Here is a 69978-nt window from a genome sequence, read left to right as displayed (position 1 = left end):
CCACTCGTTCTTCTATTGGCGCCTACTGATATACACCTGAACATCAGCAGGAGAGGACTCTTTAAAGTAGAGACACTACATACTGATATACACCTGAACATCAGCAGGAGAGGACTCTTTAAAGTAGAGACACTACATACTGATATACACCTGAACATCAGCAGGAGAGGACTCTTTAAAGTAGAGACACTACATACTGATATACACCTGAACATCATCAGGAGAGGACTCTTTAAAGTAGAGACACTACATACTGATATACACCTGAACATCAGCAGGAGAGGACTCTTTAAAGTAGAGACACTACATACTGATATACACCTGAACATCAGCAGGAGAGGACTCTTTAAAGTAGAGACACTACATACTGATATACACCTGAACATCAGCAGGAGAGGACTCTTTAAAGTAGAGACACTACATACTGATATACACCTGAACATCAGCAGGAGAGGACTCTTTAAAGTAGAGACACTACATACTGATATACACCTGAACATCAGCAGGAGAGGACTCTTTAAAGTAGAGATGCTACATACTGATATACACCTGAACATCAGCAGGAGAGGACTCTTTAAAGTAGAGACACTACATACTGATATACACCTGAACACCAGCAGGAGAGGACTCTTTAAAGTAGAGACACTACATACTGATATACACCTGAACATCAGCAGGAGAGGACTCTTTAAAGTAGAGACACTACATACTGATATACACCTGAACATCAGCAGGAGAGGACTCTTTAAAGTAGAGATGCTACATACTGATATACACCTGAACATCAGCAGGAGAGGACTCTTTAAAGTAGAGACACTACATACTGATATACACCTGAACATCAGCAGGAGAGGACTCTTTAAAGTAGAGATGCTACATACTGATATACACCTGAACATCAGCAGGAGAGGACTCTTTAAAGTAGAGACACTACATACTGATATACACCTGAACACCAGCAGGAGAGGACTCTTTAAAGTAGAGACACTACATACTGATATACACCTGAACATCAGCAGGAGAGGACTCTTTAAAGTAGAGACACTACATACTGATATACACCTGAACATCAGCAGGAGAGGACTCTTTAAAGTAGAGATGCTACATACTGATATACACCTGAACAGTTTAGTGGTAACTGTGAATCTGCACTATCAACACTATTCGTCTCTAAGTTGCAGTAGGAACACTCATGCGCTCTGAGTGAGTGACGCATAAACTCAATGTGAAAGTCTGCTTTCAATGGAAAAACCATCTGTCTTCCTTTCTGTTCCCTTCCATCAGCAAACACAGCAGTTTGAGAGTAGTGGGGCCTTGACATCACACACACACACACACACACACACACACACACACACACACACACACACACACACACACACACACACACACACACCACACACACACACACACACACACACACACACACACACACACACACACACACACACACACACACACACACACACACACACACACACACACACACACACACACACACACACACACACACACACACACAGATGATGATTCAATGTGTGTGTATTTAAGATAAACTTGCCAAAAGAGCTCTGTAAGTAGAACAGCAAGCAGGGCTTATCTGACATTTATTAACTACACGATACCAGGCAGTGTGGGAGTGTGTCAATCCAGGTGAAAGTGTGTGTGTGTGTGTGTGTGTGTGTGTGTGTGTGTGTGTGTGTGTGTGTGTGTGTGTGTGTGTGTGTGTGTGTGTGTGTGTGTGTGTGTGTGTGTGTGTGTGTGTGTGTGTGTGTGTGTGCTTCGTACACCCAGCTGCAGCGTGAAACTACTCGCTCTGACCTCCGATCCACAACCATACAGCAGACTGCTGGCACGCACAGTGCCTTGTCAACACTCTGTACAATAACAGTATGTTTGCAAAGTGATGGCTATTTTTTAAGCAAAGCACACTTCTTAGTTTGTTGTTTTCTTTCAATCAAGTGTGCAGAACAGCACATCCAGGCACCAGCACACAGAGACAAAAGCAGGGAGGTGGCACTTTCTGAGCCCACATCACCACGGGGGAGGCACGTGGTGTCGGTGGCTGAGTCACGGAGCAGAGCCAGAAATCATCAAGTCATGAATCCATCTGTGCTTGGGCGTACAGAAGCACAGATGAGTCATGACTGAGAGAGAGAGGAGGTGCAGAGACAAAGACAGAGGACGTGAGTCTCCGGTCAGCGGGGCATTAGTTCCACATTCAGTCATGGTGACAGTCGGACTGATCTGGAGTCAGCCTGAACTAAAGATAAACCCTGAGGAGTGTTTGAAGTAAAGCACACAGATCCCTATCTCCCTATACATCTCCAGGGTTAGGAGTAACCACATCTAAGTATGACAAGCTAAGTATAATGTATCCTGATTACTTTACGCTACGTCAATATCAAAATGCAAAAAATACAAAAGAATATCAATAAGATGTTATTTACTTAAGTGTATAATGTAAAACACAACAATTGAACCGTAACGCAGCGTCCACACGGCGGCGTGCGTTGAAGCTTGCCGGTGGGCGTGTCCGAAACTCGACCAACAACCAATCACATGAATCTCCCGCCCCGGACACACAAGCACGCGCTTTGATTGGCTAGAGCTTGCACTGGCTTATGATTCTATTGGCTGACGCTTCCGTCGAAGCTTCAAAAGTTGCACATTGCTCAACTTTTGAAGCGAGCCACGCGAAGCGACGGAACCACAATGCAGTTCGGCAAAGCGTGACGTCACCCCATTCAAAGCGAACGGGCAGAAGCTTCAGCGCACGCCGCCGTGTGGACGGGCCGTAAGAAGACACCAAGATATTTAGAAAAGTGTTTCTTCTTAAATGACATGCTAGACATAAGAGAAGTATAGTTTTCAAAGGCTGTTTTAATTTATGGATTAAAAGACAACAGTATTTATTTTTAATTAATTGGGAGACCTCCTACACCATTCAAGAAAACATATATTTAAGAAAAAGAAATGTATGAAAGTAGCCAAAATAAAATCCAGGCAGTACTCTACCTATCATATATCTTTAATTTAAAATGCATTACAAGTAATCCCCTTTTTATAAAATGGTTCCATTCATCTTTACATATTGTGTATGTAACTAGAAGGGAATCCAGGTGCCTTATTTGGTATCCTGATTATCCCGTCACATGTTACTCCCAAAGCCTGTTCCTTTCACATCTACAATAACTTTTAGTCAGAAACACTTTTTCCTTTTGACTTTTGATCTTTAAAAAAAATACCCTTCTTGATCTTTGTTCTATATATCTGGCATCCCTTCCTGGTCAATCTGAGCCAAGTCTTTTCCCCAGACAAACGCACTATAGTGTGCACAACCACCCCCACCAACAATATTTGTCAGCGTCTATTCCATCACCATGGAGACGGACAGTCTAGCCAGGTGTTGTGCAACTCTGCACAGATAGGGTGAGGGGGGGGGGGGGGGGGGGGGGGGCTACAGTCGGGGAGGATTCAACAAAAATCGGGAGCAGCTGAGCCTTTTGTGTAATTACCGGTTAGAGCCCTCCACCTTATGCTCCACCTGGTGTGTGTGTGTGTGTGTGTGTGTGTGTGTGTGTGTGTGTGTGTGTGTGTGTGTGTGTGTGTGTGTGTGTGTGTGTGTGTGTGTGGTCTAACATTACTATACTTGTGGGGACCTACATATGTGTGTGTGTGTGTGTCTGTGTGTGTGGTCTAGCATTACTATACTCGTGGGGACCTACATCCATCTGTGTGTGTGTGTGTGTGTGTGTGTGTGTGTGTGTGTGTGTGTGTGTGTGTGTGTGTGTGTGTGTGTGTGTGGTCTAACATTACTATACTTGTGGGGACCTACATATGTGTGTGTGTGTGTGTGTGTGTGTGTGTGTGTGTGTGTGTGTGTGGTCTAGCATTACTATACTCGTGGGGACCTACATCCATCTGTGTGTGTGTGTGTGTGTGTGTGTGTGTGTGTGTGTGTGGTCTAGCATTACTATACTTGTGGGGACCTACATCTGTGTGTGTGTGTGTGTGTGTGTGTGTGTGTGTGTGTGTGTGTGTGTGTGTGTGTGTGTGTGTGTGTGTGTGTGTGTGTGTGTGTGTGTGTGTGTGTGTGTGTGTGTGTGTGTGTGTGTGTGTGTGTGTGTGTGTGTGCTGCTGGGGGGTTTTCTTACAGGAAGCTGCAACATGTGTGTTTGGATTGATATTTTATGTTTTGTTGTGTTGCTTTCCGTTAACTGTCAAGTGGGAACTTTTGTAAGTATTTGTGTTTCTCTTATTTTCCTACAATACTGTTATGATGAACGGAGCAAATAAAACTATTTAAAAAAAGAAATATTTTCACTAAAATAACTCAACACGCTGCTTCAGGTTCACCCTTTCTGTAATCATGAGCAATCCGCACACATTGCAGCCCACTTACTGCGACAACCTCCCGAGGACTCGTCTTTGAGTTGGAGATGTATTTAATGTTTTTGGATACTGTCATGGTAACCAGCAGGGAGGGCAGTTGGCAGTCAGACAGCGAGGGCAATGTTTGTTCTGCAGACGCAGCCCTCTGTTCCCTCGTGGACGGACTGAACACTGAGTGCTGTGTCCCGGGGGGGCGATCGTGTTTCAGAGCAAAAACAAGCAGACCGAAGTGCAGAACCTTTCATTCACGCAAAGAAGCTGGAGGCCTGTTTCTCTCTCTGAGAACACTTGAGACAAGTCATGTAAAGGTAAACTTAAAGGGGACATGTTCTGCTCATACAGGTTCATATGGAGTGTCTCTACTTTAAAGAGTCCTCTCCTGCTGATGTTCAAGTGTATATCAGTATGTAGTGTCTCTACTTTAAAGAGTCCTCTCCTGCTGATGTTCAGGTGTATATCAGTATGTAGTGTCTCTACTTTAAAGAGTCCTCTCCTGCTGATGTTCAGGTGTATATCAGTATGTAGTGTCTCTACTTTAAAGAGTCCTCTCCTGCTGATGTTCAGGTGTATATCAGTACGTAGTGTCTCTACTTTAAAGAGTCCTCTCCTGCTGATGTTCAGGTGTATATCAGTACGTAGTGTCTCTACTTTAAAGAGTCCTCTCCTGCTGATGTTCAGGTGTATATCAGTATGTAGTGTCTCTACTTTAAAGAGTCCTCTCCTGCTGATGTTCAGGTGTATATCAGTATGTAGTGTCTCTACTTTAAAGAGTCCTCTCCTGCTGATGTTCAGGTGTATATCAGTACGTAGTGTCTCTACTTTAAAGAGTCCTCTCCTGCTGATGTTCAGGTGTATATCAGTATGTAGTGTCTCTACTTTAAAGAGTCCTCTCCTGCTGATGTTCAGGTGTATATCAGTATGTAGTGTCTCTACTTTAAAGAGTCCTCTCCTGCTGATGTTCAGGTGTATATCAGTACGTAGTGTCTCTACTTTAAAGAGTCCTCTCCTGCTGATGTTCAGGTGTATATCAGTATGTAGTGTCTCTACTTTAAAGAGTCCTCTCCTGCTGATGTTCAGGTGTATATCAGTATGTAGTGTCTCTACTTTAAAGAGTCCTCTCCTGCTGATGTTCAGGTGTATATCAGTATGTAGTGTCTCTACTTTAAAGAGTCCTCTCCTGCTGATGTTCAGGTGTATATCAGTACGTAGTGTCTCTACTTTAAAGAGTCCTCTCCTGCTGATGTTCAGGTGTTTATCAGTATGTAGTGTCTCTACTTTAAAGAGTCCTCTCCTGCTGATGTTCAGGTGTATATCAGTACGTAGTGTCTCTACTTTAAAGAGTCCTCTCCTGCTGATGTTCAGGTGTATATCAGTCTCCATGCTTTAATGTTCAAAAAGCTCTTTATTTTTCTCATACTGCCTGTGCTGCAGCACCCCTTTTCACCCTCTGTCTGAAACCAGAGCCCAGTCTGCTCTAATTGGTTAGCTGGCCGGCTCTGTTGTGATTGGTCAACCGCTTAGAGATGTCCCTCCCCTTAGCCTCTCACGTACCATGTGTTGCAGCGCTAACCAAAAGAAGCACGAGTGTTAAGTAGTGATGTGACTATGTTCTGGAAGTAATGGACGCCAATGGAGGCGTTTCAGGTGGGGTGTGTGTGTGTGTGTGTGTGTGTGTGTGTGTGTGTGTGTGTGTGTGTGTGTGTGTGTGTGTCGGAGAGAAACCTTTGCAGACCATTTACATGCACAAAAACCAATATAACACACTACAGGAAAGGCAACATGGGGACTCTTTATACTCAGATTCGGGTCATCTGGTCCCTGTCTGTAGCTTCTGTTATGTTGGGGTTAAAGACTTAAAGACTGTCTGTTTTTACACGCTCAAAAACATACAAAACAAAACACAAATTGAATTAAGGAGTCTTTACAACAATCACAGTGACTATCCAGTGGTTGCAAATCTATATTCGTGTCGAGTCATTAAGTCCCCGGCACATCAACACGGACTAACTGATGGCTCGCTGCCTGCGGGGGGAAAAGGCCAGGTCCAACAGAGACCATAGGGATGACATACGTACCTCAATCTGCGACAGCTTGTTGCCTTTTTTAACTTCTCTCTATTTACCCATGACCACATATGGGGACGGCGCATGCTGTCATGTGCCGTTTCCATCCCACACACATAGCATGCTGCACCAAAATAGCCAGGATGATGAGTAAAGTGTGTGAGGGGTCGTGTTGGAAAGCTGGCATCAGGGTCGATTGCTTTAACATCGCCACCCTCTGAATGTGTGCACGATTCCCTTTTCTAATCGTGCCGATAATAGCGAGGGTTTCTCGTCATTCGTGTACATTTACTGAGGAGTGTGACTCATTCATGTGAGGGAGCGGGAGAGAGAGCCGCCATCCATCACCCATCGTGAGTCATAATATTACTGCCTCGACACGTGAAAGCTCACCCACAGCTCGTAAATCCTCCACGCTCCGGGTGTGAGGGAGTCACAGGTGTTCGTAAAGGAAGTCAAAGCAAGCCTCAAGTAGTGGAGTCAAGACTATCAAGTCACCTGTCAAGTACTGAGTTAAGGAGTCAGGAATGAAGTGGGTGAGTGACTTTGGGTGCCAGAAACGTGATGCCAGTCATTAAGAAGCAATGCTAACAAACCACTACAACCCTCAGCTTGAAAGGGTTGGTGTCAAACTCAAGGCCCGGGGGCCAAATCCGGCCCGCGACTTCATTTTATGCGGCCCCACAAGAGCTCTGAAAGAATATAATACGTTTATTATATGGTTACATGCCGATGTACACGTTGCCCATAAACTACATGTCCCACAATGCATCTCAAATATGAATTTTGTTCAGAATTATTTTACATACAAAAAAAATCATTTTATGACATTCTCACTGAAGAGACTTCCAATTATTTGCCCTAGACTTCTGCTTTCAGATGTAGTTAATTATGAAGTTATTACCCTATCCCATAATAATCCAATGCAGAGGCAATAATGTCATATAATACATACGTTTATATATATTCAATATTTATATATGTATTTTTATATAGTCTTAAAGTTATAACCGGCCCTTTGAGTGCAACCATGTGGCCCGCGATGAAATTTAGTTTGACACCCCTGGGTTAAGGGATTTAATGATAAGTACTTTTTATAGAATAAATGTTAATGCATATCAACATTAAAGATGCCCTATTAAGCTTCTTAAGGTCCCTACACACCAATCGATAGATGTCGGGCCGTCGATGAGCATCGTGTCGCCCTACTCAGATTGGTGTGCCGACACCTTCCGCCGCCAACATGTTGAATCGGGAGGCTGTCGGCCAAAGAAATCACTCTGATTGGCTGTTCAGCTTAGCGAATCAGTGCATAAGAAGCGAAACGGAAGTGAGGGACCCAAACAAACTATTAAGAAGGCAAATCTGAGATTTCATTTAGCTCCAGCTCTCGACTCAGACTCGGGAAAGCCCCGTGAGCTTCTCGCTGTAGAGGGAAAATGGAACACGCTATCACGCAGTCTGTTCTTCTTCTCTCGGTTATCACGCAGTCGGTCTTCCGGCTGTTGCCTCTTTTGAATGACGAATACACACTACCGCCGCCTGCTGGTAAGGAGAGTTATTGCCACTCACGCATGCGCAGTTCGTACGTGCAACTTGGCCGTCGGCTGAAGTCTTTGCGGTGTGTTCCAGTGCGACTGTTGGCCAAGACGCGCAGGGGACGCGCAGGGGACGCGCAGGGGACGTGAGGCGACATTCCGTCGGGACGTTTGGTGTCAGTTTGGTGTGTAAGGACCTTTCGAGTTCTCCATTTCCTCTAGTGTTTTTGTGCAGGAAAATGGTCTGCAAAGTCTACAATCCCTTAGTTTAGAGGGGGTTTCAGAGCAGACGGGACTCTGGTTTCAGACAGAGGGTGAAATCAGGCACTTAAGTGTGGGCGTTGGAAGAAAGGGGCAAATAATAGTGAGGTCAAAAGGGCAGCTGTGAATCATTTGAGACCCACTGGATACGTCTAATAACTGGAAGTACATCACAGGTCATATAACAGTCAAAGTTGAACCGGCGGCCATGTTAGTCTGTCATTTCTCAATACTTAAACGAGGTGGATGTGAGGCTCAGATTATAGATAGTGTTTTACTCAGAGATTAAACAGGAGAGCGCCACATTAAACAGATCTGAGTTCAGTTTGAGAGCCATGTGACTTCCTGAGTTCGGGTCGCCAAGCAACCGATCCCCTGCTATTAGGTTGTTCATGCATCACTAGGTCTGCATTGGTTCCCAGGGCAACCGTATGACTGAGACACCATGACAATTTTTCAGCATGTTTTACGGCTTTTTCATTGGTTCAGAACATCCTCTCGATTCTGAGGAAAAAACTTTAGAATTTTAAGTTGATAAAAAAGTGATCAAATATAATAATTTATAATAGATTATTATTAATAATTTAAATATTAAAGTTGATTGTGATTAATAAGAATATTAAATAAATAAATATAAATAATAATAATGAAGCCGTTTAAAATCTAAAAGAGTAAAAAATAAATAATAATAAAGTAACCCACTCAGTAAATGTACGTTTAAATGAATAAATACAATAAAACAATACAAATAATAAAGGAATAACACAATTAAAAAGAATAAATACCAATGGTGGCGCTAAAAAAGGCTAATCAAATAAATTAAAATGTACAATTGGTAGTGATATTAAGGATGCATGCCTCTTTAAAACTAAGATTACTATTAAGCATCTTCGACAGTAGCTCTCAGTGGCAACAGTCTAAAAATAATCCAGATGAGTAATACTGGTGACATAAATCTACTGTAGATTACAGCTGTCAAAACACAGGAATGCTGTTAATCCCCACGGTCAGTGAATCAGCCAGCGGGGTGGTGCTTCTGAAGATGAGATCAGAGTTACTAAAGCAGGATTCAGAGGACATTTAAAGTAAACAGCATCCCACTGTCGTCACATGTTGTCTTCCTTTTATCATACAACCCTTCAGAATCACCCTGACCTGTCATATTAACAACAGAGAGGACGGACGGTCACGAGATGAGCGACCCTCACACGTCCCGTCACCACTCTCCCCTCAGGGGTTGTGACCTCTCCACTTGAAAGCTTCTTCTGAAGCGCAAACACATTCCCATTATCACAGGCACAAAGGAAGTGTGTTGTGGGCTAGGAGATTACATGTAACGGGATATTGTAATCAGGATACAAAAAGAAAGGTATTCCCTTACAGTTACCCAAAGAAATCTGATTACATCTCTAAACATTGCGGATCACGAGCAGGATCACAATGTAAACTTAAAAAGAGAAAGAAAGGACAGATTCTAACCTTTGCAGACTATGTACATGCACAAAAACCTTGCCCTGTTTCAGCAACTCCAAATCAGATTATCAGCATGATCTGTTTCGAATATCAGCGGCTGACCTTTGTCGTACAGCAGCTAAATGGATGCTGGGATAAACCCTTTTGTTGCAGCTCTTCCCTGAGAGCATCTCTGCGGATAATAATCTGTGTAAGTCAGAGTTTTCTCTTCCCTGGAGGCAGTGAAATACTGATGGTGAGCTCTGTTATGCAAGAGCTGTCTCGATCTGTTGCCTCGACAAAGATAATCTGTCTGGTTTCTGTTTGCCGGGGGCCTCAGTCTGCAGGGCCACGCTGGAGCCGAGCGGCAGCAGGAAGTAGGTGAAGGACGGGAGAAAAACGTCCGGCGCTGCCAAGGGCGACTGGGACGCACGCCCAGAAATGTGTACAAATAGAAACACAATCCGAGGGATGTTTTCCACGCGCAGGAAGCGAGGGTGTGGAGTGTCTGCAGAGGAGAGGAAGCAATGCAACTGTTTATTAGTCAGAGAGAGGGTTTCATTCAGTCGGTGATGCTGTAAAGTCAATATGTGCTTTGCGTCTGTGTCTCGAGAAACATGCATGTTCTTTCTTTACATTTGAGCTTGAAGGATGCTGCTCGCTTCCCCAATGCTATAGAATAAAAGGTCCAGTCGTTGTCGCTTCCTTTTGCTGCGAAATATGCACTTAAAGGGCGTCATCCTGGACTCTAGATACATGTATTTATGGCTGTATATTGACACCCCTAATGGCTTTTAAGCAACGTCCTATTTGCATTAAATATTGAACACTTTAAAGCATCGAAAGCTGGGATTCTGGCTTAAATATTTCATGCCGTATCAATAACATTTCACTGAGCCATTCTCTCTTTGAGTGGGGCTTTACTTCAAAGTCAATTCATTAATGGCTTCATTGTTTTAATGTGAAGGGGGTTTGCATAACATGTGTATCTTCTTTGTAGAAAAAGTATTGTAACAGGAAAGCAGGTTTTCTCCTACGAATGTTGGAAGAGTCTCCTTCCAACACAACTGGGATGTTCTACTATTGCATCCTTCAAAATCCCCTTTTACGCTATGATGAGTTCTACGCAGCTTTGTGTTAGAAGTATGTTGTGAGTGTGTGTCAGCTCACACCACAGCAGTCTGGCTGTGAGCTGAAACTGACGTCACGCGGGTGGCCTTTCGTATGGAGTCAGCACTTCCTCCTCCTCCAGCTGCACATCACACACTGACCTCTGGCAATCCTCCGTGGCCCAAGGGAGGGGGAGCCCGGCACAAGAGCTTAAAAAAAGGGGGAATCGGAGGTAATGTTTGAGGGGGAAGGGTCTTCATTCCTCTGCAGACTGACGCATGAAGTGCACTTACTCAAGTACTGTGTTTAAGTAGATTCTACACCACGACAGCTCAGAGTCCCACCTCTGCTGATCAGAGCGCGGCACGAGGAGAGAGAGAGACAACGAGGGATGGCAGCAGCAGGGTCTGTCTCACATGAGGGGGAGGGAGCGTGCGTGTGTGTGTGTGTGTGTGTGTGTGTGTGTGAGTGTGTGAACGGGAGCTGCTTTATGCGAGTGTCCCCAGCAGCCCGAGGGAGTCTCACATGCTTGTGGGCATCCCAAATACAGAGTTCCCCGTCTTGCAATCATCCGTCTCCGTCGGAGCATGTGTCTTCCAGAACCATCTCTCCAGGATGTGCAGGAGCCAGAGCGAGGGAGGGTGAGGACAGATTAGAAGAGCCAATTCAGTTTCTCTGATTAGTACTCAAGTATATTTTGCATGTTGAAGGCTCAAGGCTTTTATTGTCATTCGCACATACAGTAGCTACAGTGAGGTTATGACAATTAAGTCATTAGGTCACAGGCTCCTCCAACAGTGCAACACAATACAACAGATAACAGACACCGTGCAGAATAGAAACAGTAATTGGAATATTGATATAAGTCTTATGGCCTGTGGGATGAAACTGTCCCTTTTATATTTTATTTTAATATTTAAAACGGCTTCTGCTACAACTCCCACTATTAATATACTTAATTAATACATGTCCCTGCAGACAGCAAACAGTCACCCTTTCAGATCTGCCCCACACCAGACACCACTGGCAGTACTCCACCAAGAATATCTCCACATACCATCAATAACATTTAGTGCAGCCGCCACCACCTTCTCTCAGGGCAGCTGGCGAAACACAAAGGAGAGAAGTGTGCAACTGGTGCGATAAAGCCGGGAACATCTTGCTATTCAAGCGTCAGCATAATAAACTGGAGGCACAATTAGGGGGGGGGGGGGGGGTATAAAATCCCCTGAACCACAGGAACAAGTCTTCAGTCTGCAGCCTCAGTCCAGCTGCAAGAGAAAAAGAAACTGCACAACAAAGCGTTCCTGTTTCCAGTCTTTAGGGAATGCAAATGATCGGATAGTGTCGGTCTACAAAGTGCGTGTGTTTCAACCTGTGCTGCTAGCAGGGTTACTTTAATAATGTAATCGGTTTTAATTACCTGCAAGAAAATGTAATCTAAACTGAGTATCACGATATGAAAGTAACCCGATTGCATCCCATTGCTCAATATCAAATGCAATGCAGATACATAAGATGTTTTTAACTTAACAGGAGATCAAAGTGACCGAAGTAAAGAAGAAAGCAAGGTATTAAGGATTGATATGTGTCCTCTAAAATTAAAGAACAGTGTAGTAAATAAAAGCAAACAGTCATTTAGTTATTAAACCAGGTGTCCACCAACTGCATTAAAACAATATATATTTAAAATCAAAGAAAGAAAATGCAGGCCGCACGTATAATATATTAATTATTATATTTTAACACTGTCATCTTGCTAATAATCCCCAGTAATCTGATTACATGTAACTGTAAGGGAATAAAGGTACACTTTGTTTTGGATCCTACTACCCGTTACATGCCATGGGCTTTATCGCCGGCTGCTATGATGCTATTAGGGAGGTCTGATATATCTGTGTGTGCAAACATTAGCCCCTTTGTCTGAAACACCCCTAAAGCACACAGTGGGATATTCATTAAAAAAACTTTACGGCTCAACGAAACCCAACAAAGAGTCCTTATTGAAACCTCACATGAAGAAAAAAAGTTGCTGAAGAGCCAACAGAGCATAAAAAAGCAGGTTTGGAGGTTTTTCCCCTAAAAGCTCGCCCTTAAAAAGCCTCGTCTCGGCTCTCACCATTTCCCACGACGAGGAGGAGGAGGAGGAGGAGGAGGCTGGTGCAAAGTCTGCCGCTGTCTGGCTGTTACCATGGCAACCACCAGGTGAGCAGACGGGCTTTGGGAAGCACGACGGAGAACATGTGACTCACTCACACACACACACTCTGAGATAACAGGACTCCACTCCTTTATTCAGAACTTGCAGGAACACAGTGTAGTCATGTCTGCCAGGCCGTCTGTTTACCTCTGTCTGACACACACACACACACACACACACACACACACACACACACACACACACACACACACACACACACACACACACACACACACACACACACACACACACACACACACACACACACACACACACACACACACACACACACACACACACACACACACACACACACACACAGATAACAGGACTCCACTCCTTTATTCAGAACTTGCAGGAACACAGTGTAGTCACATGAAGGCAGACGAGCAGATGACCATGTCTGCCAGGCCGTCTGTTTACCTCTGTCTGTGGGGGGGGGGTGCGACTGAAAAGTGTCATAAGCATAGAACGTCAAGCTGAGTTCTGCCACAGCAGCAGAAACAGAAGGACGAGGTGGAGCTTGATGTGAAACGGTCACATGAAAATATGTTAAGATATAATGAAGCCACTACCTGAGAAGAGCACAGGGAATCCACTCCTTAGAAATTAGAAACTATTAAACAAAGAAGCAGAAAATTATCGTAATTTGAGGTCATAAAGATGTCATCACTGCTGGTGCCGTAGACACTGAAGTACACACTCTGGAGTACACACTGTGGTGTACACACTGTGGAGTACACACTGTAGTGTACACACTGTGGAGTACACACTGTAGTGTACACACTGTAGAGTACACACTGTGGAGTACACACTGTGGAGTACACACTGTGGAGTACACACTGTGGTGCACACACTGTGGTGCACACACTGTGCAGTACACACTGTGCAGTACACACTGTGCAGTACACACTGTGGAGTACACACTGTGGAGTAAGTAAGTAAGTAAGTAAAACTTTATTTATGTAGCACCCTTCTCAACACGGATGTACAAAGTGCTTTACAGTACAGCACACAGGACACAATTCACAGTACAACTTTAACATGTAGAATAAAAGGCATAAAACGGCAGCAGGTAACACGTAGGATAAAACATACGACAAAACACCAATAATAAAAAATAAATAAAAAAGAAGACAGCCACTAACTCACCTCCTCCGACGACCCAAAGGCCTGTCGGAAGAGGTGGGTCTTTAACCGCCCCCTAAACATCTCTATTGAGGCCGAGGTTTTTATTATCTGGGGGAGTTCGTTCCAAAGCCTTGGGGCCGCCGCCTCAAAGGCACGGGCACCCTTAGTCTTTAGCCTGGTTCGGGGCACCCTTAGGAGGCCTTGCTCAGAGGACCTCAGGGCCCGGGTTGTGATGTGCGGGTGGATCAGGTCATTGATGTACACACTGTGGAGTACACACTGTGGAGTACACACTGTGGAGTACACACTGTCCCTCAGCTGGTGTGTGAGCTGTGTGTGATCATCCGGCAGGTGACAGGTCAACATGTGGCCACCCTGCTTTTCATTTCTGACTGATCCAGACTCTCAGCCAGCTGACCTGTGTGTGTGTGTGTGTGTGTGTGTGTGTGTGTGTGTGTGTGTGTGTGTGTGTGTTTCATCTTTAATTCATGTTGTGTACTTAATTTGAAGCGTATGTAATAATAACACATTCCTCAGAGATTGCATCACTGCTCTAACATCTAAAGAGTGTGTGTGTGTGTGTGTGTGTGTGTGTGTGTGTGTGTGTGTGTGTGTGTGTGTGTGTGTGTGTGTGTGTGTGTGTGTGTGTGTGTGTGTGTGTGTGTGTGTGTGTGTGTGTGTGTGTGTGTGTGTGTGTGTGTGAGAAGGTGACACAGAGCACACCTGCAGGAATATCACATTACATATGTTTCCACTTTAACAACCACATGTATCTCTTTCATCCGTGCACTGCAGGTTTGCCACCGGCGCCCTATAAAAACCTCTTTCCCCGCCGTGTGCCGCAGCGCCTCAACATCGACTCAACATTCAAAGGCTTCATCGTCACACAGGAGCTGCTGCAGCGTACTCATGACAATGAAGATCTGAAGTCCCAGGCTCCTGCAACATAAACATAAAGTCTGTTTGCCAGCTCCGGAAATGTTGATTTGAAGTGTTATGTTAGAAATGTATATTACGGGTCCCGCACATACAAACTGCCGGATGCTAAAAATAGCTTGTCCGATGTTGGAGTGGTTTTGGTGGTTATTCAGGAGGCTTAATCTATTTCTGATTGTAACCAGAAAGAAGCCATATTTGTAGTCCCTACGGGCGGATTTTGTAGTTTTGGGGGCGTCTGGAAAATTTGCATTGATGGACAGATTGCTTATTTATTTGTTTAAGTTCAAGTACAAGTTCTTTATCCGACGGTCGCACCACTACTCATTTGTCAAAATCAGCGTACAGATAACACAGATATGGCCACTATCTGGTTAAAACTTTTATCCTTACAGAAATGTACCTATTGTTGATGTTGCCATATCAACGTGAAGTAATGCACAAGAAGTGAAATATGCACAATTAAAATGGACTGAGATGAGCTAAAAATAGACGATTAAATAGTTGTGTGCAGAACCGGCTGCATCGTGTTGCCGTGGATCCGCCTGTCCGCCTGCAGCCTCTATAAATAGTGCCTGTAAGATATTTTCACTCCTGTGCCGAGCGCACTCTGTGGCAGAGCGGTGTATTAATATCCACAGAGTCGTGCCTCAGGAGGGAGTTTACTGTGGGTGGGTGTGTGCGTGCGTGCGTGCGTGCGTGCGTGCGTGCGTGTGTGGTCTAGCATTACTATACTTGTGGGGACCTACATCCGTTTACATAGTCACGTGTGGGGACTGGCTTCCCTTATGGGGACAAATTGGAGGTGGAATCATTAATTTTAGGGTGAAGACTTGGTTAGGTTTAGGATTAGGGTAAGGATAAGGGTAAGGGATAAGGTTAAGGGTTAGGGTTAGGCATGTGTTGGTTAAGGTTAGGATAAGTCTCCAGGAAATGCATGTAAGTCAATGTAATGTCCCCTGAAGTGATATATACATGGTATGTGTGTGTGTGTGTGTGTGTGTGTGTGTGTGTGTGTGTGTGTGTGTGTGTTCCTGCTGAGCTCATGTCACACACACACACACCCACACCCAACAGGCTGTCATCTTCCAACCTCCCCCTGCAGACTCCAAGGAAACACCTCCTCATGTCTCTCCACTTAAAGATGGAGTCACTTCACCTTTTCACCCGCATGCTATGCCCACATTCTGCACGCTGTGGTCTTGTTTGTGTTTACTTCATGTAAGAGCCGTCAGTCCTGCACATATTATTACAAAGTGTTTTCATATCTGCACTAAATCCACCGTTACTTAATTCTCCAGAGTATTTAGTCGTACTGTACTTTTTGTTAGTTTTCTTACAATGCATCTTCATTAGCTGTGTTCATGCGCGTCGAGGCATAACAGCAGGTCCTACACCGTGGCTCCATTCTGCACACACGCACCAGAAGGCTGATCTGCACCTCGCTAAGGCCGAAGCAGCGGAGCCGGAGACACATCGAGTGTAAACGCAGTCATCTGACATCAAATGGGCTGATTAATATATAATTCTACCCAGTCCACACACACACACACACACACACACACACACACACACACACACACACACACACACACACACACACACACACACACACACACACACACACACACACACACACACACACACACACACACACACACACACACACACACACACACACACACACACACACACACACACACACACACACACACACACACACACGTGTAACAGGGGAGGAACAGCATGTACAGAGCATCACATGTGTGCCTGAGGTCCAACACAACATGTATCTTAGTTTCTAAACCCTCCACTCAGAAATGATGGTAATTTAATCCACTCATTTAAAAACGCACAACACATGCTGCAATAGTGTGGTGATATTGAACATGGTTGCATCATGTGTAGCTTCCTGCCCTTCATGTGTGCTGACAGTCTGCAGAACACTGCCCCCAGTGGACAGGGTCGGTATAACCAAAACCACACACACACACACACACACACACACACACACACACACACACACACACACACACACACACACACACACACACACACACACACACACACACACACACACACACACACACACACACACACACACACACACACACACACACACACACACACACACACACACACACACACACACACACACACACACACACACACACACACACACACACACACACACACACACACACACACACACACACACACACACACACACACACACACACACACACACACACACACACACACACACACACACACACACACCTTAAGTAAAAGTTAATATATTATGACATAAAATACTAGCATCAAAACTTAGTGTGACTGTTAGATAAATGTATGGAGTAAAAAGTACAATATCTGTAGTGGAGTAGTCGTATAAAATGAAAGTACTCAAGTACAAATATGTCAGAAAAAGTACAGTACTTGAGTAAATGTACCTATAGTTACTTTCCACCACTGTTTGGTATAAGCAAATATAATACTCATGTTATTTTATCCACTCCACAAACTGCTTAGAATATTACAACACGTTTAAAGAGGTCCTTTTAAGGTTTCGGGGTTTTTCCCTAACCTGCAGTGGCACAAACACACATATGAGCATGACAGGGCCCCTTTAAGGTACTTCACAAAACTCCTAACAACCTTCCTGTCTGGCCTTTCTAACTCCACCCTCTCGGGAGTGAAGGTTCCTGCGAAGCATGTGTCTCCAAAGCACAGACCAAGATAAACCCGATGATATCAGTATTCAGACTTTAGAACGCTCCCATCAGAGCCCGCTTCCACGAGCCCCTATCAGCACACTGATCTTGATTACCAACACAAATAACTCTTTTAATTTAACTCTAAATTCCATAAAGGCATGTAAGACTCATCGGTAAAAATATAGGGCAGCGTTTTATGTTCAAATGTTAAAAGTTATCTCCGGCTTTGAAATGTCAATATTGTGTCTCCTCTCAGATACCGGCTGCTGATGTGAGGCTGCGTGACGGTGTAGCGGCACACAGTGTGCAGCCGCAGATAACAGATTACGGTCCGTCTCGAGCGGGACATTCCAGGAGCCGTGTGACGTCTCCGGATCGCATTTCAACAAGACGGCGTCCCAGTCAGCCCGCTGCAGCTGATCGCTCGCATGCATGACAGAAAGTCTCACACACCATTTGAGTGTTTCCAGTTGTGTTGCACTGTTGGAGGAGCCTGGAACCGAAGCCTTTCATTGTCATAAGGCCTTGAGTCCTAAGCACTACTTTACTCCACTACATTTCAGAGGCACATATAGTATGTTTTACTCCATCTATTAACACTTATAAACCTGTGATACGCAGTACTGTACTACTATCTACACAGTATTTCAAGTGTTCGAACTACAACAATAAAACTCTTATTTAATAACGATAATAATATAATATGTGTAAATATCCTTTTTGCATTTAGGGTACACTATTCTGAAATGGGTCGTTGCGCAGAATTAGTACTTTCAGTATATTTTTATGGTACGACTTTTATACTTAAGTCAGACTTTTACTTGTAGTGGAGTATTTTAAGATGATAGGATTTGTACTTTTACTTCGAGTACTTCTTCCAACTCTGCTCACTCCTCAGATACACCCTCTTTTTCCTTTCTGGTGCATGTTCAATATTCTTGTTTTGTTCTTTCTCCAGCTTCATACATTGACTCTAATATCCTCATAAACTTTTGCTCTCTCTGTGCTGCCTCCTCCTCTTCCTCTTCCTCCTCTTCCTCCTCCTCGGTGCCCAGCCTCTGCTGGCGCCACAGCAGGGTCATCTGGGGTTCCAGGGCAGAAGGGGAATGCGTAGAAACAACAATTCTCGCAGAAAGAAACCATGAATGGACCATGCACAAAGCACAAACCCCCCCTAGAAGATATAATTAAAGACTTTTGGGATTAATTGTTGCAGCTGATTATCGAGATGCCGACAGAAGGCTGCGAGGAGCAGAGCGCAGACCCACTGGTGACCGGGTTCCTCTGCGCCGTCCTCAGAACGCAGAGCTGCTGTGCTGACAGAGGAGGGACAAAGGTGAAGCTGTGAGTACTAACTCTGCACAAAGACAGGAAACCTGATATTCCAGCTCTCGCCATGCACTGAGGGAGGGAGGGAGGGTGTGTGTGTGTGTGTGTGTGTGTGTGTGTGTGTGTGTGTGTGTGTGTGTGTGTGTGTGTGTGTGTCATCAACAGCAGCGAACATTAAGTCCTACAGGACACATTCTCCACTCTGACTGCTCCCTCTCCTGCGGTGAATCTGCACCACAATTAATCGTCCTCGACTAAAGTGTGTCAGCTTTCCCCTTTATCAGATCTGAGCAGAGAGCGATATTTAAATATATGTAATTCACTACAAGAAAGAAAAAGTAGAAGTACTCAGGTCTTGTTCTTGAGTAAAGTAGAAGTACTCAGATCTTGTACTTGAGTAAAAGTAGAAGTACTCAGATCTTGTACTTGAGTAAAAGTAGAAGTACTCAGATCTTGTATTTGAGTAAAAGTAGAAGTACCCAGATCTTGTATTTGAGTAAAAGTAGAAGTACCCAGATCTTGTACTTGAGTAAAAGTAGAAGTACCCAGATCTTGTACTTGAGTAAAAGTAGAAGTACTCAGATCTGTTACTTGAGTAAAAGTAGGAGTACCAGAGTGTAGGAATACTCCGTTGCAAGTAAAAGTCCTGCATTCAATTGAAATACAAGTATCTCAAAAATGTACTCAGTTACTTCCCACCTCTGGAAATTGTAAATACTTTTGCCAGTGACAGATTAATGCTGTCACTTCCATGAAGCGGAGCTGTGTGTGTGCTGCACCCCCTGACCCAGCATTGAGATGTGAGACCCCCCCTCCCCACCATGCCCCAGTGCTCAGCCTCACACCCCCCCCCCCTCCCTCCCTCCCTCCCTCCAGGCATGCAGCACAACACGGCCTCCTGAAGCTCAGCAAAGTCCGGCCGCCTCCACGTGATCACATGTGTGAAACGTGCACTCTCACAGAAACACTGCATGGTCACAGTGTGGGGGGGGGGGGGGTGTGCAGCTTCATAGTCACACACACACACACACACACACACACACACACACACACACACACACACACACACACACACACACACACACACACACACACACACACACACACACACACACACACACACACACACACACACACACACACACACACACACACACACACACACACACACACACACACACACACACACACACACACACACACACACACACACACACACACACACACACAGTATGTTGTGTAGTGTACTGTACATACAGCAGATGCACCACGGGAAATTCCTGGTAAGCGTAAAAGTACTTGGATGAACCGGTTTGTGGTTCCTGATTGTTGACATCCACCTGGATCCTTCTTCTCATAGACATACCTGTATTATCTTTTTAATTTGCACACCACACCTACAGTACTGCCCGTCCTCTGTTTCTCTCCCAGACGTTTCTTCCATGTCTCCCCATTACATGTGGCGTTTCTTTTCCCTCGTCCGAGGTGAGGGTCTAAGGACAGAGGGTGTCGTATTCAATTCTGCGTACGCTACAAAAGCCCCCCCGAGACAAATGTACAACCTGTGATAGTGGGCTGTATAAATAAACCCCGATTGATTGAAAGGGACAGCCTGCTGCACAACACAACTCATGTTCTCCCTCAAATGAGAACCATGTGTCTGGAGACGGTTCGCTTCTCTTTTCCGACGCTGGAAAGAATAGCGAATGGTTCCAACTTGGAGCCGAGGACCAGGCCCTGGGAACAAATGAGCTGAGAAATTCTTCAGTGAAACTCAGCCCTGGGTTTTCTTCTGTTTTTGCTCCACTGTTCTCCAAAACACGCGCAGCCGGGGTGGACTGCTACTCCTAATTAGAATCAATTATGGAGCGCAAAAGCACCCAAACAAACGAGTGTCTCTGACAACAGAACAAAAGCGTGTTTATCTTGTTCCGTCTCAGCGGACATTGTGTCGACTCCCAGCTTTCAGTGATCTGAGGAAATATATCCGTCATAAAAGTGCCTTCAATGACTCGTATCTTAATGCAATGCTGCGGTTTGCTGCTAAGCAACCTCAGATCTGTATTGGGGCTTCTTCTTGAGAAAAGTAAGCTTTGGCTTTTCTTCGATTTGTGACGAAGCGAAAGGATGAATATATACACCTTCATGTTGCTCCTTTCATTCCTCATCGTCTTATTTCTCTCCCTCCTCCTACTCACTTTTCTTGCAAAGAAAACTGGCCAGCAACATGAGGGATTCACAAATATAAGAGGCTCTGAACTCTATCCATGGTTTCTCCACTGACGCAAAGTATTGAGGATTTAAAAGTAAAAAAACAAGAATCTCGTTGCTTTGCCAACAAAATAGAAACAAGTCATTTTCATTCAGATCATCATCCAATGCATCCTCCATATTTCCATCTGGCAGCACACACAGGGAGCCTTCTGTTCTCCGCGGATCACACACTGAACAGTTGCTCTCACGTCAAACATGTCTGAGGAACAGATGATTGCGTACGAGTTGGAGCCGATGTGGTCAAAAATAACAACAACGTGTTGTTTCTGACGTCAAGGGTGCTGCCGAGTCATCTGATGAACAACAGCAGCCATGAGGCTATTTCTGTTACAAACATAAACACGCTGATGTATGGTTTCAGACAGAGGGTGGAAAGAGGTGCTGCAGCACAGGCATACAGAATGGAGAGAGACACTACATACACATATTAACCTGAACAATGTGCAGAATATGGGTCCTTCAAAGTGTGTGTCCTCAATTGCTAGCTATGCTTTCTCCTCGTTTAGAGTGTTGGGACACTTCCAACTAATTGGGCTTCGTCTTGGCATCAAATCTGGCCAAGATATGACTGATGAACAAATTAGATATGAGAGAAAATGCCAACAAGTATTTGAATCACTACTTTAAAGTGTGATTAGACTACACACCGCTATCAGCAGCATGATGACACACACACTTCTGAGTCACACACACTGTGCCGTACACTCTGTGTCATGATGCATGCATGACACACTCATGACTGCTGGCTGTGTGTGTCCCACGCCCCTCAAACGCACCTCAGACTCCAGACTGGTGTTCTGCAGACAGAGAGGAGACTGCAGGGTGAAGTGAGGTAGCACCGGCGTACGCTCACAGAATATTTCTCTGATGCTCGATGAGACGGACACCCCTGAATATAGATCGATTTCACCGTCTGGGATAAAAAGTGCGTGGGTATGCATCGCTGGGCGGACGTTATTCTGACCTTATCTCCCTCAGCTCTCTGTCCTCATGTTGGTGCACTGAAATAACCTGCTTTGGCCTTGAATAGCCCCACTGTAATGTTCCCACATAACCCCCAATGGTGGGTAAGACAATACAGGTAGCTGGCTCTCAGTGGTCTCTACCGCCCCCTGCTGGAGGACATCATAACTCATGAGAAAGATCCAAATGCAAGAAGACAGGGAAATGGGTCAATTTGCGGGAGGGTTGCAACTGTTAGGGAATAGTTGCTCGTTTTGTATCCTGATTACATGTAATGCATTACTCTCTAAGCCTGTATATGAGTGTATTCCTTTTTTCCAAGCAGCCGCAGCTTCTCAAACAGCCGTCTGCTGCTGGGTTTAAAACGCAGACAAGGCCAGGAAACTTCCCCTAATCACACCGCACAGTCAAAGGCGACGCATTGCATATTCCCTTTCATCTCTGCCTTTGAGACGGGAGAGGGAGGCATGGGGGAGGAGGGGGGAGTCTCTCCTTTTTGCCCCAGGGGTGAGTGCTGCTCTCTCTTTGTCTGAGGACTGATTAACAGAAAGCAAGACTAAAGACGGGGAATATGAATTGTGCGAGCTGACAAAAGCTTCCTTTGTTTCAAACCTCCTACACGTGGGACCTAACGGGGAAACCAGATGAAATGGGAACGGATATAAAACAATGCAAACATACTCTAAGTTAAAAGGAATATCCCTGCATTCAAGTAGCTAAGAAAATGTATATTAAATACGTCATGATGCACAAATGAGATGTTAGTGTTGTAGCTTGACGCAACATCTTTGGGGGGGTATTTTTTATTATTCAGTGTTTTGCTCTGTACACAAAGAATGCAGTCTTCAATTCAATTAGATATTTAAGTTTGAGAGCCCTGAATCAAAGTCAAAACCTCAATGTCGTAAACTTTAGCGATCATGTGGTTGAGAAATGTGGGAATATAATATCATGCGTAGTTGAAGCATCGGGTTACACACAAATACTGAGAAGAGGGATACCTCAACAACAGTGTTGGGTGATGACGTGTTTGCAGGTTTAACTACTACGGCTTCTTAACAGCCAAAATCGAGGGCTTGAACATGTTTTAAAAGTCAACACCGCAGCACCTCCACTACTCTGGTCTGAGAAGAAGGAGTGAAACAGGGCGAGTGATGAGAGGCTGATTGGGGAATGAGGAACAGGTGAGCAGGTGGGCGGGGCCAGAGTGATGAGGGAAGTGGGAACAGGTGAGCAGGTGGGCGGGGCCAGAGTGATGAGGGAAGTGGGAACAGGTGTATGGGTTTTTTGGGGGGGGAGAGGGGAAGTGTGAGGGCATCTGGTGGATGAATGGAGAATTGCAGTAGGGACCGCCGAGGGAATGTGGAATTAGGATCAGTGTTTGAGTACCATGCTGTTGGGAAAGTACTGAATGTTCTCTTCCAGCATGAGAGTAACATGATAACAGAGGTATCAACTGTAGCTGTGAACATGACAGGATGTGTGATGACCTGGAAGAGCATCAGGACTGCTTGAGGCAGATGATAGCTATGTGATTAACATGATGACTCAGCCTCTATGGAGAGAGACATCAAGCATGCTCATTTCTGACGTGGAGCTAATCTGAAGTAAACATTGAACACTGCTTTCTATTCCTCCATCTTGTGACTGTGTGACTCCCTCTCTTGATATCAGCATGTGAAGGACACTGCTCAGGAACTAGCTGATGCTCTGTATCAAATAGAGAAACTGAGATAATTGTTTTTGGAGCAAAGAAGGACCGATTAAAAGTAACGGCAGAGCTTCAGCCGGCAGACTACAAAGTAACTCACAAAGCAAGACATCTGGGTGTAGTGAAGGACTCAGACCTGGATGTTAACAGTTACATTATAACAGTCATTAGGTCTGCTTATTACCACCTGAAGAATATATCAAGGATTCAAAAACTAATGTTGCAACAGGATTTAAAAAACTTGTCCATGCTTTTATTTTCAGTAGACTCGACGACTGCAATAGTGTCTTCACAGGACTCACTAAAACATCTCTCAGAACGCTGCTGCTCGAGTCCTCACTGACACCAGAGTCAGTCCGGTTCATTACACTGGCTTCCAGTCGGCCAAAGAACTGGTTTTAAAATACTACTGCTAGTTTTTACTTAATGGCTTAGGACCGAGGTGTATAGACGACCTCCTCCATCACTATGAAGCATCCAGGAGTCTCAGGTCTGCTCTCTGTTCCGAGAGTAACCACTAAACCTGGAAAAGCAGCTTTTAGTTATTATGCCCCAACAATCTGGAACAATCTGCCCACATCGTGCACGAAACACTTCCTATTTTTAAATCCCGACTAAAAACGCACCTACCTCACACGACAGTACGCCTTTCAGTCATGTATTCTGTACCTGCTGTGTTTATTATTTAATTTATTACCTTTGCTTATTATGCCTGTTTTTAAATGCCTTTTTAATAATGTATGTATTCTGTATTTGTTCTTAAATGTCTTTTGATTTTAATCTGTAAAGCACTTTGAATCGCCACGTGCTGAAAAGTGCTATATAAATTGCCTTGCCTTGCCTACAGTATGTGATGACTACTTCCATTCTGGAGAGGATCACAAATACATGGATCCTGAGATTGAAGCTCAAGCCGGGGACGAGTGAGATTCTTCTAACAATACTTTACAGAACAGATCAAACAGGTGTCAGTGATACATTTATTTAATGCCAATATTGTTTAAACTCTTTAATAAAATGTGTGTTTTTAGTCACTGCAATGAATCCTATAGTCCTCTAAGGTGTACTGTAGTACGTACATGTCACCACAAGATGGCACTGTTTTCTAAATCCCCTATATCACACACACATATTTATTTATGATCTGTGATTTTACTACATGTATGCAGTACAAACCAGTGGTGGAAAGTACATTTACTGTACTGTACATGTTGAGGTACATTACCTTTACTTGAGTATTTCCACGCTACTTTATACATTGACTCTAGTAAATCTTGGCTGCAAATAATGTACTTTTTTTTACATACATTTGACAACATTAGTTCCTTTTTCAGGTTTATATTATTAATACAAATTCAATTAACTATGATGTGCTATTTTGGATGAAGATAACTGGCAGTTTTAATGTTTTCTTATCCTTTAAAGGTCCCATGTCATGCTTTTCTGGTTGTTACACACAAACTCTCAGCCAGGCTGCCGCGGGTGTGTGTGTGTTTCGGGCTGGGTTCCGCGGTGTCTCGTGACCTTTAACAGCTGCAAAATTAAGATGATAGACACATTATAGCAGCACTTATTTTAAACCAGGTATATAATATAAGTTATTCCGAAAATGGACACCTTGGATAATAAGTACAGAAGTATATTTTGTTGCTAATGCTTGCAGGACTTTTAGAGTATTTCTACACTGCGGTATTATTACTTTTACTTACATATAACATCTGAGCACTTGTACAACCCTCCAACTGTAATTAAAGCCTCATAAAGCGACATGCCATGATGAGTAATGTGTAATTATATGCACTTTATATGTTGCCCTGCAAAGGAGCTGCAGCAGCGAACACATTTCTGAGGTGATGCACGAGGGGAACACTCACTTCCTCCCGATGTCACCTGATCCCTGAGGGTCAGCAGCTCTTCCTGGGTGGAGACGGACTTCCTCCCCTCCGCGACTACCAGACAGATGAATCTAATTTAAGGCCTTTTAAAGAAGCAGTAAAAAATAATGGTGGCATTTCACTGGTGTTTCCCGGCTGTTCTTAATGAAGCGCGCGCTCACTTGAAAGAGGGTCGCGCTAACCATGACATTACACATCTTCTCTTTCTTGTGGTGCTTCTAATAAAGCCGGCCAGATTTACTCGTTATTTCTGGTAGCTGTGTTTTATTAGTGAAGTGCTATACTTCACAAATACACGTTATTCATCAAAAGCACACAGATGAAATGTTGAATCCACTCTGGAGTGTCCTTGAACTCTCGTGCTATCATGAATACGGCTGCAAGAGTGAGCAACTTGTATCACGTAAATCTAGTCTAGTGTTCCTTTGAATTAATTAAACAATCCATTTGAACACATTGCTCTGTCCTGAACAAGCTTCTTTTATTAATTGTTTCTTGTTTATTTAGCTTATACAACCGTAACTCTCTCTCTCTCTCTCTCTCTCTCTCTCTCTCTCTCTCTAGCAGAAATATCATATAAACCATACGTCACATGTTGTCTCTTTTTTCAGTTCTTGGAACTTATTCTATACAGTTACGAAATAAACACCATTATTTAATTTACACACACACATCAACATTAACAATATATGCACTTATATACCATACTCTGTAAACTGTATCTTGAACGTAAACTGGTCACGTGCCGCTCCGTGCCTGCCACTGAGGAAACGGAGTTTAGCTAGCTGCTTAACAATGTCGAGCCATTCATAATCATAAAAGCTAAAAACACAACACTTGACATTCAGTCAGCATGTTAATACAAATACAAACAATCGTTTTTGCACACTTATTTCAAAGTTCGCGAACATTAATACTACGTTTCCTTTCCTACCTGAAAGGGGAGATATCAATGAAGACGCTCGGACATGATGCTTTCTCTCCGTCAGCTTCAATGAGGCATCGTGGCCTCGGCAGGCATGACTAATCAATCACCAGTGTCTCCAAAAAACAGATGTAACAGATAATGGATGAACAATTTTGAACGAGTTTCACCTCTTTGACACGACTGTTTTTAACCCTTTTAAAGAACATACACATTGTAATCTTTTTTACAAGACTTTGTTTTATAGTACGTATTACATTCATAATTATAAATTATTTGTAAATGAATTCCCTTTTGTGACTGCTTTTATTGCCTATTGTATTTATATCAATGACTAGTTTCCAAAATAATTAACATTGACAACCTGCACAGTTTTAACAAAACTGTCACGTCCGAGCTTTCCTCTGCCCTTAACAAGCTTGACAGTTATTTAGGGTTGCTTTCTAAAGAGGTGGAAGCAGTACTAAAACACTAAAATCCTCCAGTTTCCTCCAGAGGGTGTTTCTCTCCCACTCGTCTTTTGTGGATTGCTCGACTTGTACATTTAAAATGCTGACATGCCACTGTATTGCACTGTAAATCTGTAACCTGAGGGTCTGTGTTAATCAGTGACCGTCAAAACCCAGCCCACACAAAATGCTGACAAAGCAAAAACAGCTGCATATTATCATATTTGTTGTTTTATTGTCTCTGTCCTGCTCTTTGCTGCTGTAATGCACCCCTCAAAATGAAGTTCATTTTATTTCAATATAATGGGTGATGTCATGCTTGAAGATCACATTATTGCATCTGAGCTTTGGGGGTCGGACCTGATATCAAACATCGAGGAATCTCCTAAAGACTCAGGACAAAATGTGCTAAATACAAATTAAAATGTTGAATACAACTATTTTGAGTTGTGCAGCTTCTGTAACCCCAGATGAAAGCAGCAGATGCACAGTGGGTCGATTGCTTTGAGGGTGTGTATCCTTCTCATAGATCATTTTACACCGCCTGTGGTAATGAGGAAGAAAAAGGACTTTGCTCTGAAATGCTTCGCAGGTCTTGTGATGATCGCGGAAGAGTTTCTAATCTTCGCAGAGAGCAGACACCGACTGACGGCTGCAAGGTAACAAACCGACTCTAAATCTTCTTTATAGCTCAAAACATACGTATTTTATCTTAAGATTTAGTTCACTCGTTTGCAAGGCTGTTTTGATTGAATGACATCTTTAAAATCTTTGTACAGTGCAATAAACTTATTAATTGCTGTCTGCATTATTGGCGTTCAAAGGTGTCAAAACAGATCTATTGCCGGGCTTTAAGTCGTATTACGTCAAACATCTTATTGACCTTTATTTAATCCTGCATTTATTTGCATTGCATTTGATGAGGACAGTAGCCAAAGTAATACTTGCATGTTTTGATACTCAGATGTACAGGTCGTTGTAATGGAGTAGTTTGAATACAATCTGTCTCTCGTAGTAGGCGATGAAGCTGTGAGTGCTGCGCTGACGTGATTTGTCATGGACTGGAAGAGCAACCTGCGGCGCACCCAATCACTGAGGAGCGTCTCCTCGTCATGTGACAAGCCCACCCGGACAGAGGGGAGGCTGAGGGAGAGGATAGCATCTGTGTCCCAGCTAGTGTCCAGGTGAAGAAACATCACTCTACATCTGTGCCCAAGAAACACCCCCTCTACTTCCTGTATCTTAAAGGGGCCCTGTCATGTTTGTGTGCATGTAAATGGTCTACAAAGGTTAAAATCCCTGATGGATTAATGTCTTTTAAATATAGATATCAAACTACCGTGGAAGTAAGTGCATCCAATCCAGAAACTCCAGTGAATAATGATGACGCAAAGACGGGGCTCAAAGAGGTAACTCCAACACAATGCAACATCACATTTGAAGGTCACCTATTATGCAAGATCCTCTTCTTCATGTCTCTTCTACATCAACATGTGTCCCCTCTTCTCCATGTCTCTTCTACATCAACATGTGTCCCCTCTTCTTCATGTCTCTTCTACATCAACATGTGTCCCCTCTTCTTCATGTCTCTTCTACATCAACATGTGTCCCCTCTTCTCCATGTCTCTTCTACATCAACATGTGTACCCTCTTCTTCATGTCTCTTCTACATCAACACGTGTCCCCTCTTCTTCATGTCTCTTCTACATCAACATGTGTCCCCTCTTCCTCATGTCTCTTCTACATCAACATGTGTCCCCTCTTCTTCATGTCTCTTCTACATCAACATGTGTCCCCTCTTCTTCATGTCTCTTCTACATCACCATGTGTCCCCTCTTCTTCACGTCTCTTCTACATCAACATGTGTCCCATCTTCTTCATGTCTCTTCTACATCAACATGTGTCCCCTCTTCTCCATGTCTCTTCTACATCAACACGTGTCCCCTCTTCTCCATGTCTCTTCTACATCAACATGTGTCCCCTCTTCTTCATGTCTCTTCTACATCAACATGTGTCCCCTCTTCTTCACGTCTCTTCTACATCACCATGTGTCCCCTCTTCTTCATGTCTCTTCTACATCAACATGTGTCCCCTCTTCTTCATGTCTCTTCTACATCAACACGTGTCCCCTCTTCTCCATGTCTCTTCTACATCAACACGTGTCCCCTCTTCTTCATGTCTCTTCTACATCAACACTGTGTCCCCTCTTCTCCATGTCTCTTCTACATCAACACGTGTCCCCTCTTCTCCATGTCTCTTCTACATCAACACGTGTCCCCTCTTCTTCATGTCTCTTCTACATCAACATGTGTCCCCTCTTCTCCATGTCTCTTCTACATCAACATGTGTCCCCTCTTCTTCATGTCTCTTCTACATCAACATGTGTCCCATCTTCTTCATGTCTCTTCTACATCAACACGTGTCCCCTCTTCTCCATGTCTCTTCTACATCAACACGTGTCCCCTCTTCTTCACGTCTCTTCTACATCAACATGTGTCCCCTCTTCTCCATGTCTCTTCTACATCAACATGTGTCCCCTCTTCTCCATGTTTCTTCTACATCAACATGTGTCCCCTCTTCTCCATGTCTCTTCTACATCAACATGTGTCCCCTCTTCTTCATGTCTCTTCTACATCAACATGTGTCCCCTCTTCTTCATGTCTCTTCTCAACATGTGTCCCCTCTGTGGAAAGAGACTCTGAAAGTTTCAGGAACAAAGATTCTCTCTCTCTTTGATCCATTTCTATAAAAACCTGTCTGAAAATGAGCTGATCAGATTTTGGTCACTTGATGATGTCATAACGATGTGTTGGCTTGGTAACCATTAGCCAATCAGCAACCAAGGTAACCCCCCCCCCCCCCCCCTTATCACCTGAATCTCCTCCTAGAGCACCATTGAGTTATTTGTAACCAAATGTCTCTCAGAGGGGCGTGGGGGGAGGGGCTCCTTGTTTTCATCTAAAGTAACAGACAGAGAATCAGCACTTTGGAAACAGGGCTGAAACAGAGGGGATTCTGGGTAATGCTGCAATCATCTGTTTGGTGTTTCAGCCAATCAGAGACAGGTTCTGTATGTATCTGAGACCTGTGATATATTGAAAAACAGTATAATAGGGGACCTTTAAAAAATAATAAACACAGCTGCATGAAAGCATGTTTTTTTGTATCCGCGCCAGATCAAACCCTCTATTCTGAAGAGCAACGAGACTCACCTGGAGTCTCCGATGAAGAGGAATGACGCGAGGGGGCTGCCTCGAGGAGACAAATCCAATTTGACCCGCAGTAAGTCAGTGGGGAGCCTCCAGAGCAGCGCCGGCTCCATCGGGGCCCTGAAGGCTCTGTTCGAGTCCAGGGGAGCCACTCAGAACAAGGTGAGGAGTCCCAGAGCAGCGAGTCTCACTTCATCTCACAAGGCTGCAGACATCAAGCCCATGCTGAACGGAGAGGGGGACGAAGGAGAGGAACCTGCTCCAAGAAAGAATGCTAGAACTGATCATGTGACTCGAAAGGTAATCTGCCTTTTGTTATTATCAGAAACAGGTTTATTGACACGTACGAGGAATTTGACTTGGTGCCGTGGTGCATACAGTACATAACGTTTAAAAAATAAATAAACACACAGATAGAGAACTATAAAAATAATAAAAAATATAGTAAAATATAAAAGTATTTACATAGAAATGGAATAAAATATGGAACACAAATCGGCAGTAATAAAAAAAACAGATATTGTTGTACATTGTGTGCATTAAAGCAGTGCTTCTCAAAGTGTGGTACTCACGTGTGGTACTCACCGTCCGTGAGTATATTGGTAACATTTCACATTTGAAATAAATAAATACATTTAAGTTTTCCGCACTCTCGCGGGAATATCTCCGCAATGGAACGAGCTTAAGTTTCACTTTCTATTGCATGATAAAGCCCAGGGCAACACCTTCGTCACACATGTTGTCACTTGTTTGTACCATTTGCAGGCGATTTATAATCTGTTCTAGAAAAACGATGTGTTTTGGGATATTTGTGGAGTTAGGTGGTCCGCGAGTGTTTTTTTATTGGTTAAGTGTCCTTGGTATGAAAAAGTTTGAGAAACACTGCGTTAAAGTCTATGATGTGGCCGAGGTAAAGTGTCAGTGGGGGGGCCATCATGACACCTCTTAAGAAAAATAATTGTCACACAGAGAGACTGCTTACTTGCAATGAGAGTTAATTTCCTGTCTCTAGGTGGTGGATCGGACCCGGGCGGAGAGGAGGAAAACAATCGGGGGGATAGATTTTGAGAGAATTGCAGCCTCTCAGGATGGTGAGTACCAGACGACGTTCAATAGAGTGTGCTGTCAGATTAACCTGAGCATCGTTTACTTCAGCGCACAGGAAAGCATTTTAAAGGTCACTGAATCTAATTAAATCTAACTTTTTATGGTTTGGCTGAAAAACACAGGAAAAACTACGTTATAAAAGCCCAGATATAAAGACCATATAAACACAAAGACCAGTTGATAAGAAGAGGTTGTAAGGAAACTGGCATCACTGCCTTAAAGGTGGGGTAGGTAAGTTTCAGAAACCGGCTCGAGATACACTTTTTGTTATATTCCATGGAATGCTCTTAACATCCCGATAGCAATGAATATCTGAAGTGCTTTGACAGAAAATCCATAAAAAAATGTCATCTGTAGAAGCCGTAATACTGTAAAAAGTACAACTTTTTTATGGCCTACCTGCCTGTCAGCCTTCCATCGGGGCACAATCTTATCTCGTGCCCTCATTGGTCATGTGCGCGTTCGTGTGTGTTGGAGGAGGGGCTCTGTGAGGAAGTGGCAGATTTCCTCCGGTTGTGTATTTTCAAATTCTAGCGATCTCGAGCCGGTTTCTCAAACTTACCTACCCCACCTTTAAACTTACCTTCAGATACAAATGAATAATTAACCAGGGTTCTTACGGTCAATAAAAACCTGGAAAAGTCAAAATGCTAATTCCAGGCCCTGGAAAAGTTATAGAGAACAATATTTTCCCCAAAGTTTTGGAAAAGTCATGGAAATGTAACTAAAGTTGCATCGAATATAATTTATATTTTATCTAATCGCCGAAATAGTAATACTATAATGATAATAAATACTGTATCGTATAGTAATGAAGCTGCTTTTTGAGAAAGATCATGTTTAATTGACACCAACGAACACATACAGTATAGCTCTTCATTTAGCATCCAAGGAAATGGAAAAAGTGAATTTCTGACCCTTAAAATAAAGAAGTACCAAAAGATGTTTAGTTTTCAATATGCACACAACAACAGAATAGCGTCATGCAAAGTCAGACTGAAGCACGCATCAGTCACTCCTCACAGTGAATGCTTCTCTCAGTGATTGTGATGTTATGTTAAATGTCTGTTGTTTGTTTTTCATGCATTGTGTCTGGATATTTGTCCATGTTGATGTTACACATGGAGCTGCTGTGATGCAAGTCACATTTCAGACTTGATCTATGCACCTGAAAGATTCCCTGGAAAGCCGCCTTCGCCGTTCGAGGCCCGTGACTCAGGTCGAGGCTGTGGGAATGAAAGGAAGGTGAAACTGAGAGGGAGAGAAGCGCAGGAAGCAGTGATTGACTCAACCTGGTGTGGGCACAGCAGACCACTTCACTACAGGACAGAAATAGACATGAATAAGTGACGGAGGGTGAAGGGTCAGCTGTTACTGGGAGGAGAGAGGGAGACACTGAGAGTTAGAAGACACACAGCGAGAGGAAATCAGACCTCACAGATTCACAAAGACTGAAAGGGAATAAGACGACAGGCAGGACATAAGGGACCGTTCGATTTCTGTGAGTACGGATTTGATTTGTGATTAAATGTGGAAACAAAGTGCGTCAATGTGTGTCTGAGGGGTCTTGCTATCAGGATTGATGTCAGAGATTTACAGGAAGAAGCTATATCAAGAATGTGTTAAATTGCTGATCAGTGCGTGCACATTTCTTGGAAGTATGGGCATCAATATTTAATTGTTCTGAACATTTTAGTTTGAGGCTTTAAGAAGTACAATTTCAAAAAGTTGCAGGGTCATTTCTCCACTGTAAATGACATCTATGGTAAAGACTATAGAAGAATCTCTGTCTTTGATGAGTAGAAATAATCCCACTAGCATGTAATATGTCCTTTTAGAGGCTCTTGAAATAAGCATACTCCTTTAAAACCCTTAAAAAACATATTTATATATATTAAAAACTTTAAAATCGTAGAACATAAAGGTGGTTTAGACTTTAATATTGCTAGAAGTTTACCTAAATGTTGTCTTTATTCTAATTTTACAGCGTTTCTCCTTTATCCTGATTGATAGCTATTTATGGATTTACGATCTTAACTTCGACACAATTTTTCACTCTGACTATTTAATGCCGAGTCATGTGTAGCTGTAGTGACTCGCCTGGCTGTGTAACCCCAGTATTTGTGTCAGTGGAGTCAGGTATCTGTCCTTCTCCACCACCAGTGGGACATTTATAGCTCCAACACATGGCAGCTGTTCAATATCAGCTTTAAATGTCATAACTAGTCACCTTTAAAAAATACTATCAATAACACACGGTTAGCTGACATGGATGCGTGTCATCTGTGTGTGTTTTTAAAATGAGTAACTTGTTTAATTTCTGTTTCAATGTCAGAAAAAGTCACATGATGTTGTGACCCTATCTGGAAATACTTTGACATAGCTGAGCTGCCTCCTAAAAAGCTCAAATTAACCAGTAAACAAAGCGAAACAAATATACAACTCCTTTAACCTAAATACCACGTAAAGATTTTGACGGCACATCTGTAAAAAGCAAATACTTATTGAACCTTTGATAAGATTGTGGAAAAACAAGATGTTCCCTATTTCACATTGGCTGATTGAAATACTACGACATGTGCAATGGAACCGTAATGATAGTTACAGGTTGATCTGATGTCTCTGCAGATGAAAAGAGGAGGTCCATTGCAGATTTCAGGGACAGCTCTGTAATCCAAAGCAAGTGTGTCTCGGTCAAAGCCATGTCCGCCCTCTACCTGTCGAAGGTGGTACCTCAGGATTCAACACGCAGCCTTTCAAAACCGGTAAACACCCGCCTACTCGTTGTCTTTTCACTTGTCTCTGAGCTTAAGCTAAATGTTTAAGAGCATTACGAAGCATGCAAAGGAGAAGATACATTTTAACATTTTTAATTATAGGTTCCAGAAAAGATCTTTTTGTGTTTCATGATAATCCATTAACTTAACTTGCAGAGAGCGCACCTCCCTCAGCAGATCTGTACACACTGCAGATTGTTATCTTTTACAGATGTCATATACCACACTAAACGGTGTCACGCTAAAATATGTCATACAATGATTACTGATCTGTAAACAAATCTTGTGTCCTGACTTGAACGTATTACTGTTTCCTACAAGGAGCAAGATAAGTCATCTCAGTCGGGGAAAAGAGTCCAGCGAACCAAGGTAAGCTGGGATTTGACCGGACATTTTGCATAATGGTGTGTAATGGATTTTCATTGTTGCAAAAACACATTAAAGCTTTTCCCGAGATATGAATATTCCCGTAAAAATAAATATTGGATGCCATAAACTCAACATTATTGTATTAATCATGTGGTTGCATTTGCTGGTTGCTCTGGAGTTCGGCTAACCCACTGACACCTGGCATGTGGAAAGCATATCAACTGGCATGAGTGAGGTACCATTGAATGCATGTCTGCACCCTGGAGCATCATTTCTGTACTGGATGGCTCATATCTGATACAAAGGACTCAATGATGAGACCTTTACTCTGTTCTTCTAAGATGTCCGAAGACTCCGAACAAAGCAAAGATGACATCCCTTCGCTTCCTTCAGTGAGACATCAGCAAGGGCCAGAAGACGTCTCTGGGGCCAAGTTAACACAGTCCATGTCGTTGCAACTCTCTAAAGAAAAGCTACACCAACAGCGGGCGAAATGCGAGCTGAAAAGGCTCCTGAAGCACACTCACCCCGAGCTGAAGACGCTGGATGGAGTGGTGGACGAGGAGCTTGCTGAGGTTTTGAGTTTAGAGACAGATGGTGAAACGGGATACGAGGGAGAGGTCCTGTCTAGATGCTTGATATTTGAGAACTGCGCCCGTACCAACAAAGTATCTCCTTACATCCCCAAGAAGTACGTAGCGGAGGGAACAGTGGAACGAGGCGACGTCAGTAAATCATCAGCTGTGTTTCAGGAGCATGAAGACGGGTCTTGTACTGACGAAACAATCAGACCTAGTCATGATCCAAACAGAGAGAGTGAGGAGGACATGGTAAGAATAGATGTTCAGGCTACCAGGAGGAGATTTGAGAGTCAGTCTGTGAACACATCTGCACCGTTTCCCAGAAATAACTGCCAAGGAAAAGTTTCTGGAGATAAGAAAGGGGCAGTCCAAAAACAGGAGTTTAACATGCGTAGACAAGATAATCTACACACCAAAAGTCTTGATGTGATCAATCAGCCTAAAAAACAAGGTCCTTGTGATCCTATCATTGGCCAAAACACTGACCATGTGGTTCCCACTGGTGAAACACCCTTTGGTGATGAGACGAGAAGCATCCTTGGTCCAGAGAAAATCATCAAAACCAGTGCGGCTCTTTCCCAAAACAACCCATTCATCCCCACAAATATAGAAATAGAACATTCATTTCTGCGTTCATCACAAAACCAAAGCCCCGCACGGGACGGTGGGGAAATTCAGGACCAGGTGAAAGCTAATGTCAAAGACAGAGCTCACCTGTTTGAATCAATGCCATTTGACCAAATCAGGAATCAGAACAAGGATGACATTGAGTGGCAGGTTGAGAACATCAAGGAAACCCTGAAATCCCTTTATCAAGTTGATGCCATACATTCAGATGGCTCAATCATTGAGGTCAAGGAGACGATGATAGCTAAAAAGGCCAAATTCACTCTATCAGAAGATGGGCCTGAGATCAAATACGACGAGGTGGCTGAAGGTGGTGCGCAAAACTTCATACTCCAGTTGCTACCACGGTCAAACTTAAAGCCTCATATCACTTATCTGAAGGAGGGTAGGGAAGGAAAGATCGAGGCCACTTTGGTGAAGATACCAGTGCAGCATCATCACTTCAGTGCCAACCAAGACACGGAGTTTAAAACCGCCAACATGGCTCAGCTTGTCGAGGATATTCTCAATCAAGATAACTCTCTGCGGAAAGGAGTGATAATGCAGACGGATGCAGACGGAGGGGCTAAAGTCATAGTCTACTCCCTCTACTATTATTTGGATGTGGACGACTTGAAGAGTTACAGTCCTCCAAAAGGTCGCAGAGCATTGTGAACCAGAGCAGGAAAGAGGAGATGTGAGAAAAAACGACAATCAAGAACTACAAAAAGGTTTCGTTGCATCAACCAAGAGCGGCCTTCTAGAAACTCCCAAAGACCAAGGATCAACGCGGCCCGAAATCACAGTAAAAGGGAACGTTAAACTGTTCAAGAGTTGTATCGAAAAGGGTGATTTGGAGTATTTGAAAACTCTTCAGGCGGAGCCAACCGAGCAAGAACTCCCTCCAAGTCAAAATGTGGCTGAACAAGGAATGGATCTGCATCATGACCAGAGAGGTGATGGAGCAGAGGAGAGTGCTTCAGAATGGGTCCCAGTGGATATAAAGAGGCTTAAAAACATGTTCTCTGGAGATCAAAGACCAATCCAGCCCAAACCAAATGCGTGGGAAAACCGTGCCCCCATTTCTTGTGCAGTCACAGGTCTTGGAAAGAGCCAGTCCTCTACGGAGATGGATGTCAAAACACCTGAGGTATGTAACTCTCCGGTTGCACCAAAGGGATCAAACCTACAGGACGATGGTCAGGTCCACCAGGCTGAATTAGTCGAGGTGGTAGATATGAACGAGGAGATTTCTGAGCTCCAAACTGCAATGCAAAGCCTCCATCAGGCCACAATCGAGGCCAAATCTTTGCATCACTCAGCACTATCAAAACAGAGACTTCACTATCAAGAACCCATCTCAATTAAAGCAGGTGATGGAGAATTACCTCACACAAAGACATGCCATAAAGATAGTCATTCTGAAGAAGAAACTACTGAGACATGCCGCAAAATGGGTCAAAAAGAAGTCTTCCAGAAACAACACTTGCAAGCTGCGATGGAGCCTGGACATATTCCAGAAACAATCGAGGCTCAGCAGGAGGAAGAGGAAGTTGTTTTTCACGGTAAACTTCAAGCTGCTTTGGACTCCCTGCAGAAATCCAACATCAATGTCAGCAGGGGAGATTTCAGAGACGCCATGATATACAGAAATGTGTCCAAACCTCAAAGGTCTGTTCAAATCCCCACTAAGGAGGAGCTTTGCCCCGTGACTGACCCTGATCCAACTCAAGCACCAGTGAGACGAGAGCTCTCTAAAGAACAGGGGACATCTACACATGCAGAGCCCAAAGATAAAGCAGATACAAGGGATGTCTCAGAGAAAAGCAATACAATACTTGTGGCTCCAAAACCAGCCATCCCACCCAAACCTGAGCATTTGAAAGTGAAACAAGGAGAGATTCAGTCAACTGATACAAAGAATCCTGAGGCAACCCAAACTATTACTGTAAAAGTAGAAGAAACAGTTCCTCAACCATTGCCCAAAGCACTGGTGTCATGTAAGGATGAACAAAAGCAAGATCTGTTCAAAGCTAACGTTTGTGCAGAGTCGGGTTCAGTGAATCCTGAAAGCAAAAAGCCTTTTGATGAAGCCATATCGATGTCTGAGGAAAGTGAAGTGAGGCATCAAGTTCAAGGTTCAGTCGTTATCTTGGAAACTGAGAATTACATTAGGCGACAACAGGAGATAAACGTCACGGACGAAGAGAAAAGCCCCAAGGATTCCCCAATCAAAGAGAATATTAATGAAACAGATGAAAGCCATGTCGATTTTAAGGAAGCATGTAAGAAATTTGAAGGTGAGAAGGCAGCTTCAGGGAAGAAGGCTCCGGCAAAGCCAAAAAGAAATGCCCAGGTGGACAACAAAAAACAAAAACAACAGTCTGGCAATAACACCTCAGTTCTTGCACATGTTGCTGAGGAACCACAACCAACTGTACCTGGTTCATCCTGCAGTGAGCCAAACACCTGCCAACAAACGGCTGACAGCAAGAAGGAGAAAGAAAAGAAAGAAGATGGTAAAGTCGAGATGAGGGAGAAGAAAGGACGAACTGAGACAGAGGTCGAACGTCGACAGCGTCTGTCAGTCCACATGGATGTGATCATGACGGAGAATATGACTGCAGCCATGGATATCTTTGACAACTTGCGAAAGCAGGAGGAACTGCAGAGCATTCTCAGTCGAGTCGAAGAAATTGAACAGGACACAAGCGAGGTGGATGTAAGTTGTTTAAGGAAAGTGTTCGAGGACGTACCAGAGTGGGTCGGCATCCCCGGCAAAAAGAAACAAAAGAAAAAGAGAAAAGGAAACAAAGAAGTAAAGCTGCCATTAACGAAAAACAACACCGAAAACAAGTCTTCAATGGCACATGTGTTTGGAAATCTTGAACGAGCCAGTGAGGAGATCACGACTCTTAAAGAACATACTTTAGCAAGACTTGTGGAAATAGAGGAAAGGATTAAGAAGGCTCTTTATTCTGTCTCTACTTTGAAATCCGACGCAGATATCGCTGGTTTATCGCGCCTGTTCAAAGAGTCATTAGCTGTTGATCAAGGGCCCCCATCGTCTGGTGGCATTAGCAAAATTAGCATTGAGTCAAGCAGAACAAAGCCACTGCAGACACAGGTTACCACGGCAGCACAAGGAGACTCAGATCTGCTAGTTAGTCAGGGTGAAGGAGCGTCCGCAAAACTTCAAGCAAGTCCTCCATCTTCTCCTGTCTTCATCTCTATCCAATCAGCTGCTACAAACACAGAGAAAGCAGAGTTGCTTCCCCCTGAGACCACGATCTGCCCGAAATGTCAGAGCAGTCCAAAGACAGAGGAGAGATTCAGGTCGACTAAAACCGTGACGTGCAACAGCCCCGCTCAAAACAGGAAGAAGGACCCCAGAAAAGGAGGTAAAAAACAATCGTCTAGCAACCCTAAACGAGAGACGAGTGTCCTCGAGGTGCAGACTGACCATGAGGGGAAAAGTATCGTGGGCTCGAAGACCGTCAAACAACTATGAGAGGACTGAACCATTTGGAAAGTGGGTTGTAATGTCCCACTGTTGTCACTGGTTAGCTAGGAACAATATCCACAGGAAGCGATAAGTACCCAGAAGTTTAGGTGCCGATCGATTAAAAACTTTAAATGTGTTGAAAAGTGAAGTTTGTGACCCATTGAATGCGTTTCCTCATTCGTTTTCTGACAAAGTTGTTGTGTACATTTTATTTGTGAAGATATGTTTCTAAATATCTCTTTGTTTCTATTGATGGGTGAGATTTGTGTTGGTCTCTTGTAATCTTAAAACTGTTTTTGATTTGCATTTCAAATTAAAGACGAGTCATTGGTTTTCATTCATGCTTTTGTGTCTGTTGTTTTTTTGATTACCTATTATAAGTATTTTTGTTTTTAACAAAGCTCAACGTCATTTCTTTCATCAGTTTCACCCGGCTTGTCGAGAGACGTGTTCAGCCTGTTCGAAGCCGGTTTATCCGATGGAGAGAATTACCGCAGACAAATACATTTTTCACCAAACTTGCTTCTGTTGTAAACAGTGCAACAAAAAGTTAAGGTGAGATACCGACATAATCGACACAAATCAATCAACTGCAACAATTATTAATGATTTACAAAACTGATTGTTATTGAAATATCGATGAACTTGGCATTAGCCTGAATAGCAGACTATTGAACTGTAAAACATATTATTTATTATACTTGTAAGACTGTATCACGATAAGCTACCTTAAGATATGGCTATTCAATTCAAATTAAAATATATGATTAACCGTTTTAATGTTGCTTCACCACCGCATATAAATTGAGCAAAGACCAATCAGCTTCGTTTGGATCGGGGTTTAAGGTACAGCAGAACAGTGAAGCATAACTTTAACTAAACAATTTTGCTTATTGTACTGTAGCATGCAAAATTACTCACCACTGCATGGGGAGTTCTACTGCATATTTCACTACCAACAACTGTTCAGAAGAAAGGGAAACTACGACGAAGGCTTCGGACACGTTCCACACAAGAACAGATGGCTTCTGAGAAACTCTGCGGACGCGGTGTCCAGTGAGTCGGAGGCTTAGAGACTCAAACAAAGTGAGTACCATATATTTCCTTTTGTTGTTCGGAAATGGTTATCAATGTGGCATCCCTTCATTTAAAACTGTGTGTTCTGTTTCTCTCCTCAGCTGATTTAACGGTGAACACGGAGAATCGTGACGATGCGTTTGAGGCACCAACGAGTGTTTAAATCTGTGTGTGTTCATAATCGTGATAATGTGTTGATGCATAACCCGCCTAATTGCTTCAATGGTTTAATCAATCAGTTTTTATCGTTTACCGTTTGTTTAGTTTAGAATTACCACAACGAATCACAGTTAACTTTTTGGAAAATTCTCTCTTTTGGTCACAGTGTTAATTAAAAATAGGTTTGACAAATAGGAATACAAAAAGTACATTTGACATTAAAATCCTGGGTATGCAGAAAGATCCAAACATTTACTAATTTATTTGTTGCGAATGTAGATTCGAAACGCATTGGAATTGTATGTCTGTATAATAATATTAATATGAATTATTTGCTTTTTATTAATTTATATAAAGTTGTAATTTCTGTGTGAATATCTCAGGTTCCCCCTGAAGCTAAATTGTTGCCCCAATAATTTTTTTCCAACACTTTCAACAAAGCTCTGGTAAATTGCATTTTATTCACATAACACTTTTATCCCAACAACACCGATAAAAAGAGGTTGAAAGAAAATGCAAATACATGTAGAAAAGTTGTCTGACTATAATAAAGGAAGAATGACTTCCTCACTGTGTCGGTTCTCCAAAGCTCCATTTGATGGATTTCTAGAATTAAAAACAGAACAAATGATTGTTATATTATTTACACCTAATAGAGAGCCTAAGTCCCTCCCTTTCTGGTGGACCACCATGGGACCTTATTTTGGAAAAAATATGTATGGTAGTCAATGGCGAGAGAAATAATTTGTTGATCCCGTTTCAATTGTGCCATGAATTACACATATGATGTTTGTCAATTTAAATTTTTTTATTTCCAAGTCAAGAAAGTCCAAGAGTAAGTGATGTCATAAATGGGGCGAAGCCTGCAAGCTAGTTCAGGCAGTCAACTCGACCACTCACGGCCCGTCCACACTACAGCGTCGACAGCTTCAATCTGCCCATTCACTTTGAATGGGGTGACGTCACGTTGCCTCGCTTTTTCGCCGAACTGAATTGTGGGTAGCATAGCGGTCCGTCTCCGCCGGAGACGCCGGAGTAGCCAGCGCCAGCCAGCGCCAGCCAATCAAATTCTGTTTCTGAAAATCTGACAGCTGAAGCCGTAGCCAATCAAACCGCGTCTAAGCTGGGAGAGATATCCCGCCGTTAATTTCTATATTTCAAAAAAAGTTGGAGGAGAAACTAACTATCGCCGTAGCAAATCACCCGGTTTTGTATGACCAGACCCTCTTCACCTACCGGGATACAAACCGGAGGAACCAGGCATGGAGGGAGGTGGCAGAGACAGTGGGGGAAGCTGGTAGGTTTTCGCCTGTTTGGGGAGTTTATATATATATTGCTCTCATAAAATCCCCGGGGGTTTTTGCTTTGTATGTCGGGGGCGGGAGATTCATGTGATTGGTTGTTGGTCGCGTTGCTTGAAATCCCCAAGCTACAGACACGCCCAGCTCCAAGCTATTTTTGAAGATGTAGTGTGGACGCTCCGTTACTGTATGCTGCATTCATACTTAACGCCCCTTGCCGCTCTACAACCAACCAAACAGACTCTCCTTAATATGCCGCTCTAATTAACCTGCCAGATCTCTCTATGCTTTGCTTGCTGCTGCTATTGCTGCAGCTACTTCCACGTCGCTGCTGCTTTCTGCCCCACCACCACCCCAGCTTCCACCTGCAGGCTCGGGGGTTAGTTATTTAATCATCACTCATCGTGCTATGTATATCTATGCAGTGATGATGCCCGAGCCTAGTCGCCAAACTCAACTATATGCTGCTTCTAATAAACATGTTAAAGAAACACGTGAGCTGTCTGACTGACTACAGCCGGTCCCGCATGCTGGCTCTTACAGACTAACTGCCCTTTTGTGTAATAGCAGCTCTCAACATGCCCAGACGTGTAATGATTTCCACCTCGTTTACTGTAATACTTTTCACCTCAATCTGAAAGAAAGGGGTGAAAGGTGCCAAGGTGACGGCCATCTTGGTGTGTTGTGCGAGACCAGAGGATCGAAAAATAATTACTCTCTCGCCATTGACTTCAATACATTCTTATTCCGAAATAAGGTCCCATGGGTCGGAAGTACTGTAGAAGGGCGGGACTTAGGCTCTCTATACATTTGTTTTTCAAATAAAGCTGTGTATACTGCACTCACTCGGGCTCGGTGTGGTCCTGGAGTTCCACATTGAGGGTTTCAGGCAGTAACAAGCAGAGACCAGCAGCAGTGATGGGCACGATGCCGTATATCAGCATGGGGATGGAGTGATGGTAGACGTCCAGCAGCCTCACCAGTGGAGCCAGGATCCCCGCCACGCGACCAAACATCGAGTTCACACCAAAACCATTCTGCCTGCAAGAACGCACAATGGTGAATGGACTGCGTTCATACAGCGCTTGAAATGCAATTGAAAAAGAGGGACATTACCTTAAAATAGTTGGGTATAATTCTGTAGTGTACGCATAGATTACGTTGAAACTGGCAGTAGCAGCAAACACCCCGATGACTGCTATGGTTGTCACCACGGCAGGAAGATCTGATGGGGAAATAATACATTGCAACACATAGTGAACGTGAAAAAAACGACACGTCTATAACAAATGTTTTCATGTACTATATACCTTTTGGGATGGCAAGGACCATGAGGCAAGAAGCTCCCCCGAATAAAAGGAAGCCCACTAGTCCTGTCCTCCTTCCAATGCGTTGCATCAGAACGTAAGAAGTAGCCTGTGCAGGTAATTCAACGACTCCAAAGATGAACTGTGTGAGGTAGATATTGAGGCCAAAGCTGCCCACATTCAGGATCAGTCCGTAGTAGAGAAGATTTACAGCAAACCTGGTACAGTTGGAGAATAAGAAAGACATTTTGTTCAAGTTCCCAATCGAGGATTAATGTGACAAATGTGAACAATTAACAGCGTGGCGATTAGATATCATTGATAAACATTAGTCATAGCAATTATTATGAAGACCCACCAGTTGTAGCCCATTATGAGAGTACGCTTTCTCAAATACGATATCCGGAAGATGTCGAACACGTTTCTTCTTCCGGATGTTCCCTCAGTCTCAAGCTTAGGAAGTGAAAAGAAAGAAAATGAGTATGTGTCACAAAGAGGTTTGAACTGAAGAGGATTAGGGCCACTTGATTTTATTTTGAGATCGGACAAAAAGTGATCTGATTTTTTTTATTTTTGAGGAAAAAAATCTGAATTGTGAGGATTCGTACGGAGCCCTGGAGGGTTCATTGAGAGAAAAATAAATAAAACGTGGCCACACTTTAGTAACTCGTGCGCACGCTTTAGTAACTCGTGCGAGTTACTAAAGCGTGCGCACGAGTTACTAAAGCGTGGGCACGAGTTAATAAAGCGTGCGCACGAGTTAATAAAGCATGGCCTCGTTTTATTTAAATTGAGGGATTCCTGTCCGTGACTTACAGTATCTGCTGCCCACAGCTGTTTTATAGAAGGAAAACATCCTTCACTTTATGAAATCTCTGTGGCACCAGTGGCCTGTACTACGAAGCAGGATTTGCTATACACTATTCATTCATGAAGTATGACGCTGCGCTGTCAGCACGCGTCTCCATGTTTGTGATTGGTCAAATGTTGGTAACCTCGTCCCTTTCACGTGAACGCACTCTCAACCGGACAGAGAAACCCTGGTTGATTTGCTGAGTTAATAACCAGCTTCGTAGGACCGCTTAGCGACATCGCGTTTGTTAGGGTTAGTTAAGCCGGGTAAATCAAACATATCCAGGGTCTGTTGAACTGGCTTCGTCGTACAGGGCACTGGAGGCAGTAACGTGTAATTCACCAGAATCTGAAGAGCAGCACCAGCTGCAAAGAGCGGTGCATTTTACTGTTTACTTCACTGCCTTGCCCTTCATTAGAACCGCTGAATAGAGATCGAGGCTGCTACGTTTAACCACACACATCTCTACACACATCGAACTACCAGAGTATTCCATTCCCCTTCGTTTTATGAAGGAAGTCCTGTCACCGGGGCGCATGATGTGTGTGTGTGTGTGTGTGTGTGTGTGTGTGTGTGTGTGTGTGTGTGTGTGTGTGTGTGTGTGTGTGTGTGTGTGTGTGTGTGTGTGTGTGTGTGTGTGTGTGTGTGTGTGTGTGTGTGTGTGTGTGTGTGTGTGTGTGTGTGTGCTCCGCGCTCCGCTCTGTGTGTGCGTGTTCGGTGTGTTTGTGTGTCCCCGACACCCCCGGCATTTGTTTTCAAATTACCACGAACAGTAATTTACACAAATCTGGTTCTCCATAGTTATATGTGTATTCCCAAGTGAAAAAAATTCGTTTAATCTTAATCTCGATGTGCTATAGTCCTGCCGGAGTGCACCGGAACGAACGATACTATCATAAACAAATGCCCACACACACACAAAACGAGGCCACGCTTTAGTAACTCGTGCGCACGTTTTAGTAACTCGTGCGTACGCTTTAGTAACTCGTGCGCACGAGTTACTAAAGCGTGGCCACGTTTTATTTATTTTTCTCTCTATGAACCCTCCAGGGCTCCGTAGGTTCGTATCATTTTTTTTATATTTAAAAAAACGTTTTAAACAGTATTCCAATTTTTCTTAAAATTCAGAGTATTGACTTTTTCCTAACAATTCTACGGAGCCCTGGAGGGTTCATAGAGAGAGAAAAAAACGAGGCCACATTTTATTAAAGGAGACCTGTCATGGCCATTTGCAATGATCATAATTCCATTGTTGAGGTCTACTAGAATAGATTTATCCATCCATCTTCTCCCGCTTATCCGTGGTCGGGTCGCGGGGGTATCAGTTCCAGCAGAGAGCCCCAAACATTCCTTTCCCCACATCCACCAGCTCTGACTGGGGGGTCCCAAGGCGCTCCCAGGCCAGCGAAGAGATATAATCCCTCCACCTGGTGCTAGGTCTACCCCTTGGTCTCTTCCCAGCTGGACGTGCCTGGAACACCTCCCTAGGGAGGCGCCCAGGTGGCATCCTAACTAGGTGCCCGAACCACCTCAACTGGCTCCTTTCGACGCGAAGGAGGAGTAATAATAATAACCTATTCTAAAAATAATGGACTTTTCCTCAGATTTTTTACTTTTTTTCTCAGAAATACTTTTTTGCCACTTTAAACTTAGAATTCTGATTTCTCAGAATTAGTTTTTTGTCCCCTCAGAATTCTGACTTTTACCTTTTTAGCAGATCTCCAAAAACTGATCTCATGTGGCCCCAATCGTCTTCCGTAGGTTTATAGCGTTGACACAGCTCACCTGGTCCAGCAGATGTTCTGGTACCGTGGTCCCGTTCAGCTGGGCCGCCCTCTGCAGCTCCTTCAGCGCCTCCTCCTTCCTGCCCTGGGTGATCAGCCAGCGGGCGGACTCTGGGAGAAACCTTAAGATAAGATAAGACTTTATCCCGAAGGAAATTGTTGTGCCAGAGACACGAAAATACAACAAACACTGCAGCATAACAGCAAAACTGTACACTAAAAGACGGGGTTACAGATGGGGTCCAAAACTAGCAAGCCCCATGAATGTCTGGGAGCAAATTCATTTGATATGCTACACAAACAGTGGCGACTGGTCATTAGGGGCACAGCCCCACCTAGTGTCAGCAGAAAGTATTAAAATAATGATTACAACAAAATGCAAAAAATAAATTAAAATATATATAAAATATATTTTAAGATCATGTTTAATGCTCTGATTCGTCTGTACATTGCTGTTTTAGTCTGTGTTCTTCTAATTAGTGTCTACAGTGTGTGCCTATTGAGCTGTTTAGAGCCATGTGGGACAAAACCTGATCCTGCCCCTCCCTCTGACTGTCTAAGTGAACGGTGACTGCAAAAACTACACTGCGCATGCTCAGAGTATTTTCCTATTTAATGTGTGTGCCAAAAAATAATGACCATAGGGGCAAAGTGCTGCCATCCCCACCATACGTCATCTCACATAATTCAGAGCTGATTGGCTGTAAGTATGCGTGCCGCGAAAAGTGTGGTGTGTGTGAAGAGCAGGTGAAGAGGAGGAGAGAGACGCGTCCTAAAAGCAGGAAGTAAGCTGCGCATGGTTTCCCTCCACAAAAAAGCAACGAGATTTCTCCATAGGATTTTAGAAAATAGCTCCAAATAAGATCTGTGGGAAACGTAGCTGTTAGATAAATGCACGTTTTGTTCAGCCGGATAATATCCACATGTCTACCCTACTTTTATCATTTTCGAATCATAAATCCATCGATTAGATTTATGATAGACTTTTGAAACTACAAGAAGGTGGACTTTTACAAAAAAGTAATAGAGATTTTTGTCCAGAGGGATAGGCAAATGGACTTCATCTTCAAGTCAAGGTAAGACCACAATGTTATTGAAAATGGGATCTTACTAAGAGAGAACAATTCAATATTTAAATGATACAATTACATTTTTTGGGTATCCTTCTGTTGAACTGTCTGTTTAAAAGTAATTGAAGCATCAGACTAAAGAGGCTTTTGAAAATAATATTATATTTTGATTTAGGTCAAAATATAATATTTGTAAACCTGAAGAGTCAGTGCCAGTGTCTCACCAGCCACGAACCTCACTGCAGAAGCTTATAGACATCGAAGTTTTTTGTGCCCCACCACTTTTGTACATATAGAAATGCCACTGTACACAAATATGGCCTGTTGAATTTTCGGAATATTGGGTTGCAGATTAGAATTTTCCAAAGCGGGGTTCGTTTAGCATGAAACACTTGAAATAACTAAAGGATAAGTTAAGGCAAGGCAAGGCAAGGCAAGGCAAGTTTATTTATATAGCACTTTTCGACGCAGGGTAATTCAAAGTGCTTTACAAAAAAGAAATGAAAGACATTAAGCATTAAAAAAGAAAAGCTAATAAAATAAACATTAAGGAAAAATACATGGATAAAAGTTACAGTGCAGTCTAAAATATGATTTAATTTAGACAGACTTTCTTCACCATTTTTTGCTCGCATGACATCCACAATCGGACCCTCAGGAGGCTGTACACACCCCCTCCCCTGCTTTGCTTCCATAACAAAGTCTTTAAAGTGTTACCAAAACACTCCGTGTTACCAAAACACTATTTTTCATCCGTCGATGCCAGATATTCCAAATATCTCTGCTTTCGAGCAGTCCCTCTCATAAATGTCATGGAGTTTAATTAGGTTTAGAAAAAGTACATGGATAAAAGTTACAGTGCAGTTTAAGATATGAAAAGTTCAATTAAAAGCAGCGACAAAAAGAAAAGTCTTCAGCCTGGATTTGAAAGTAGTCAGAGTTGCAGCGGACCTGCAGGTTTCTGGGAGTTTGTTCCAGATATTTGGAGCATAATAACTGAACGCTGCTTCTCCATGTGTAGTTCTGACTCTGGGGACAGAAAGCTGACCAGTCCCTGAAGACCTGAGAGATCTGGATGGTTCATCATTTAGCAGGAGGTCAGTAATGTATTTTGGGCCTAAACCATTCAGTGCTTTATAAACCAGCATCAATATTTTTCTACTTAAAAAGAAAGTAGAAAGAAAGTGAGGTCAAAGAAAACTATTTCTGCTAAAAGGTTAGCAATGATTGAGAGTCAGAGCTAAACATTTCAAATGTGTGTATCTCACACTGCACTGCAACTTTAATTCATGTTCCTTTGTTATTCATGCTTTATTATCTTTGCTTTTAAATGTGTTTTAAATGCCATGTTATAATTTGTTTCTTAATGTCTTTCATTTCTGTAAATCACTTTGAATTGCCTTGTGTTGAAAGGTGCTATATAAATAAACTTGCCTTGCCTAAAGACACACAGGATAAAAATCACACACTTTTCCTTGTTATAATTCAAACCACTCTTATCGCGAGTGTTACTGCTGACCTGTAATAGACTGCAAAGAGGACGAGAAGAGGACTGAAGAGCACCAGCTGCAGGATCCTCCAGTAGCGGATTAAATAGGCGATGCCCGACAGTAAGATAATTCCCACACCGAAGAACGTTACGATGATTGTCGTGGAACGAGCAGCGTAAGAGGGACCAGTCCACTCCACCCCTGTAACAGAGATATATAGACATTTAGAGGGAGGGAGAGAGGAAAAGAGAGGATCCATTTCTCCCGTGTTATTATCCAAAGTTAATGTAAACTTTTGAATAATGTACTTCATCTACTACAAGTAGTTTGTTTGAATGTAATAATTATGTTGTTTGTTGTTTGTGGAATCATTTATTGAAAAATGATTATAAACTGAAGCAATATACAAATTACTCCCATTAACTGAGTTTTAAACATCAGCATATCCTGTCATAGTCTGGTGATTACCTGCTAACGGAAACGTTGCTACACCATTATTATTATTATTATTGAAACATGACCGGTAAGTTTCGAATTTGTCCGGTAAAATAAATTCTGTCCCGACATACATTCATAATGTCAGCGGAGGGAGGGGAAGCAGCGCTGTGGAAGAGCAGAGCGCGAGGGAGAGCATGTCATCTTCCCTTTACAAGCTTCAAACATGTATTTATCGTGTGATTTTGGAAATAAAAGTTCCATATTCTGAAAGCCAAGACTTTGTTTATTTAAAATCAAACAAAACACCCGAAAAACTAGTTTTTTACGCAAATCCACGTTTATTTTTAAATGAGCCGTTGCGATTTCCGACTGATTTCGATAGAGCGGGTCACATATGGCAAATGTGTGGTTGTGGGGAACCAGGTCAATTAATGTATTTATTTAACTATTAAATACATTAAGTTTGAGTAAAATACTTGGTTACTGATTAATTTAGGTTATAATATATTAAATTGCAAAGCAAAACATGCTGTAATTGATTTATTGTGTTTTCAACCTGAACAAATCCTAATGTGTCCTTGAAAAGTTGAAATAAAGAAAAGGAAAAAGGATTCCAGTTGTCCATGCGTCCTCTGTTGCCCCTCAAGCCTCTCAAACGTGGGCAAACACTCAAATAAATGCCAAAAACCCAGAGAACTTGACAATACTTATCAGAATAAAACTGTTAAATAACACTAGTTAATAACTCTACTTTACTCAGTGGAGGCTCGTCCATTGAGGAAAGGGAGGACCATCCTCCCTACAATTTCAGAGAAACATTTACTTTGAAGAGAACAATAAATACACCTCAATTTAAAAGATAAGTCTGTTAAAATACAGATAATAGCCCTGGCTTTGGGACTGAAATGGGGCTAGAGAGGACGAGCCTCCCTTTGGGCGGGTCTAGCCAGAGGCTCTGGATTGGGCGTCTATATCATCACCAGTGAACCAATCAGTGGATCTGACTGAGCATCGGAGTGTTGATGGGGAGGGTTATCAGCGATAGAGTTTTTTCTGAACCGGGGAACAGTGGCGCTTCGCCCTCTTACCAAAATCAATTCCTTGAATTAGGCTTTGATTATGTTCTGGCCCGCCATCTTGTGGCTCAGCAAAAAATTGGCCCACGGCCAAACTTACTTGCCTACCCCTGGCCTAGGGGTTCACATTTCCACCCTGCACTGTGAATGTTTACATGGTGTGTTCAATAAAAACATGAAAACATATAATTGTTTGTGTGGTATTAGTTTAAGCAGACTGTGTTTGTCTATTGTTGTGACTTAGATGAAGATCAGAACACATTTTATGACCAATTTATGCAGAAATCCAGGTCATTCCAAAGGGTTCACAAAGGTTCTTGCAACTGTATACCGATCGATATACTTATTGGATCTGCACAAACAAGCTTAGATAACATCCTGAGATTCCACAGATTATAGAAATATAACGTCCCGTCTACACTACAGGCATCGAAAAATGCTTTCAACGCTTCGCCCATTCACTTGAATGGGGTGACGTAATGCCGAACTGCATTGTGGGGAGCGGAGCGTGGCTTTGCAAGCATCGCGAGCATCTATCGGCATCAAAAGTTGAACAATGTTCAACTTTTGAGCCAATCAAATCCCGTTTATGCAATTCCCGCCAGTACAAGCGCTAGCCAATCAAACCGCGTGTATGCTGATACCGCAGGTCTTGACTATTTTCCATATGTCATAAAATGGAGGACAAATTAATCATTGCCGTGGCAAATGTCCCAGTCCTGTATGACTGTACTCTGTTCACCTACCGGGACCTAAACCGGAGGAACCAGGCATGGCGGGAGGTGGCAGAGACAGTTGGTGAAACTGGTTTTCAACTGTTTGGGGAGTTTATATCCAGTTTACTTCATTTTAACATTAAATGGACAGCTAGTAATGTAGCATAACATATAATATATATTAATATAAAAATAAAAAATAATATAATAAGTATAAGCATAATATATAATCTTATATCTTAATATATTAATATAATAATAATATATAATATATATATATATGTATATGTATAATATACTAATATTACCCTTAATATATAACATAACATACATGCACAGCTATCAAGCATAGACAGTATATTTAGCCCGCATGGAATGTAGCATAACAATTGCATTCATTAATGGAGGAATAATTTAGTAAATTCAAGAAATTAACTTTATTATTTATTAACTTTATTATTTCATTTAATTGTATTAGAGGATGTGTGCAAAAAGAGATGGAAGACTCTGAGGGACAGGTTCCGCAAGGAGAAGAATATGGAGAAGGAGGCAAAAAGAAGCGGGGCAGGGTCTGCAGGGGGGTACAAGCCCTGGCGTTTCATGGCAGTGATGGGGTTTTTAACCCCATTCATCATAGACCGTGAGACGTCCAGCAATGTCCCCCGGCAGACCCTGCCTCCATCCACCCTGCTGGCAGAGGAAGAGAGCCAGGTAGAGAGTGAGCCAGCCAGCCAGTCAGCCAGCCAGTCCACCAGCCAGTCCACCAGTCAGCCCGCCAGTCAGCCAGCAGCAGCCAGCCAGGTGGAGAATGCTGAGCTCCGGGGCAAAACACGGGGGAGGGAGAGGGAGATGTCCCCGTTCGAAAGAAGTCTGCTGTCTGCTGTCAGCAATTGCCCAGCAAACCCCACCAGTGGTGGAGGAGGACGAGGACTTGCAGTTTTTTAAGAGCTTCTTGCCCACCATGAGGCTGATGACAAGGGGACAGAGGGCAAGAGTCCGCCTCGGGATACACCAGCTAATTTTTGCACACATACTGATCCACATTACAAAAGATTACACTCATCACTCATCACACACACTTCACTCACAACATTACCAAATAAAACGTTATTTAAAGTATGTTATGGCTATACTGTGTCTTCACTTGTTCATGTGGTTTGTCAGTTGCAACTTACCAGATGCTTCATGTATGTCGGTATATATAATGTGCTTTCTTCTGTAATTGTTCAGTGAAAACCTATTGAAATTATGAGTGGTTTATCAGTAAACAGGGCTGAAAGAAAAAGGTTGTTAGTCATATCATAATATAATAATATCAATTCAAGAAACATGTTAATTAGGAATGTTTGATTTTAAAATGGCTCATTTGGAATATTTGCTCTTTAAAGAAAATGGGTAGCTCTTTTTTTTTTTTTTTTTTTCTATTTTATTTAAAGGACAGTGCACATTAATTCACATTGCTGTAAATGATCCAGTATTAGCCAGCAGGCTAATTTTCAACTGTTGTCCTTGGCAAGATGTTAACTGACCACAACAAGACTAGAAAATAAAAACATAATTAAATAGAGTACAGCAGACAACATCAGTACACCAATAAATAAATAGCAGTACAAGAATAAATAAATAGCAGTACAACAATAGAGAGGAACAAACAAACATGCAAACAGATGAAATATCATCACACCTTGATTCAGTTAAAAGTGTTCACATTTTTGATTGTTTAAAAGCCAGTTCTTATGATTGTGGTTAAATGTATGATAAGAGGTGTTATTCCTGATCTGTATTGGTATCGTGTTCCAGAGTGTAAATGCCCTCACAGAGAAACAGTGTTTGCCAAAGGAACTGGACCTAAGAGAGACTACACAGTCCCCTCTTAGGGCAGACCTTGTGGTTCTACTGTTTGAATTTTTCTGTTGTATAAAAGTGCAGAGCGGGGGGGGTGCCTTGCCGTTTAGAATTTTAAAAATGAGACATGCATCAGTGTGTTTTAATATATTTTCCCAGCTGAGCAGGTTATGTTTGTCCAGGATTTTGCAATGGTGGTATAGCTTTGGTTTTTTGTCAAAAACTTTGAGAGCTTGCTTGTAAAGTGACAGGATAGGCCTTAATGTTGTGCTATTCGCCTGGGTCCAGCTGGTCATACAGTATGTTAGGTGGGGAAGGATCATGGCAGTCATATATAGTTTTGCAACAGGTGTTGTCAAACAGTTCCTTATATATCTAAAATGTGCTAGATTGTATTTAGTTATTTGCATTACCTTTCTCACTTGTTTATTGAAGGATAGAGTAGTGTCAAGGATAATGCCTAGATATTTGTAAAATGTGTAACTGTTTGAATGACCTCCCCAGACACATAGACCTTGGGTTCACAGTGTGATACAGTGTTGGTCTTGCTAAAAAACATACAGACTGTCTTCTTAACATTCAGATATAGCTGTGAGTCAGTAAGCCATTGATTTACATGAACCATTGCATCATTTAATTTGGCCGCAGCTTGGGCCTTGGTTTTTGCATGGACATAAATGACAGTGTCATCAGCGTACATTTGCACCTCACATCCAGTGCACACTGAGGGCAAGTCATTTATATAAAGGCTGAATAGTATTGGGCCCAGGATAGATCCTTGGGGTACACCCAGTTCATTCCTCAGGGGTGGTGATATCTTAAAAGAGCTTTTGGTTTGGAGGAGCCATGGTGACACTACACCACGTTCTGCTGCCATGACACGGCACCCTCCTCATTCAGATAGGAGCAGAAGGTCTCCCGCAGTTGGATGGATCGGCGTGTGGCGTTGTTTGAGCCCATCCTAGGTGTATCGCGCAGGGTTGGAGCTTCATCACTTGACTCTGCGACGACAGGTGTGCGTGATGACCTTCCTATTGTCTTCCTGCGGAGGAAGTTGTGCAACACACAGGCGGCCTTCACACACAACTCTGTTACCTCCGGGCTGGTGGTGATGACACGCCGGAACATTCTCCACTGAGATGAGAGGATGCCAAACGCACATTCAACCACCAACCTGGCCCGGCTGAGGCGGTAGTTGAACAGCCTCCTTTCACGCGTGATCTGGCGTCCAGGGAACGGACGCAGCAGGTTGTCCAGCAGCGGAAAAGCCTCATCTCCAACGAAGACATGGGGAAGAAGGCCGAGCCGCTCTGCTCCTGGGATGAGGGTGTCAGGTGGGAGCTGCAGACTGCCATCTCGGAGGCCCTCTCCAAAAGCGGAATTCCGCAGGCTCCCACTGTCGCTGCTCCTTCTAAAACCTCCGACATCCACTACCCTGAAGAGGTACTGGGCATCCACTACAGCCAGCAGTACCAAGGAGTGGGTGGACTTGTAGTTAAAGTACAGGGACCCAGAATTTGCCGGAGCCTGGATCACCAGATGGCACCCGCAACCTCCTTCACGATGACAGCCACTGTTGCATGCCCGACCCGATAGCTGAATGCTATGGTCCTGTATGAGTCACCGGTTGCCAGGTACCTGAGAAAAAAGTAATATACATGATTTACGCAGACACAGATCCCCCCGCCCCACACACCAAAGACACACACAGACCACAAACACACACACACACACACACACACACACACACACACACACACACACACACACAACACACACACACACACACACACACACACACACACACACACACACACACACACCACACACACACACACACACACACACACACACACACACACACACACACACAACACACATACCACAGACACACACACACACCACAGACACACACACATACCACAGACACACACACACACACACACATACCACAGACACACACACATACGACAGACAGACACACACACACACACACACACACACACACACACACACACACACACACAACACACCACACACACACACCACACACACACACACACACACACACACACCACACACACACCCACATACCACAGATACACACACACACACACACACACACACACACACACACACACACATACCACAGACACACACAGACCACAGACACACACACAGACCACAGACACACACACAGACCACAGACACACACACACCACAGACACACACACATACCACAGACAGACACACAGACCCACACACACACCACAGATCACAGACACACCACAGACACACACAGGGGAGCAATACTGTGTTTACCTAGCTATCTTAATTAATGTCATTCATCTGAACTAAATCACAGACTTCATTCATCCATTGCATGCATTCTCTCTCTTTATATACAGAGTCATATTAAAGAAGTAGAAATACACAAAACGTACCGTAGGCAGATGGCGAGTCGCTCGGCGGGTCCGATTGACAAACGCATACGGGTGTCTGCCTTTGCAATCAGTGGACCGACTTTCCCCAGCAACTCGTCGAACACGTCTTTGCTCATCCTGAAGTACTGCTGAAACAGTACACCTTCCAGGCGGAGCTCTTGGACAAGAACGTGGTATTCCCCCGTTGCAGACGTTTTCTGAATATCGGATGTACCCAACAGCGACGCACAATATGTGGCCTCCTGCGAGACATTGCATAAACCAACGCTACCCTTGCTACAAAACCGGCATCCATTTTGGCAATAGTGGAGAAGTAGCAGGCTTTTTTTTGCTTTGTATGCCGGGGGCGGGCGGGGGGCGGGCGACTCCTGATTGGTTGTTGGTCGCCTTGGGCGCGAGAAATCGCCAAGCCTCAGACACGCCCAGCTTCAAGATTTTTTGATGCCTGTAGTGTAGACGGGCCGTAAGGATCATCACTGAGTGATCAGAACTCGTGACAGGGGAAGCAAATACAGACAACACACAACGTAGCTTTAGGTAGCAAAACACGGAGATATGCTCACTTTAGCTCTTATTCTGATCAAAAGTTGTGTTCAATGGCATTACAACGAGAAAAAACGCGACTGAAGGTTAATCCATAGGTTAATCCAATGTGTCTGTCAAAAACGGAGAATCAAAATGAGCTAATAATGGTAGCCACCAGAGGCTAGCGCAGCTTCCGGTTTTTCTACGCATCACTATCACTCCTTATTTGGTAACCTGTGTGTGTATGTGGAACTTTCCCTCGATTCCATTGGCTCTGACGGTTAGAAAGAGGTGTCAATCATCAAAATCGACCAAGGGGGGCAGAGATATGGAAAATCCACCCAAATGACCCCGGAAGTGTTGTTTTTTTGCTAAATCTCTCTAAAAAGGTCAAATGTCACTTGTTTTGCATCAATCTTGATACAGGGTACTTATTATATATTGTACTTTGGATTCCTAAAGCTTTTAGTCTACGAACCCATCATTCAAGGCTAGTTTTCACTATAAGTAAAAAAGTATTTTTGGACAGACACTATAATTTACATTTTTTTACTATATGCAATCTGAATTTTCTTTAAAATAAAAAACATCTATATTCATTTTGACTTTTCTACATCCAACTCACAGGTTTATCATTACTTTGAGAACAAAGATTATTAATTTTCCCCTTTTAGAAGTGTAGTAGGCTCGGGGCCTAACAGGTAAAATAGCTAATGATGATGGGAAGAACAAACCTACCCATCACAGATGTGTTCATCTGAAGGTTGATACTCGAGGTGCCGCAGAGAAATTTGAAAACCATGTAAACGTAGATGTTGGGGGAGAAAGCTGATCCAACACTGAAGAACAGGAGGAGAGAAACACAGAGCAGGATCGCGAAGCGCCGTCCAAACCTGCAGGGAGAGGAGAGAAGACGTATGCTTTCACCTCAACACGATATAAACTACAGACAAGATTAACCACCACAGGAGGTCTTTCCACCCAGTGGCCATCAAACTCTATAACTCGTCACCCTTCAGTAAAGGGAACTGAGAACTTCCACACCAACACTATCTGCAATATAAATATCATTACCATCATTACAAAACACTCGCTGCTATATGACATGTGCAATATTATTATTGTTAAGAATGTGCTATGATAACGTGCAATTACGTATCTGCCACAGCGTTTATTTGCACTACTAAAGACTGTTAATATTTACATTAATTATGTCTGTTTCCTGTAGATATTTAATTGCACGTTTAGTGTATAGTTTTATTATTATTATCATGCTGCTGTGTTTGTTATATTTGTATGGCTCTGGCACAACAATTTCCTTCGGGATAAATCAAGTCTTATCTTATCTTAGAGATTATTTTTATTATTTTCTAAAATAGTGATAATAACATACGTAGATAGATAAATACATCATTATTTATATTAATAATAATAATTCGATAAGGCTATTTAAAGAAAAAATAAACAAACAAAAAGGTGGATGTGTTTTGGTTTCTAAGCACTCGCTGGAGCAGTGACTATACATCTCGTTGTATTCTGTACAATGACAATAAAAGCTTTTGAATTTTTGAAAGATTACCGGTCCGAAATCGCCCCATAAGCCAGCGCTCCAACCAGAACTCCGGCCATGGAGATGGACTGGGACGCCTCGATCAAACCACTCCTGTCACAAACTACACCAAACTGAAGTGAGAGGGGGACACACATAAAGAAAAACAGAGACCTTACTGCAGTAGCCTTGTAACGGAGGTGATCTCTGGGCCCATAGATCTCGGCCTCCGTTATGGGTAATATAGCACTAAAACATTGCACAGGAAGCATGGGAATATATGTAATTTATGTAACTAGTTTGTCTGTCTCTGTTGCCTGGTTTCATGCTAAAAGTGTTCCCCTTCCCCCATGTCACGACGCTGAAGTTGGCTTCCGATTCAGAGCATCCGATTCGGCAGTTAAGGGGAAAGTTAAGGGACATTTAATTTACAGCGCTGAGCGAACAATCGTCCGTGTTTGAACCTCTTCAATCGCTGCATAGCCGATTTATTTGGCCTGGATTATCCCAGAGAGTCTAAAGATTCTTTATAACACAGTTTGAGATTTGTGAAACCTTTATTCTATTTGTGAAAATACAAACAAGGGAGATTTCAGTGCTTTTTTTTTTTTATCTAGACCACATTAGACCAGGTCCTGATCTAAAACCACTAGACCTAGACTCATCAAATCTGGACTGGATTATCCCAGAGGGTCTAAAGATTCTTTATAACACAGTTTCAGATTTGTGAAACCTTTATTCTATTTGTGAAAATACAAACACAGATGGAAGGCTGAGGTAGCTGCAGCAGGCCAGAATCAGAATCCGAGAGTGAACCTCCCAGCTGGGCAAGCAGGGCACAAACAGGACGACACTCCCAGTACCTGCCAGAGGACAGCAAGGCAGGGAGCACAGACAGGCAGAAGGGGGGAGGGGTCATCACAACATGTTCTTTTGTTTTGTTTTATTGTTCTGTCTTTGTATTTAAAGGAGACCTATCATGCTATATTTAAATGATATAGTGTATGACCATACCTATATAAGGTATATTTATACATTTTATTTTTCAAAATACCAAACAGATCATTTTTTAGACATGCCTCGTTTCGCTCATTTTCGCTCTATTCCAAGCCCGTCTTTGAAAATTCTGAGCAGCAGCTGACCACGCCCCCCTGCAGAAGAGCAGGCATGAGCCGGCGAGAGTCACGTTACCATGCTTGCTGTGATTACGAGTGTCGAATAAACATGTCATCTCAGAGCAATGCATGTGTTCAAGCATACTATCAATTTGATCCAGAAACTGACCCTGAAGCAGTGGAGGTTTGGTGGAGGTTGCAAAAATCTCGGTTGCAGCAGGACGTTTCTGAATGGTTAGCTGACAAGCTGTTGTCCCTATTTATTTTACTCTGTTACGATGCTTGCTCCTTATTCCGTTCATATTTTGGCTAATTAGCAAGAATGCAATGTGTACAGTTTGTAACGCAAAAACAGCGATATATATATATATATATTTATAAAGGGAGACATTCATATTTTCAGCATATATACAATGGCCTCATTGCGTTTAATAGTTTACAGTCCTTTTCTTCCAACATCGTGCAACAACCGTTGGAAAGTTGAATAACTTAGGATGATAAAAAGTATAACTCCAACAACACCTCAGTTGTCAGCAATGTGTGTAGTTTCATGTGTTTTTAAAAGCTCAGTTATTGACTTCTTTGTGCAAATTGCGCCACGATGCCTTCTGAACAGAGAATGTGTGCTGCATGGAGATACCACAGGTAACATTTTTGACAGCTTTACTAAGTTGTCTGTTTAAATACATTTTTCACATGTCATTCAATATATGTTTATCACAATGTGTCAAGACGGATGCAGTAACTTGAGGACTCTGTAACCTGTATGGTGGACCATCCTGGATTGGAGCCTGTGTGCCTAAATATGTTCTCCCTGCAGAATGCATTGAATATTTACAGAGCTGAACATGGTGGACGACAGTTGAGGCAAATAGAGCAGTGAGTGGTTTGTTTTGACTGAAATTGTGAAACGAATGCTAATATTGTTCATGGAAATAAATACTGGTGTATATGGCTTTATGCAATCTTTCATTCTGTCATTGTACATGTACTATTATATTATATACTATACAGCAATGGCATAACACACCCATGTGTACGACAAAAAAGTCCACACAACCTTATGCTTTTGAAATCAGAATATTCTTTACCCATCCAAATATGAATAATCACGACACATTTTGATATCAACTCGGAACTTTATTGTCAAAATCAACGGTTAAAAAAACCCATAAAAAAAAACTAAATGTAGCCTACTTGTATTTTGTATAAATGACACTAAATAGTTTTACAGAAGCTTTGTGAGCTGGTGCTGGGGCTTCCTTGGACGCAGGATCAGAGTGGTGATTCCGGCCTGCGTTGTCCTCAGGATACGCAGGGAGTTTCCTGATCCGTGAAATGTCGATGTTGGGTTCAGACAGCAGCCAAATTGAACCGTGTAGCATACCCGGCGATGACCTCCTCCCTGTCAGGTCGCTCATAATGGTGCAGGCTCCACAAAGACTTGGTCAAAGATGAGGTCCATCAAGTTGGCCACGTAGGGCTGTGCAATGGTAAAAAAAAAGCACACACAAAAATGTGGTTTAGATTAGTATATGCATGTAAAAAACTGAAACTTCTTTCTAATTTTTTTATTTTATATTTGTAAATAGTTGTATAATAAATATTTTAAACACTTACGGAATGTGGGGTCAGTCTTTACTGGTTTTGCTCTGCATTCTCCCTTCCTGGCCTTTGGGAACTACAGTTTATACAGAGGGTTTCCAGTGGATGTAGGTCCTTGTGCACGCTCAGCGTTTTCATTGTAGTGCAGGGCTGCCAGGTACAGTCTTTCATTTCCGCCATGATAAAAAAAAATGTAAATAATAGCAAAGGATGTACAAATTGTCACTAATTAGTACGTATGTGAGGTGCTGGCCTGTAAAGAAGAACACATAGTTAGAACAAAATCAGACTGACTGTAATGAGTGCTAGCCACTAATTAGCCTGTTGCTAGAGGTAAGGCCTTGTCAACAACTACAGACCAACGGGGCTTTAGCTCAGTTTTACTCGTGGTGTGTGTCCCCCCTCGCATACATACACCGTGTGGTATCCTAACACACCCCCATTTATATTCATGTGCGCAAAACAAGTAAACACACAAAAGCTTTTACATATAACGCTGCAAAAAACGGCATGTCTCATTAGCGTAGCTTAGCTTACAGATCGATGATATCTGATCGTTCTTACAGACTACAATCACAAAAGCTTTTACATATAACGCTGGAAAAAACGGCATGTCTCATTAGCGTAGCGTAGCTTAGCTTAGCTTACAGATCGATGATATCTGATCGTTCTTACAGACTACAATCACAAAAGCTTTTACATATAACGCTGCAAAAAACGGCATGTCTCATTAGCGTAGCGTAGCTTAGCTTACAGATCGATGATATCTGATCGTTCTTACAGACTACAATCACAAAAGCTTTTACATATAACGCTGGAAAAAACGGCACTTGCCTACAGAAGATTACGTTTGTTATTATAACTTACTCAATATGATTTTAGAGGATACAAAATACTAATAAATAGGAGAATACATACTTGTGTTATTGCCTAGGGCGTGGCTTTACAGCCTTCACACAGATCGCCATTACGGCAGTATGTCTGAACATGTTAGCAAATGCCTGATAATTCAAATAAAAGACAAAGCAAAGACTGCGGAGCGTACGAAATAAAATGCTACAAAAATATATAAACACCTAACCGATTACTATTTGAGTTTGAGGCGACATTGATACGGCAAAGCTACATGCTACATGCTACAAGCTAGAGATAGCTTTATCAGGAAAAACACCGCTAAATAAAAACTTACAGCTTCAAAATTGGATGTGTCCTCACTGGCCTGGTCCCGGATGGTTGGTATTGATCCCGGGTTTAGCATTACTTTGGAGGCATATCCGTGTTGGACTTGAGACAAGTTCATAAACATGTCCGTCGTAAAATGTTTGGAACACACAAACAGAAATCTGCCGTGGTCTTCTGGCCAACCTGATCTCACCAGAATGCGTGACTCCACCACGACTCCTTTACACCACAATGCGTGGTGGAGTCACGAACTTTGTTACATTTACGTGTCGGCACCACGCAAACAACCCCAATGTAAAGTGAATGAGGCTCCTTTGTCGTGGTGCACACACGCATTTCTACAACGTCCCGCAGTGAGCTTTTATTCTATAAAACGTGTTTAAAATCTACTTTATAGCTTGTAGTAACTCACGGGAGGCTTCTTTTATTTTCTTTTTATTCATAATTATTTTTATTTTTCGTCAGAATGTAAAAATTACATTAGTTACGAATTTGTGTTCTCAAAAAACACTGCATTGTGTGTAATTGCAACCGTGATTTTTATTAAATTAGTTAGTTTTGAAGGAAGGCCAGAGCTTCAGCTGTGTCAAATAGATTGTTCCCTTTAGTTAACGTTATTTAAAGATAAAGATCATGTCCCCTGTATTGTATTACGAGCGTCCATTCCCATTGGATAACGGAGAATTTTACACCCGGAAGTAAGTAGCCTATTCTCCTTACTGGCGATTGATTTTACAGTGATATCTGCCACTACTCATCGACTAAAAAACACCAAATTATCCTTGTTAATTACACAACATTGATTGGTTTGAAGTGTGTACAATGCTTTTGTATTTTCCCCTTCGATTCGGAGAAACAAATATTTTTTCGGAGTTTTTGGACAGCAAAAGACACTACACTACCCAGAATCCTCAGCTATCGTTTGGGACTACACCATGTGCTTAGCTTGACAAACCCCGTGATCAGTCCTCAAGCTCTTTGATTGGTTGACCTCCAACTGCATTCCATATGAAAAAAAAACGTTTCGTAAAAAAGAAAATCACACTTTATTCAGCAGTGCTTGCTTTACTCTTTGAAAGTCATCACATGAATGCATTGTAATAAATGGTTTGGTTGCATTAAATATTACACATCTGTCGTAGTTATTTATTTATCTACAGAGATCGGGCTTAGAATAGACCGGAAACTATTCTTTTACCGTTCTGTTTTAATTTCACAATAAAGTTAGTAGTAATATTTAGTTTTTATATTATTGTTTTTTATTAACTTCTAGACCGCTGGGTCATGTTAAGACCATCTTTTTTTTTGTTGCTATGGGTTTTTTCCATCGCTTTTGTGTTACAAATATCAAAACAATAACAAAATAATATTCGTCGTAAACTAAACCGGAAACAGCAGTATCTTTTATTTTGTTAACACTGTAAACTTGACAGCCTTTTAACCAAAACCACCTACTGGTTAAGCACGTTATTACACGTTTAGAGTAATTGCAATGCAGGTAGATTGTGTTGCTTATTAATGACTGTTTATTAAAATGCCTTTTTCTAATGTCTTTCATTTTTTGTAACGCACTTTTGAATGTGTTATATTTATGAAACATTTTTAAATATTAAGAGTACATACAAAATAGTGGGAAGTAGGAAGGTCAATTATATAAATATAGAATAGAAAATATCAAGAAGATACTCAAATGATATCTAGAATAAAACAGTTTAGTGCCTGATAGGAGGATGTGCTAACTAATACGGCTTTTAATAAAGAAATGTGCAGAATACGACAGTTGTTGTGTTTTGTATGGTGGAAGTATACACACATTGATAGATGTCTTGTAATGCACTGTTGAGGAACATGTGACCCAAGTTTTTCATTCATTGCATAACTACGCTATTGTGTATATGATATGTCAATAAACCTTAGAAAATCTTGAAATCTTGAAAGGGATGTGCAAATAGCAATTATATACAGTCTTTAATTAACTATTAGAGAATAACGAGTAATGAATATGCTTTAAACGGATCTGCAGATAAATATTTAGTCTTCTCAAGCACCAACTATCAAATATCTCGCCTGATTGTTGGCACTTGACAATCACCTTCACTGAATTTCATTCAGGTGTAACTAAAGTCTGATTTAAGGGTTGTTTATATTTCACATCATTAATCCAAATCTGGTAAAGTAACTAAAATAAATGTAGTGGAGTAAAAATACCAGGTTAACCTTAAAGAAGCCCCTCAGGATTATAAAGACCCCATCACCCCAGCCACAAACGGTTCTGTCTGCTGCAGTCTGGCAGGCGGTACCACAGCATTCGGACTAAAACCACCAGACACAGAGACAGCTTCATCCCACAGGCCAGAAGACTATTAAACACCTGAACTTAGAAATAACATTCATCTGGCTGCTACTTAGAAATTATTTATCTAATATATCATATTCCAATCACTTGTATATAGACTCTTATTGCACTATTTCACTATTTTTTCTGTGTATCTGTTTTATTGCGTAGCACTGTTGGAGGAGCCTGTGACCTAAGGGGGAGGAGGGGGGGTAGGACACGTTCGATTCCTGTTTTGAATAGTGTGCCGTCGATGGGTTTCATTCCATTTCGAAGTCCTTTTGGACGCTCTGTGTAAACGTCGCGCATCCAATCACAGAGGTTGAGGACTGATCACGGGGTTTGTCAAGCTAAGCACATGGTGTAGTCCAGTGGCGGCCGGCCCATAGGGGCGCTAGGGGCGCCGCCCCACCTCTTGCCAGATACAAAATAAAAATAAAAAAAAAATATTAAATAAAAAAATATATATTTAAAAAAAATATATTTAAAAAAAATATATATTTTATATTTAAATGTTTAATGAACAAGGTAAATATCATACAATTAGTATCACAAAAATGTATAATCTACAATACAATCTCGTTTAAAATTGTGTTACGATGTCTAAAATTACTGATAAGTCACCCGTTTCCTGCCTGGCCTTGCCCATGGCATTAGTTTATCATTACGGGGCGGAGCCCCCGAGCGAAACAGCAGCAACCAGCAGGTTGCAAAAGTCTCAATAGTAAACTGTGCCGCCGAAACATAATTTCAGCCAATCAGCGCCATCAAATATTTTGGTCACGTGGGCGCTCACGTTGGCGCCCATGTTGCTTACGTGCGTTGACGTGATTTGTTTTTTAGACTCGTGAGTAACCAAGGTGACGCAGTATTTGGATGAGAATGGTGTGCAGGTGGAGTCGCCGGAGCCTCGGTCCGCCCAAGAGCTACTCTCCAATCCTTTTGAAAGGAGAAGTTTGGGAGATAAATTGATACTTAAAGACCTTGGACCGGACCAACCCGATTTGTATATATCACAGCAAGCTCGTGAAAAAGACAAAACGTATCAACAAGGCTTCTCACATGGCTAGCTGGATGCAAACAGGTAAATGCTATCTTTTGTTTCACATGCTTGCTCTTCAAACAGCCGGGGACAGATACGATCTGTTCAGAAACTAGACAAAAGTTAAACAAGTACAAACTACAGACTGTCTGTGTCATGGAGAATACAGTCGCTGGTTTATTTATGTCTGTAGGCCGTTGTTGTGAGTGTGGACGGTCGGAGCATATATAGCGTTAGCTTAGCCAAGCTCCATTCAGGGAACAAGCATTCTAAAAGGTTTTTCGCCTGCCGTCTGTCTGCAGACTTGTCAAAGCATTAATTCATGGTTTTTACTAACCAGTATCAGTATGTTGTTACGTCGGCATCCTTTAGAAACGTGTATTACAATTTAATCACGGTAAAATATGTTCGTGTTGTTGTAGCTCCCGAGCCAGCACGTCTTGTTTGAATGATGCGAGTAAACACAGCTGACAGCTGCGGTGAAACTCGAGCGACTAGAGCGATGCGATAGGAGCATTTAGAGCGAAGCGAATATTCGCATCGCGTCCGGTCTGAACGCAGCATTAAAGCGAGCTCCACGCTGCACTGGAAACGCGCCATTACATCACCAGAAGTCCTAATTTAAGGGGTCATTTGTCCCCAAAAAATTGTTTTACTCACTCTATCAATAGCCCCACCACAAATATTTTCCACCAGCCGCCACTGGTGTAGTCCCAAACGATAGCTGAGGATTCTGGGTAGTGTAGTGTCTTCGGCCATCCTAAAACTCCGAAAAAATCTTTGTTTCTCCGAAGGGGGAAAATACAAAAAGATTGTACACAATTCAAACCAATCAATGTTGTGTAATTAACAAGGACAATTTGGTGTTTTTTAGTCGATGAGTAGTGCAGATATCACTGAGATCAATCCACAGTAAGGAGAATAGGCTGCTTACTTCCGGGTGTAAAAGTCTCCGTTATCCAATGGGAATGGACGCTCGTAATACAATACAGGGGACATGATCTTTATCTTTTAAATAACGTTAACTAAAGGGAACAATCTATTGGACACAGCTGAAGCTCTGACCTTCCTTAAAAACTAACTAATTTAATAAAAATCACAGTTGCATTACACACAATGCACTGTTTTTTGAGAACACAAATTCGTAACTAATGTAATTTTTACATTCTGACGAAAAATAAAAATAATTATGAATACAAATAAAATAAAAGAAGCCTCCCGTGAGTTACTACAAGCTATAAAGTATATTTAAAAAATGTTGTATAGAATAAAAGCTCACTGCGGGACGTTGTAGAAATGCGTGTGTGCACCACGACAAAGGAGCCTCATTCACTTTACATTGGGGTTGTTTGCGTGGTGCAGACACGTAAATGTAACAAAGTTCGTGACTCCACCACGCATTGTGGTGTTAAGGAGTCGTGGTGGAGTCACGCATTCTGGTGAGATCAGGTTGCTTCTGGCACATGTCCCTTGTAAATGAAGTCTAGCCACAGATTCATTTCTTTGTCCACTGATGGCATTGCATGCAGTCCCCTGTCCCGAGTCTTGCAGCCAGCAATAGCACAACGTTTAACTATCTTAGACATCCTGGCAAGAGCAGGCAAAAACACAGATGTGGGTTGATTTAGCCTGCCAATAGCCTATATGCGAATGAGAGGTTTGGCAATGCACGTGGCCGTGGCTCATTCCCCTGATAGGTGGAGAGTTTGACCAATAAGCCGAGGACTTCTCTGTGACGTAGAAAAGTGTTGAAATCTGGATCCGTTTTTTTCAGATCCGTTGCAGCCCCTTTTTTAGAGATTTGGCGAAGGAGGAAAATAGAGAGGGTTGTGTTTTCTGACACTTGGTGAGTTCCCTGGAACACCGGGGACACATATTCATGTATAAAAGACGTACAAAGGTGCATTTTGCATGATAGGGCCCCTTTAAATATTCCAGTAATGTATGTTGCATGTTTTAATTTGATTGTATTTACTTGTTTAAATGAAATTTGTTTTAGGTTCACTTATAAAATCTGTCCAGGGACAACAGATGAAAAATAGCCTCTTGGCTAACTCTGGCACATTTACAGGACTGTTAGTTAATGTGCACTGTCCCTGTTAAACAAATGAATAAATAAATAAAAATAAGTGTATGCTCCTCATTTAGGTGATAATTCTTTATCTACAAAGTTTTCGTATCTTAAATACTGTTTCATAGCAAACAAAAAAATGAAAGAGATGTTAAAGGAATTCAGGTTCATGAGATAAAGAAAAAGGCTAACCTTCAGTCTTTCATCCACTTTGAACAGCTTCTGCTGCTTTGTCCTAAAGCTAAATATGAATAGCAATTATTTTTCTGAGAGAGAAGACAGGATTACAATGAACCAACTTTCTCATACCATTGTTACCAAAGTGTTATTTTCTAATCTTGCAATGTTTTTCACATTCCAAGCAATCCTAGTACTCAATATGACATACTGTAATTAGGCAAACAAAGCTTGTTGCTTAAAGTAAACTTGAACAATGCTAGTTATAGACTATATTTAATTTCCTGTTGAAATGTTTTGCCTGCAACTGTAAATACATTACTGTAAGTTTATATAAATATACCTACTTATCTGTTGCATTTTTATTTGCAACAAAAAATTATAATACATTTGAGAAGTAAAGACTTTATTCTTCCTTAATTAGCTGTCCATACTTACCTGATTTGATGAGTGTAGGTCTCGTGGTTTCAGATCAGGACCTGGTCTAATGTGGTCTACATGTGAAAAAAGCACTGAAATCTCACTTTTTGTATTTTCACAAATAGAATTAAGGTTTCACAAATCTGAAACTGTGTTATAAAGAATCTTTAGCCTCTCTGGGATAATCCAGCCCAAATAAATCGGCTATGCAGCGATTTAAGAGGTTCAAACACGGACGATTGTTCGCTCAGCGCTGTAAAATAAATGTCCCTTAACTTTCCCCTTAACTGCCGAATCGGATGCTCTGAATCGGAAGCCAACTTCAGCGTCGTCCCCATGTCTGTGGCTGTTGATTGTGTTCACCTGGTGCCCTGTGTTGTCTCCTCCCCCCCCCACCTGTGTGGAATGGCTGATTAGTGTGTGTATTTAGGGTCTGTTGCCCTGTCTGTTTTGAGGCTGGTCGTGTGTGAGATCCTTGTGGTGGCTGGTGACTGTGTGCACAGGAACAGCAAGATTGAGGCTGTGTCCTGTGCTCAAGTTTAATAAATGCCCACACCGGGTTATATTTGTGGACGTTCTGCCTCTGCCTCCTTGCTTGGTCGGGCCGCTCAATTGTCAGCTTCACAAGCCTATACGTTTATAAAGTTATCAGTGCAGTCACCACAGGCAGATAAGAATTTACGGAGGTCATCGCTTCTCAAACATCAGAAACATTTACTTATAGTTTTAATCAGTGGTGTAGTGCGGATCACAGCTTACCACGGCTGAAGACTTCTCCACGCTGCTTTCAAACTGTGAGTTAACAACGTAGGCCCTACGCTTCACTGGGAGGCTGTCTGAAGGTGTACACATGTCTCAGATGGACTTGGTATCACATTAAGAACGATATTCAGTGATAAGTCGGGCAACAATAGCTGGTTTAAATTATTTATTCGAGCTCGCAATGTTTTGAACAGACATCCCCTGTCAACTCGTTTTTCTTTTTGTAGTCCTCGCTGTTCGCGTCCGGATATTGCCATCGTAACCACAACCTCACACACTGGTACTGAATATGCATCAAAGTCTTCCTACCGAGCCAAATATACCAACAGATTTATGTAAACGACAGAAGAAGCGATCGAAATGTGTATTTCAGTCGAAGGCCACGCCCCCACCTCTGTAAACCAGTTGATCGGGGAACCAGTTAATCCGGAACACCCGGCTGTCACCGAACCGATCCGGTTCGGGGGACATTACATTGGCTTACATGCATTTCCTGGAGACTTACCCTAACCTTAACCAACACATGCCTAACCCTAACCCTAACCCTAAACCTAATCAAGTCTTCACTTGGTTAGGTTTTCATTACATGTTACTTGTTAGTCGCTTTCATCCAAAGCGACTAACATACTCAATACTGTGGGCGACAGACAGACAGACAGACAGACAGAGTGCTACCCCTCTCACACACACACACACACACACACACACACACACACACACACACACACACACACACACACACACACACACACACACACACACACACACACACACACACACACACACACACACACACACACACACACACACACACACACACACACGCTTCAAATGAAGTTACATAAATGCTTGAGTTATGTTTTTATTATAATTACTGTGAAATATGCCTATTATGTTTTCGTCATTATTACAACAAATATACACTTGCAACTGATAACACTGGCAATGATTTTATATTTATTAGACTATTACCCCCGCGTCCAACGCCCACTACACCACTGGTTTGAATAGTAAAGTGTTTAATATGTACCTCTGTCACGATGCTTGAAGCTCCAACAGGTGCGTCATAGTCCCATCCATGTGTGCATCCTGTAGTCTTGTTGATGCCAGACGCCTCAATGGTTTCCAAATCAAGATCCACAGGTGTGAACATCTCACAGCTTTCAAAGCCTCCATCGTTGTTCAGTGGGAGGGTGAGATTTCTTTGTCGTTCCTCCGTCAGGTTGGGTCCTCGCTCCAGGATCCAGTCGGTGTTACAGGAATGTGGGAAGTTCAGTCCTACAAACACCTGACCGGCGATGTCGAAAGCAGCAAAAATGCTGAGGATGCATACTCCAGCCAACAGGCGTTTCTGGAAGCTACCAAACTCCCCGATCTCCCGCAGGATCTCCCCGAAGCTGCTCATAGTGATGCTTGTCTAAATGTACCGTGGTGCCACATCCCACATTCACTGTGATGTGATGGGTGTGCCAATCTGAAGGTGCTATACCTCAAGGAAGTGAGTGGATTTCTGTGTGCCAGAGGGGTCCACGAGGAAACCATATTGCAAATGAAAGAACAAAAGGAGAGTTATAAATATATAAGTGTGTTTTGTGCATTCATAAAAACAACGAAAAGGCGTTAGAATGTGAAATTCAGATATTGATGAGCTAGCAGCAAGTGCATTGGCTTCTATGCTATTGCTTCCCCCCCCCATCTAAGTCAGTAAATAATGGTTTAGTTCGTTGACACACAAGTGCAACAGCCTGGGGGTTTTCATGTTTCTGTGGAGATCAAGTGTGTTTAAGTAAGTAAGTAAAGTTTATTTATAAAGCGCTTTTCACAGACAAAGCGCTTGACAAAACAATAAGACATCCATATAGGAGGCGTACAATGATCAATGAACCCACATGTTAAGAAGACATAAAAGCACCAGAGCATAATTTAAGACACAATAAAAAAACTATAAAACAAAACTTACAAATGAAATTTAAAACAAACAAAAATAAAAAACATAGTAGTAATGTAATGTGAAATATAGAAACGGAACAAATATCCAAAAATAAGAGATCAAAGCAATACTTGCAATCTTAGTAAAAAGCAAACAATTGCAACCATAACTTCTCGTAACGAAGATAACTGGTAGAACTAGT

The 69978-nt window shown here is 42.6% G+C and overlaps 2 protein-coding genes across 2 annotated transcripts; one reads left to right on the top strand and one right to left on the bottom strand.

Annotated features, from left to right (window-relative positions):
• Positions 1–27924: 27924 nt before the first annotated feature.
• Positions 27925–39846, top strand: LOC117465682 (xin actin-binding repeat-containing protein 1-like). The gene is given in 10 exon segments (XM_034108647.1): positions 27925–28008; positions 28365–28533; positions 28677–28758; positions 30526–30858; positions 31571–31649; positions 34294–34430; positions 34764–34811; positions 35153–36658; positions 36660–39496; positions 39498–39846. Coding segments are annotated over 9 exon segments (5247 nt in total). The 5' UTR covers positions 27925–28008; positions 28365–28405; the 3' UTR covers positions 39595–39846.
• Positions 39847–41181: 1335 nt separating this feature from the next.
• LOC117465683 (solute carrier family 22 member 13-like) lies at positions 41182–69251 on the bottom strand. The gene is made up of 10 exons (XM_034108648.1): positions 68877–69251; positions 57168–57271; positions 56327–56481; positions 48574–48745; positions 45986–46106; positions 43706–43800; positions 43351–43565; positions 43157–43265; positions 42887–43081; positions 41182–41345 (listed from the first exon to the last, which is right to left on the bottom strand). The coding sequence occupies exons 1-10, from the start codon at positions 69249–69251 to the stop codon at positions 41282–41284; spliced, it is 1605 nt and encodes a 534-aa protein (XP_033964539.1). The 3' UTR covers positions 41182–41281.
• Between the last annotated feature and the right edge of the window lie 727 nt (positions 69252–69978).

Source organism: Pseudochaenichthys georgianus, chromosome 20, assembly GCF_902827115.2.
Source record: "Pseudochaenichthys georgianus chromosome 20, fPseGeo1.2, whole genome shotgun sequence".
NCBI lineage: Eukaryota > Metazoa > Chordata > Actinopteri > Perciformes > Channichthyidae > Pseudochaenichthys > Pseudochaenichthys georgianus.
Note: the sequence above shows the minus strand (reverse complement) of the source record. Positions and strands in the feature narration are given on the sequence as shown.

Bases quoted from the DNA above. Each gene is read 5' to 3' on its own strand.
- LOC117465683 (XM_034108648.1), bottom strand. From the start codon at position 69,251: ATGAGCAGCTTCGGGGAGATCCTGCGGGAGATCGGGGAGTTTGGTAGC. The intron at 56,482-57,167 runs GTAATCTTTCAA...CTCTCCCTGCAG, and splicing joins TATGGGGCGATTTCGGACCG to GTTTGGACGGCGCTTCGCGA. The intron at 46,107-48,573 runs GTCAGCAGTAAC...TCTTATCTTAAG, and splicing joins CTCTTTGCAGTCTATTACAG to GTTTCTCCCAGAGTCCGCCC.